Source organism: Chiloscyllium punctatum, chromosome 18 (genome assembly GCF_047496795.1).
Source record: "Chiloscyllium punctatum isolate Juve2018m chromosome 18, sChiPun1.3, whole genome shotgun sequence".
Lineage (NCBI taxonomy): Eukaryota > Metazoa > Chordata > Chondrichthyes > Orectolobiformes > Hemiscylliidae > Chiloscyllium > Chiloscyllium punctatum.
The window spans coordinates 34,885,484-34,957,572 of NC_092756.1; the positions used below are offsets into that span (position 1 = coordinate 34,885,484).

The 72,089-nt window shown below is 42.4% G+C and overlaps 2 long non-coding RNA genes across 2 annotated transcripts; both read left to right on the plus strand.

Moving 5' to 3' along the window:
• Positions 1–17,773: 17,773 nt before the first annotated feature.
• On the plus strand, positions 17,774–26,511 carry LOC140489139 (uncharacterized). Its single transcript, XR_011963085.1, has 3 exons — positions 17,774–17,861; positions 18,963–19,080; positions 26,311–26,511. It is a non-coding gene; the product is annotated as an uncharacterized lncRNA (long non-coding RNA).
• Positions 26,512–26,580: 69 nt separating this feature from the next.
• On the plus strand, positions 26,581–37,531 carry LOC140489140 (uncharacterized). Its single transcript, XR_011963086.1, has 3 exons — positions 26,581–27,640; positions 31,576–31,682; positions 37,482–37,531. It is a non-coding gene; the product is annotated as an uncharacterized lncRNA (long non-coding RNA).
• Positions 37,532–72,089: the final 34,558 nt, after the last annotated feature.

The window sequence follows — 72,089 nt, forward strand, 5'->3', positions numbered from 1 at the left end:
GAGTATAACTTGGGATAAACTGTAGAAAGCTGCACCACAAAGGGACTGGGGGAAAATGAGCAGGAAACACAGAAAGCGAGCACACAGTTACAACATGGAATCAGGAAAGGGAATGGAATGCTGTCCCTTATTTCAAAGAGTTTGCAATATAAGAGTTTGGAGTATATACCTGAGGGCAACTAAACAAATGGCAAGTGAGACCACATCTGGAGTAACGTGAACAGATTTGGTCACTTTAGTTCATGAAATGGAGCAGTTTATTGGAGGCATTTCAAAGATGATCCATTGGGATGATCCCTGTTTTGAAGGGATTATCCTGTAAGCAAAGGCTGAATAAGTTGGGAATCTACTCACTGGACCTTGGAAGAATGAGAGGTGATCTCTTTGAAACATACAGGATTCTGTCAAGGCTTGACAGGGTAAATATGGAGAGGATGTGTCCCATTACGGGTGAGTCTTGAACCAGATTCTGGATCAGTCGCGGAATCAAGGGTTCTGTTTCAGATTTGTCAAGTTAAAGGCAACACCGACACAGGTTAGGGTATCAGTAGCAATGGAGCTGGAGTGAGGAGGAGATAAGCAACGTTTTAGAGATTGGAATTCCTGGTGTTTGTGATTGTGTCGATGTCTGATCAGAAGGTCACCTTGGGGTCAGATATGAGAGCAATATTGTGAAGAGTGTAGTTCTGCCTCAGACACTCCCCAGTGAGAGGGAGGGACACAGCAGTGAGGAAAATGAATTTGGAATAGCAACTGAAGGCAATGGGTTTAACAATTACAGTGTTTCATTGGAATGAATTGCAGCTAATCGAAGCGTGGTAAGCAGTTTGATAACTGAGTAATAGTGGAGTAATGGAGAGGGATGATGGGGAGGGAGAGCTGGGCATCGTCAGTGTACATGTGAAACCTAACACAGTGCTTTTGGGCGATGTTACCTCCTGGCAGTATGTAGGTGAGAAACAGGACGGGTCAAGGATAGATCCTGGAGGGACACCAAATACAATGAACTCAGAAAGGAAAGGGAGAGTGGAGATGGAGCAGGATTTTCCAATGATGGTGAGGTCAAATATTAGGTTTTAGCCAAATGGGAGAGAAGGACATAACCAGAAAAAACAGACAGATGGATCATGGAACAATATCTGTGAATTGCTTGGGGGGGGTGGAAACAGTGGTGACAAGCAGGACGATGAGAGAGAGATGTGGAATGTCCATGATACGAGGGTAAATGGTCAAGATGACCTCTAATAAGGATTGACAAGGGACTCTGGGAAATGCAAGTTTTGGACTAAAATGAGGAGCACCCTTGTGAGGCAGTGTGGCTCGGTGGGCTAGTGGAGAGGGAGGAAAGAAGCAGAGGCAGCTGATCGGATTGTCTCAATGTTATGGACAGAGAAACTCCATGTGCTCCTCACTCTTGTTGTTGGAGGGGAGGATGGAGGAGACAGGATAATGGACAGTGTTTTTATTTCCAAAACAATAAACAAAACCTGTGATAGTGATCTGAAAATAAGTGAACAAACCTGTCGTATTTATCATTTATCAAGAATATTAAGATATACAACTGAAGTTCAGGTTTGAATCCCAAATCAGTAGAGGGTGGCTCTGAATTCAAGAAAAAAATAACTGGAATGAAGAATCTACTGTTTGCCATGGAACCATTGGGGATGTGTTTCTGCCATTGACAATGTCCTTGAGGGAAAGAAACCCGACAGTGGCACATCAAATCACTCATTGGATTAATCACTGCACAGTCTCAACAAAGGAATGAAACTGGATGGACCACATTACATCTACGAATGCACTAGCAAATACAACCACACAGTCAGCCCTCTTGACCCTGCAATTTCTGCCTCACTGTGGGCCAACAACAGCAGCAGAACTGCACTCCAGCCCAATCTGAAATCTCATGGCCTGATATCCCCCACTTAACCATGAACATCAAGCCAGGGGAATCAACCCTGGTTCAATGGTGAATGCAGGAGGGCATGTAAGGAACAGTACAAGGCATACCTAAAAAATAGGTGCCAACCTGGTGCAGCTACCAAACCTGCATGCCAAACAGCACAAGCAACACCAAATAGAACTAAGTGATCCCATAACCAACAGATTAGATCGGAGTTCTGTCACACCAAGTCAAGATTAGTGATGGACAATTAAACAACTCACTGGAGGAAGCATCACAGGTATCCCCACCCTTACTGATGGAGGGGTCTCACACATTCATGCACCAGATAAGAGGACAGCATTAGCAGCGATTTTCAGCCAGCAGTGCCAAGTGGATGAGCCTTCTCCATTGGTCCCTCACATCACAGACATGAATCGACTTGGTTGAAAACTGATTTCCAATCAGATCACGAAATGGATAAGTAGTGTAAAGGTATGGGCCCTGCCAATATTCTGGCAATAATACTGTTGGCTGTGCTCCAGAACCTGCTGCCCACCAAGGCAAGTACTGCTCCAGCACTGGCACCTACCGACTTTGTGGAACATTGCCCAGGGATGTTCCAACACAAAAACACAGGGCAGATCCAACTCAGCCAATTCCCCTCTATCAGTCCACACTCACTCAGCAGTGAAGTGATGGAAGGTGTCATCAATAGTGCCGTCACACAGCTGCTCAGCAATAACCTGCTCAGTGATGCCCAGTTTGGGTTCTGCCAGGGCCACTCAGTTCCTGAGCTTGTTACAGACTTGATTCACAAACTGACAAACAGCTGAATGAGGTGAGGATGACAGGCCAGACCCCCTCCAAGTCCACTATTTCGACTTCCGTGATATCACCTGACCTCACCACAGTCTCAGCTCATTTGCTGAAACTCTCATTCATTCCTTTTGTTAACTCTAGATTTCATTATCTAAACCCACTCCTGGCCAGCCCACATTCACCCTCCCGATAATATCAAGAATATTGAAAACTCTACTGCTGAAGTGCTCACTTGTACCAAAACTTGCTGATCAAAAGACTCCCATTTGTAAGCAACAACAATTTACTTTCACACCTTTGAATTAATTCCTGGCTGCAATCATTCCTATCTCCCTGCACCACACACCCTTTCATATCTCAATAACTCACTTTAGTCCAGACTCTCAATGATGTGTTTATTTTTGAGATCACCTGTGTGACTGTTTCTATAGACTCCAAGGGAACATGGTCTGGAATCCCCAGTCTAACTCTGTAAGATCTACTTTTTAACTTTAAGACATTCTTGAAAAACTGCTTATTTGGCAATGGTTTTGGTCACTGGACACAATATTCTCCATCTGTAGCCTTATGTCAAAACTTCTCAATAATATTTTTGTGAAATTAAAACCATGATGATTTGTACAGATATCTTCTACTCTTCAATATCGCTGAGTGAATAATCTGTCATGTCTCTTACCCAACCACCTTCACAAAGTCCATTTCTCTGGGTTTGAATGTGCTCTGTGTCAATCCTGCCCTATGACTCTTTTTACCAGGGAAGGCTGTACATACACACCTCTGAACTTTGCCCCCTACAAAGCTGACGGCCGCGCACGTGTCCAGTGAATCATTGCCCCGAATAAAGATGGCGGCGCTCACTCGGACCGATTACTCAACGAGGCATTTTCCCATTTGCTGCAAAAACGGAACTGTAAGTTTCAAATTTGTATTTTCCGATGTGCAGCAAATGATTGTAAAACCTCTCAGACCAAACCAACACCATTTCCCTCCCGCTTCCTGCTGTTTATTTCTTTCCTTACCGACAACACTCTGCGCCGGCCGCGAGGGTGATCACGTGGTATAGTTTAGTCCCGCCTTCATTCACTGATTGGCCGGAGGACCAACTGCCCCGCCAGGTCCTCCAGCTCCTCCCCTGCCTTTCCATTGGTCCGCCGCTGACATCAATCACTTATTCGGTCCAACCTGTCGATGTTAACCTGTTATCCGAACCTAATCTATCTAAATTAAATCCTATCTGCCTGTCCTCAGCCCATTGGCCCATCTGATCAATATCCCATTGTATTCTGAGATAACCTTCTTCATTGTCCACAATACCAACTGTTGGCTGGAGCTTCCGCACTGCTTCGTGACTTTTGTTGCTGTTTCTCAGTTACAAGAGTGAGGGACAAAGTTAAAAATCACACAACCACCTGATGAAGGACCAGCAAAGTAGTGCTTCCAAATAAACCTGTTGGACTATAACCTGGTGTTCTGTGAATTTTAATTTTGTCCATCCTAATCCAACACCAGCACCTCCAAGTCACGAGTGAGGGAGGAATGCATAACATAAGAACAAAAGATCGAGGAAAAGGAGAAGGCCGTCCGGCCCTTCGAGCCTGCTCTACCATTCGATAAGATCATGGCTGATCATTTTGTGGGTGCAGAACCATTTCCCCACGTTCTCACCGTATTCCTTAATTAATTATTTCTTTTAAAAAAAAACTAACTTAGCTTTAAAAACGTTCATTGAAATAGCATCAACTACTTCCCTGGGCAATGCACTCCCATCGAGGTCAAGACGTTCCTTCTCAATTCACTCCTAAATTTGCTGCCTCTAATCTTGTGGTGATGCCCTCTTGTCCTGGCTTCATCTGTCAGTGGAAACATCCTCTCTACTTCTATTTTATCCATTCCATTCATTATTTTATATATTTCCCATTCTTCTGAGTTCCAATGAATATAATCCCAATCTACTCAGTCTCTGTTAAACCAAACCCCTCACCTCCGGAATCAACATAGTTAATCTCCTCTGCACCCCCTCTAGTTCGAGTACATCCTTGAACACGTAAGGAGATAAAAACTGCATGCAGTATTCCAGGTGTGGCCTCACCAGCACCCACTCTTGCGAGAACCTAACCTCTGCTTTTAAACACAATCCCTTCAGCAATGAAGGACAAAATTCCATTTGCCTTCTGAATTGATTGTTGGACCTGGTGACCAACCCTCCTGCAGAGGGATGTTCAGGTGCCTCTGCATAGCAAATAATGTAACTTTTTTTAAAAATTCAAGTAATAATCTTTTTATTAATGTTACTCCAACCAAAGAGTATGACTTTACATTTATGAACATCATATTCCACTTGCCAAACCATTGCCCACTCACTCAATGTATCTATGCTCCTCTGCAAAGTTTCCCAGTCCTCAACACACTTTGTCCTGCTACTCATCTTAGTCTCATATGCAAACTTTGACACCCTACATGTGGTCCCCCACTCCAAATCTTCTGTATCAATTCTAAATAATTGCAGTCCCAACACTGATCCTAGAGGCACACTACTAGTTACTGATTGCCAGCCAGAATAAGGCTTATTTATCCCCACTCTTTGCTTCCTGTTAGTCAACCAATCTTCTATCCATGCTAATACTCTATCCCATGCACCCTTATATAATGCAACAGCCACTTGCGTGGCACCTTGTTGAAGGCCTTTTGGAAATCAAGCTACACCGTGACCACTGGGTCCCCATTGTCCACCTTGCATGAAATGTCTTCATAGAATTCCCAACGATTTGTCAAGCATGACCTGCCCTTCATGAATCCATGTTCTGTCTGCCCAATGGGACAATTTCTATCGAGATTCCCTGCTATTTCTTCCCTGATAATAGACCCAAACATCTTTCCAACTACAGAGAATAAACTAACTGGTGTAGAATTTCCTATCTTTTGTCCACCGCATTTTCTTACAGTCCTTCCTTTTCACTGGAATATGCCTTTGCTGAGCACTTCCTAAAATGTCTTTGAAAATCTTTCACTGCTCATCAACTGTCCCACCATAAAATCTTTGTTTTCAGTCTACTTTATCCAGGTTCTCCCTCATTCTATTTTAGTTCCCTGTGTTCAAGCACAGGACCAAGATATTAAATTTTATCTTCACACTCTCCATATGTGTTCTAACTTCAACCATACATTAATCACTTCTTCCAAGAGGATCCCTAACTCTGAGATCATTAATTATTCCTGTCTCATTGCACAGGGGCCAGATCTTGGATAGCTTGCTCCTTGTCGGTTACATTTCATACTGTTCAAAAAAACTATCATGGATACACTTAATGATCTCCTCAAGGCTACCCTGACGGAGCTGGTTTGACCAATCTACATGTAGATTAAAATCACCCATGGTAATAGACATGCCATTTTTACAGGCATTAGTTATTTCTTTGTTTATTGCCCATACCAATGTGATGTTATTATTTGGCCTCCACACTGCGCCTATCAGTGACTTTCTTGTTAGAATTTTGAAAGCATCATTCCTGTTTCTCCTAATGTACAGCAATAACAACAACTACTTGCTTTATATGGAATCTTTCACAATGGCAAATCTCCTAAGGTGCTTCGTGGATGATCAAAACATTGATTAAGGAGAATGATTTTAAAATACATCTTAACGGAGGGTAGAGAAGGTTAGGGAGGGTATTCCACAGACTTCTGCCCTTGACAGCTCCAATTGTGGAGTGATGCAGGTGGGGTGGGTTGAAAAGGGAATGTGCAAAGGGGAAATGGAGGAGCATAGGCAGTGCATAAGGTCTTAAGGATAGAGGAGGTTCCAGACTGAGTCTGTCTGTCATAGACAGTATGGCTGCCTCATGGAATTTGAAGCACCGCAATGGGCTCATGTATGTCATGTTAGTCAAGGATAGTATAACGGTGGCTGAGAGAACATTTGATGAGGACTTGTCTACTGAAATAGTGTGGGCTGAGGTTAGAAACAGGAGAGGGGAGGTCACACAGCTTGGATTTTTTATTGGCCACCACAGAGTTCCAGGGAGGGGGAAGAGATGATTCGCAAAATTACTCTGGGTCGGAGTGAAAGTAACATGGTGGTCATTGTGGGGGACTTTAACTTCCCCAACATTGACTGGAAATGCTATAATTCTAGTACGTTGGATGGATCAATTTTTGCCCAATGTGTACAGGAGGGTTTCCTGACACAGTATGTCAAAGGGCTGACAAGAGGGGAGGCCACATTGGATCTGGTGCTTGGTCATGAACCAGACTAGGTGTTTGATTTAGTTGTAGGTGAGCACTTTGGAGAGAGTGATCATAATTCAGTTATGTTTAATTTGGCAATGAAAAGGGATAGGTACATGCCAAGGTGAAGACTTATCAATGGGGCAGTGGCAATTATAATGCGATTCAGCAAGAATTAGGATGCATAGGATGGAGGAGCGAAATGCAGTGGATGCAGACAATGGAAATGTGGAGCTGGTTTAAGGAACAGATATTGCGTGTCTTTGATAGGTATGTCCCTGTCAGGCAGGGAGGAAGTGATAAGGTAAGGAGACCATGGTTTACCACAGAAATTGCATCTCTTGTTAAGAAGAAGTAGGAGGCTTATGTTTTGATGAGGCAAATGGTACAGATGAGGCGATGGAGACTTACAGATCAGCTAGGAAGGATTTAAAGAGAGTTAAGAAGAACAAAGGGAGGACACGAGCAGTCTTTAGTGAATAGAATAAAGGAGAACCCTAAAGCTTTCTATAGCTATGTGAGGAATAAAGGATAGGGTAGGAATCGGGCCAATCAAAGACAGAAGTGGGAAGTTGAGTGTGGACGCTGTGGAAATCGGAGAGGTGCTAAACGAACATTTCTCAACGGGTTTCACTCAGGAAAATTAGAATATTGTAGATAATAATGAGATAGAAGATGTTAGACTAGAAAGGACCGAGGTTAGTTACGAACAGGTGTTATCAATTCTAGAAGGATTGAAAGTAGACAAGTCCCCTGGGCTAGATGGGATTTATCCGTAGATTGTCTGGGAAGCTAGGGAGAAGATAGCAAAGACTTTGGCTTTGATATTGAGCTGTCATCGCCTACAAGTTCAGTACCAGAGGACTGGATGATTGCAAATGTTATGCCCTTGATCAAGAAGGGCAGTAGAGATGACCCAGGTAATTATATACCAGTGACCCTTACTTCTGTTGTAGGAAAGGTTTTGGAAAGGATTATAAGAGACACTATTTGTAATCATCTGGCAATCAACAATATGATTTCAGATCGTCAATATGGTTTCGTCAAGGTCAAGGTCGTGTCTCACAAATCTCATTGAGTTTTTTGAGTTGGTGACCAAGCATATAGATGAGGGTAGGGCAGTTGACGTGGGAAACATGGACTTCAGTAAAGCCTTTGATAAGGTTCCACATGGTAGGCTGTTAGAGAAAATGCAGTGACATGGAATTGAGTGTGATTTAGCAGTTTGGATTAGAAACTGGCTTTCTGAAAGAAGGCAGCGAGTGGTGGATGATGGAAAATAATCAGCCTCCAGTGTGGTTATTAGTGGTGTGCCACAAGGATCTGTTTTGGGACCACTGCTGTTTGTCATTTTTATAAAGGTGTTAGACGCAGGCATAGGTGGATGGATTAGTAAATTTGCAGACGACACCAAAGTCAGTGTGGAGTAGTGGACAGTGTGGAAGAATGTTACAGGTTGCAGGAGGACTTGGATAAACTGCAGAATTGGGCTGAATGTAGCAAATGGAGTTCAATGCAGCTAAATGTAAGGTGATGCACTTTGTAAAGAATAACAGGAAGGCAGAGTACTGGGTCAATGGAAAGATTCTTGGTAGTGTAGATGTGCAGAAGGATGTTGGAGGCCATGTACATAGATGCCTGAAAGTTGCCACCCAGGTGTACAGTACTGTTAAGGCGGCATACAGTGTGTTAGATTTCATTCGTAGATGGATTGAGTTCTGGAGCCGCAATATCATGCTGCAACTATCCAAAACACTGGTGCGGCCATATTTGGAATATAGTGTGCAGTTCTGGTGCCCATATTTCTGGAAGGATGTGGAAGCATGGGAAAAGGCGCAGAGGATATTTACCAGGATGTTGTGTGGTCTGGAGGGAAGGTCTTATGAGGAAAAGTTGAGAGACTTGAACGTGTTCTCATTGGCAAGAAGAAGGCGAAGAGAGGATTTGATAGAGACATACAAGATGATCAGTGGCTTAGATAGGGTAGACAGTGAAAGTCTTTTTCCTAGGATTATGACATTAGTGTGTATGAGGGGGCATATCTCCAAATCGAGGGGTGATAGATTTAAGACAGATGTCAGAGGCAGGTTCTTTACTCAGAGTGGTTAGGACATGGAATCTACTACCTACTAATGTAGTTAACTCAGCCACGTTAGTGAGATTTAAACAATCCTTTAGATAAGCACATGGGTGATTTCAGGATAGTGTAGGGGGACGAGCTGAGAATAGTTCATAGGTTGGCACAACATCAAGGACCGAAGGGCCTGTTCTGCGCTGTATTGTTCTCTGACTATTGTGCTACAAGAGATTTTTACTGTCTTAAACAGAGTGATGGATCTTGTATTGTGGGCTTACGAAGTGTCACTGATCTCTACCAAACATGTACGAGGTAGAGAATGCTGCCTGACCTGCTGCGCTTTTCCAGCAACACATTTTTCAGATCTGATCTCCAGCATCTGCAGTCATCACTTTCTCCATGTACGAGGTAGAGTTAGGACAATAATAAGAGGCTGCAACAGGAGGGGGACAGGTAGCTCCATACAAAACCCGACTCCTTCTCAACAGTTTTCACCACAAAAAACCGAGCGCCTTCCAGAAAAGCACCTCTATAGCCCACAACATTTTGCCCCCACAATCGTGGTATCTGGCTGTGCACGAAGAGGCGTGCAACAGTCTGTACTGGGACCCTGAAACGCTTGGTAAAGAGTCAAATCATCTGAGCATTGAGAGCCCCACCACATTGCATGCATTTTCTATTGTTTTCTCCCTGTTCCTGACTTCCCTTGTTTTTCTTAATGAACCTGCTAAAAGTTGTTATTACACACATCTGCACAAGCAGTGAATTGAATCCAGGCCTCTCAATCCAAGATTCGGGATATTTTCACCACATCACAAAACATCGACTCGAACTTCCTTTGTCCCTTGCCTGCTAAGTCACGCCTGAATCAACTCTGCAATTGGGAGGAAGGGGCGGAACAGGAGGACCGAGTAGCGGCCGGTCCTCCAACCAGAGTGAGTGAGGAGAGGGGCCAAAGTATTCTCGGGAGTGAACGCTTCAAGATTGGTCTGAGAGCAAACTATTTTGCAGGATTGAACATTCTCACGACATAGTGGAGCATTAAACCTCTCTTATAAATCAATGTGAGATTTTAAGAAATACTGTAGTTGAAATGTAAATCTGATAACGTACATATTTCCAATCGATTTACACAACTCGAGTAAGAAATGTCTTTTCAAGCTCCCAGAACGACTGGTAATTTGCATACCTGGCCGGTATGGTTGATTTGGACCAGACAATCTATTTGACTGTTAGACATCTCTATGACTATAACTCGACAAAACAATTGTTAATGAATAACATTGTACCCATCAGGCTTTGCAGTTATGAATATTCTCTCTCAATTCAATGATAACTTCAGACGCACGCGCAGTTTGGTTTCAATACAGAGCATGCGCAGTGTCACATTGGTCAGGACAGAGAGAAATGGAGCTGCTTTCTCCGGCAGCGGCTGCGATCGACTTCAGAGAGCGGCGCTCAGAGCCGGTGTGTTGGAGCCTCGCTGGGAGAAAGGAGCGGAGAGAATTCACACGTCCCGGATAAAGGTTAAAAAAATCGAAAAAGTCCCTCCAGGCCCGGGTAAAGAGGTGGCGGTCTCTGATCAGGGAAGGGGCCCAGGGTCACGGCCGCCATTTGTTTGAGGGAAGAGGGAGGATGGTCAGGGCCGCCATCTTGAGAAGGTCAAGGTGCGGGAGGGCGGGGCTCTCGGGGTCTGTAGAACAATCAGAGGAAAGGGAAGCCCCATTGTTATTGATTAATCCCACGAACACAGCGTCACTGGGCGATCCTGCAGGAATATCCTCTCTCAGTCCTGCTGGGATGTTTCACCCCATCAGAACCAGCAGCTCTCCTCCTCTCTCAGTTCCCCTTCTGTCCTTCCTGCAGCATTTGTCCCCTGGAACATTGAGTTGCCTGTCCTGTCCCTCCCTCAGCTGTTGTTTCTGTCATACCTGTGATATCCCAGTCCCATCTTAGATTACTTCACTAAAGACAGGAATGCACCCGATGGATTTTTCTTATCATCAGCAATTGTTTAATACTCACTTACCTGTTTGTAATTAAATCTTTTTTGAAGCATTTCATTCACATTCAATCATTTGCAATGGCGGGATTTAAAACTATCCAGAGAACTTTTGCTGAGTTTCTGGATAAATTGCTTCACAATAATGCCCCTAGGCCATAACTTCGTCTGCTCACAGGTTGCACATCCCAGTACAACATGAATCAAAACCCTTTCTTTGTGCACAATTATTTGATCCTGAACTCTGGTGATGTCACTCAGTATCTCTCCTTGTGCGGTCCCTCACTGTGTGGGTCTAATTGCTGCCTCTGTCAGTGTCTCTCACTCTTGCAGCTACTCCAGATCCTGAGCCAACAGAATTCTCCACTCCAGAGAGATGAGGCAGTACAGGCAAGGAATGGAGACTGGGATTTTCCAGATCTCTGTGGGGCTCAGTGCCATTTTACATGTGTAACCCTCACAAGCATCAGTCTAATTTCCCATTCTGCCTATTTCTGTGTCTTCTACAGGTACTTGAAGGAGTTACTGACTCAATAGACCTGCCAACTGCTGGTTGGGAAGATGTTTGGTCAGCCAGAGAGAAAAAGGTCAGGGAGGTCAGGAGCCTTATATAAATCCTGCCGCCAGGTAAGATTACACACAGTGCACAGAGCAAAGAGCAATGAGAGGGCTCCAAACATCAGCTAACAGGCCATGACATAGATATAGTGCTGGAGGGGGAGCAGACTCGCCTCAGGCTCAATCACCACTTCTACTTTAAGTTTTATTGTACTGAGATCGCATCGGGAGTTCCCAGTTTTCAATCCAGGCGTGTGCTGTCTTGTTGAGCACCAGGACAACAGAGGGGAAAACAGGCCTGCAATGAGAGAGTGGTAATGCTGCCTGGGATCTTTCTGTTAACTATTCTCTCTCCAACATTGTTTCTATGTTTTGTCTTGTGGACCAGTGTCTTCAATCATTCTAACTCCTATAACAGTTCCTATCTCTGTCATCTCCTCCCCTCTTTCCAATTATTTCACATATTTGAAACCTCCAGTCCAGATGACCATCCGTATCGCTGTAACTTGCTTCAGTCTGTACAACATGCCTTGTCTCGATAGTCTCCTCCTCCAACAACTGGAGACATTGGGTCTGTTTCTGTGCTGCATTACTCTTTGTTTGATGTTTCCTAAATGGAATGAGTTGCATTTGCCTGTGTTTGGCCCATATCCCTTCCAATCTTCTCCTCTCCATGTACCTGACCAAGTGTCATTTCCATGTTGTAATTGTACTTGATTTCACCATTTCCTCTGGCAGTCCGTTCCATCTATGCACCATCCTCTGTGGAAAATGTTGCCCCTCAGCTCCCTCTTTAAATCCTTGCTCTCTCACCACACGTTTATGGCTCTAGATTTGGACTCACCTACCCTTCGCAATTCACCTTACTTAAGCCCTACATTGTTTCATTCACCTTTATAAGGTCAACCCGTGGCCTCCTCTGCCCAGGAGAAATATTGACGACAATGTTACAAATATCTCCAACTCATGTACTCAATGTTCTGGCCACTGATGACAAGTGTGCCAAATGCTGCTTTCCCCTCCCTGTCCCCCTGTGATGCCATTCCAAGGAACAATGTAACTGCACCCCTTGATCTCCCTCTGTTCGACAACACTGCGCAGGTCCCTACCATTAACTGTTTTAGTCCTCCCTGGTTTGGCTGAACTAAATCGAACACCTGAATTAAATTTCATCTTTCATTCCTTGTCCCACTGGCCCAGTTGATTAACGTCCCCTTCGATAACTATATTCCCTGCCCACTCTTCCACTAATCTTGGTATCCACAAAAATGCTAACAGGGACTGCTACCTTTTCACTCAGATTGTTTATGTAAGTGGTGCACAACAGTGGTCCCAGCACCAATCCTTACAGCACACTGCTGGTCAGAGGCCCCAGTCTGAACAACAACCCTCTCCCACCACCCTCTGTCTCCCACTGTCATCCCATTTTGTATCCAGTTGGCTAGCTCTCCCTGATCCCTTGTGACCTAACCTTACTAGCCAATGTATCATGCTACACCCTGACCAAGGGTTGCTGAAGCCAAAAACAACGTCTGTTGCTCTGCCTTCATCTACCTTCAAGTCAAATTTGTGAGGCATATTTTCCCACGCACAAAGCCATACTGGCTGCCGTAATCAGTCCTTGTCGTTCCAAATACCACCTACCTCTCAGAATGACCTCCAACAACTGACCCACCCTGATGTCTGGCTCATCAGTCTGTAGCTTCCTGGCTTCCTCTAGCAGCCTTTGTTAATTAATGACAGAACATTATAATCATAGTCAGAGAGTCAGACCACACTGTTCGGTCAATGCTAACCATACTCTAAAACTGATCTTGTCCCACCTGCCTGTACCTTGATCCTATCCCTTCAAACCTTTCCTATTCATGTACTAATCTTAATGTCTTTTAAACATTGTAATTGTCCCCACATTCACCCCTTCCTTGGGAAGTTCATTCCACACACAATCCACCCTCTGTGTAACAATGTGACCCTCACGACTTTTTTTTAAAATGTCTCTCCTCTGACACTTAAAAATGTAGCTTCTAGTCTTGAAACTCCCCTGTCCTTGGGAAAAAAACAGCTCCCATTAAATCTATCTGTTCCCCTCATTATTTTATAAAATTCTGGGTCATCTGTCAACATTCAGGTTTCAATGAAAAAAAACCAACCTATTCAGCCTTTCTTTAGAACTGAAAACTTCCATACCCAGCCACATCCCAGTAAATCTCATCTGAACCCTTTCGAGCTTAATAATATCCTTCCGATAACTGGGCGACCAAAACTGAACAGCGTATTCCTGAAGAGGACTCACCAATGGCCTGTATAATCTCAATGCGACTTCCCAACTCCTATGTCCAAAGTAATGAAAGCAAGTGTGGCAAGTCCCTTTTTAACCATCCTGTCTCCATGTTGCAAACTTCAAAGAATTATGTACCTATACCTCGAGGTCCCTCTGTTCTACAACACTACTGAAGGTCCTACCATTAATTGGATAGGCCCTGCCTGTGTTTGTTGTACCAAATGCATTCCCTCGCATTATACAGATTGAACTCCATCTACAGTTTTTCAGCCATTCACGCATTTCATCAGGATCCCTTTGTAATCTCAGAAAACCTTCTTCACTGTCCACAATGCCACCCTCCAGTCTACCTGCCTCTCACACATGGTACAAATATCTCTGCTAGGGGCCCTACAATTTCTTCACCAGCTTCCCACAATGTCCTGAGATACATTTAATCAGGGCCTGGGGATTTATCTACCTTTGTGGTTTAAAACCTCCAGCACCTCCTCTTCGATAATGTGGACTCATTTCAAGACATTGAGTTATAGAGATGTACAGCACGGAAACAGATACTTCAGACCAACTCCTGCATGATGTATCTAGTCACATTTGCCAGAATTTTGCCAATATCCCTCTAAATCCTTTTTATTCATATACCCATCATATAAAATGTATTTCTATCAGCCTCCACTATTTCCACTGGCAGTTTATTCCATAGACTCTGCCAGAACCAGTTTTCCTTTAGGTCCCTTCGAAACGTTCCTCTCGCACTTTAAAGCTATGCCCTGTCGGTTTGGAAACCCCCAGCCTGGGAAAAAGACCTTGTCTATTGACCCTATCGATGACCATCATGATTTTAAACACCTTTATCAGGTAACTCCTCAGCCTCCCATGTTCAAGTGAAAACAGCCCCAGCTTATTCAGGCTTTTCCCCGAAGAGCAAACCCTTCAACCCTGGCAGCATCCTTGTTAATTTCTTCCGAACCTTTCATGTTCCATAACATCCTCCCGATGGCATTGAGACCAGAATTGCACACAGTATTCTAATAGTAGTTCAGACAAACATGGTTTAGTCCCCCGAGCGCCCCAGTTTTTATCCACACTAAGTTCCAAAGTGAAATATTTGTTTCGGATCCTGTAGTTGACTACATTGTTGGCTTCATTGATCATTATGGATACCTGTTTTGTCCCTCACTCTTCTTTTGCTCTTAATACACTTATAGAATCTCTTTCAATTCTCCTTAACTTCTCTGCCGAAGCTATCTTATGTTCCGTCTTTACGTTCCTGATTTCCATCCTAAGAGTATTTCTACAGCCCCGATGCTCCTGAAGGGATTCACTTGAGTCCGCCAGTTATGTGCCCCCCTGTTTTCTTGACCAGAGCCTCGAAACTCAGCCAGTATTTCTTAATTCAGTCAGCATTGAGCTGCACACTAACAGGAACACGCTGGTGCTGAACGCTCCTTTTATCTTGATTGTAAAATATTCCTATTTGTCAGACTTGCCTTTACCTGCAAATAGCCTCCCAGATCTACTTTTAAAATTTATGTCTAATACTATCTTGCTCCATGGTATAACTTGAACTTGTGGACCAAGCCTGTCCTTTTCCATTGCTATTTTCAAACTAATACAATTGTGGTGACTTTCCAAAGTGCTCCCCCACTAACACCTCAGTCCCGTTCCCGACCTTGTTTCCCAAGGGGAGGTCAGGTTTAGCCCCATTCTCCAGTTGGGCCACTTACATAATGACTGTGTACCTGTGCTGACATCTTCAGACATCCAGGGACTTGCCCACCAAGGTCCCTGTGTTCCTCAGTTCTCCAGGAGGACCTACCATTCATGATGTATACTGTTCGCTTACGAGACTCCCCACAGTGCATTACCTCACAGTGATCAGAAGTAAACTCTGTCTGCCATTACTCTGCTCAGTTTATCATCTGATCGATATCAGACTGCAGCCTGAGACCATCCCCCTCACTGTGGACAACACCCTCACTTTTCATGTCATCGATAAACCTACTAATGATTCCTTCTGCTTTCATATCCGAGATATTAATCCGAGATGGTTCCTGCACAGATCCCTGTTGTACATCCACTGGACAAAGGCTTCCAATCGTAAAAACAATCCTCCACCAATTGTGGATACAATTTATCATCTTGCCTGGATGCCATGGGCTCTTCCCTTTTGGACCAGCCTTCCATGTGGGACCTTGTCAAAGACCTTAATGAACTCCATGTAACCCACATCATCTGCATTGCCCTCATCAAAATCAGAGGACAGTCCTCAAGCAAATCCATACAGACAATTCCTAATATATTCCTGTCCTTTCGAATGTTGATTCATCATGTTCCTCAGAATTGTTTCCAATAATTTCCCTCCCCCTCCTATCAGACTATCTGCTGTGTAATTACCTGGCCTATCCCTGCTGCTCTTGATCAAAGGAATCACATTAGCGATCCTCCAGTCATTCAGCACTTCAGCTGTGGCCAGCAAAGTATTAAATATATTCGCCAGGGCCCCAGCAATCTGCTCCATTACCTCCCATAGCAGCTTGGGATATATTTGATTGTTACTGGGTATTTCTCCACCTTTTTGCCTGTGAAAATATTTAATGCCTCCTCCTCATTGATCTTAAGATGTTCCAGAACCTCACCATCCCTGGCTTCAATGTCTTTCTCCTGTGTGAATACAGATGGGAAGTATTCATTGAAGACCTCACCTTCTTCCTCTGGCTCCATGCACTGATTGCCCATTTGGTTTCTAACAGGCCCCACTGCTTCGTTGGGAATTCTCTTACTCTAACTGTACTTATTAAGTACCTTGTGGCTTATCCTTAACATTATTAGCTAAGGATATTTTGTGACCGTTGTTTGCCTGTTCATTTTTAAGGACTACAACCACCACCCCTAGCATCCACCCCATTCCCCCTGCCCCACACACTCTAGACTTTTGAATGGCTTCGTCTGTTTTTATTGCTCTGTATTTTCTTTCTCAAACTCACAATATCGCTTGATCAGTATTTGCTAAATGTGCTGTTTAAGCCATTCACTCCTCGCAAAACACATTTGCTCTGAATTCTCACTGCATCACATTTAACATCTCCCATGTTCCAAATAGAGACTCCAACAAGTGTAGTTCCTTGCAGTCGAGGCTTGCCAGTCTAATGATAACGTTGAATGACAGTGATAATCTCATGATAAATGGCCTCCCCAAGTTTAGATACTTAGCTTCTGCATTACCCTTATCTCTTTCCATAATGTCTTTGAAGCTAACAGTTACGGTCTCTGTGCTCAAAAAAGCTCCTCATCTCTGTCATCTTGTCCAGAACCTACAGCCCACCCTGTCTCTAACATTCTCGAGTCCTTACCAACCTCCCCATCTGTGCACCTTCCTCCAGCCTGGAGAGCACATGATATCACTGTAACCCTCCCCAGTCTTCACACCACTCATGTATTCACCTGTTTACAATGGTGGGATTTGAACATGGCTGAGTTTCTGGATAAATAGCACAGCGATAATACCACCAGGCCATCACTTCACCTTCTCACAGGTTTCCCATCCCTGAGCATTGATACCAGAAGCAAAATGAATCAAAACCCCTTCTTTCTACACAATGATTTGTTACGAAATCTTCCTGCGCTCTGCTGATATCACTCAGTCTCTCTCCATTTGGTATTCCTCACTGTGAGGGTTTAATTTCTGCCTCTGTCAGTGTCTCTCACTCTTCCAGCTACTCCAGACCCTGAGGCAACAGAATCCATCTCTCCAGAGAGATGAAGCAGCACAGACCAGAGATGGAGATTGGGATTTTTCAGGTCAGTATGGCAATTATTACCATTCTGCATGTGTTTCCATCACCCTAATTTCAGAGACTGCCTATTTCTCTGTCTCCTGTAGGTATTTAGGAAGTTCCCGACTCAATAGACTTCCCAACTGATGTGTGTCTCATCCATCACCTCATTGAAGATGGTTGGTCAGCCAGAGCGACAAAGGGCAGGGAGATCTGGAGCATTCAATAAATCCTGCAGTGAGGTAAGATCACTCACAGTGCACAGAGCAGAGAGTAATGAGATATCTCCAAACATCGGCTAACAAGACATGACACAGATACAGTGCTGGAGGGAGAGCACAGTACAGACACACCTCAGGCTCAATCACCACCCCCACTGTAAGTTTTGTTGCACTGAGACAGCATCGAGAGTTCCCAGTTTTCAATCCAGGCCTTTGCTCCCTTGGTGAGCATCTGGACAAAAGAGGGGAAAGCAGGCCTCCCACGAGAGGCTTGTAACCGTGACCAGTCTAAAGAGTCCGTTCTACCTCTGCAACCCTCAGTATTGCTAACTTCATCCAGTCTCCACAACCGAGCAGAAAGCAATGAGAAGGCTCCAAACCTCTGTTAACAAGACATGACGTCGATACAGTTCTGGAGGGGGAGTACAGAATATCCCCACCTCATGCACAATCACCACCCTGGCTTTACGTTCTGTTGTACTAAGACTTGCTACTCTCCAACTCTGCATCTACGGCGTGTCTTGTGGACCAGTGTCTTCAATAATTTGTAACTCCTATAACAGATCCTATCTCTGTAACCTCCTCCTATCCCAATCGTCCCTCCACATATTTGAAATGTACTACCATCCCTGTCGCTGTAACTTGCTTCAGTGTCTACAACATGCCTTATCTCAGTAATCTCCTCCTCCAATCACTGGAGACAGAGTCATACAGCACGGAAACCGTTCCTTTGATTCAAATAGTACATAATGACCGGAGACCCTGAACGATTTGAGTTTCCCTGCATTTGACCCAAATCCCTTCAAAGCTTCTCCTCTCCATGTACCTGCCCAAATGTCTTTTGCATGTTGTTATTGTCCTTTGCTCTACCACTTCCTCTGGAAGCTCATTCCATACCTGCACCATCCTATGTGTGGAAAATGTTCTCCTCCAATCCCTTTTACGTCTTTCTTCGCTCCATTCATATTTATTCCCTCTAGAACATAGAATGTGGGAGCGCAGTACGGGCTCTTTGACTCTCGATGTTGCGCCAAGCTGTGGAACAAATTTGAAGCCCAAGTAGCTGACACTATTCCATTCTCGTCCATATGACTATCCAATGACCATTTAAATGCCTTTCAGGTTAACAGATCTACTCCTGTTGCTGGCAGACCTGAGGAGAGTCAATACAGTGTGTGAATAATCCTGAGACCTGAGGATAGTCAAGACTGTGTGTGAATAATCCTGGGACCTGAGAATGGTCAGTACAGTGTGTGAATACTCACGTGGCCTGAGAATATCAATACTGTGTCGCGTGTGATTGCCCCAATGATGTGTGAACAATCCAGTGGCCTGAGGATGGTCAATAATGTGTGAATACCCCTGTGGCCTGAGGATAGTCAATGCTGAGTGTTAGTTATCCTTTGGCCTGAGGATTGTGAACATAGATTGTGAAAAATCCTGCGGCCTGAGAATTTCAGTACTGTGTGTAAATAATCCTGTATCCTTAGAATGGCCAATATTGTGTTTGAATGATTCTTTCCTGAGGATGGTCAATACTGTGTGCGAATAATCCTGGGAACTGAGAATGCACAATACTGTGTGTGAATATTACTGTGGCCTGAGGACGGTCAATGCTGTTTGTAAATAATCCTATGGTCTGAGAATGGTCAATATAGCGGGTGAAAAATCCTGCGGCCTGAGAACTTCAATACTGTGTGTAAATAATCCTGTAGGCTCAGGATACTTAATACTGTGTGTGAATTAATCTTACTGAGTGAAGATGGTCAATACTGTGTTTGAATAATTCTCTTTTGAGGATGGTCGATACTGTATGTGAATAATCCTGGGAACTGAGGTTCGTCAGTACTATGTGTGAATATTATAGTGGCTGAGGACGGTCAATGCTGTTCGTAAATAATCCTGTGGCCTGAGGATGGTCAATACTTGTGTCTGACTAATCCTGTAGTCACTGAAGTGTTTTTTTATTAGCAACTGGTTGATCCTCTCCCTCATATGTCCCTCCACATTGCTGCAAACCCCTCCAGCTGCAGCAATCCGTACTGGCTTTGTTACACTGTTCAGGCCCTGATGACTCTCTGTAACACTCTCAGCACATTCGTCTCTCCCTGATCCTGTCGTGTCATTAAACGCTGACAATGATTCCCCTTCCCACAGCCCTCCCCCTGCTAGCAGACCCTTTGCAATCTCTTTAAACCTTACTCCTAAAACACACTCTCACTTTAGGATTTTAAGTACTTTTTGGTGACCTTCTCCACCTCATAATCTAATATGATCCATTTTGTTCTGAGTGAGGGACCGGTGGGAATTTCTTGCTGAGGATTTGTCTGTTTCAATGAAATATTCTTTTGTTGAGTGTTTTACACTGTTCTTTCAAACGTTTTCCACTGTTCGTTTACAGACACATATTTCAGTCCGTTGAGCCTGTTAAACTTGGCCAGTTCTACTGTCAAACTTATGTGATTGGCTATTTTTGTTTCTAGTTGTAGCTTGGCCTTTCTGTGATTCACTGAAATGCTTTAAATTAATTTAAATTGCACTTTATCGCAATTTCCCAGAGGATCTCTCCAGGTGACTTGACTCATTCACTAAGTTTCATCTCACAACTATTTACCTGAGATAGTTACATCCCTAGCCAGTTGCACAGTGTGTTATTCAAAGAAACACTGAAAAAAATCTCTTTACTCCCCTTCCAATATCACACTTATCTGTGTGATTGTCCCAGATGATGCGAATATTGAATTTTCCCAAAATTATCACAATACATTTGTTTAAAAAATTCCAATGAATTCCTGTGCAATGCAGTGATGAGCAATGAAATGCTGTTCTGTGACTAAAACTGTTCTGCTGCTTGTGTCCTTGGCAAGTACTGGCCAGAATTTGACTACTGGCTGACTCTACTTCATGATCTGAGGCCAAATGATTTCTCTGTAATGCCATTGTTATCCATTATTGTTAGTATTGCCCATTTCGCCTGAGTTTCTGCAAGGTTGTGGATCATTGAATATTTATGTTCCATCTTTTGTTCGCCCGGAAACCATGTCTCCCTGGTGTCTAAATCTCTTTTAACTTTGGGTCACAAATCCATCTCCCTTATTGATGAGACTTTGTCCATTCCAAAACAAAATTGCTCTTTCCCACAACTTTCTGTCAAAAACCGATTCACTGTTGTGCGACTTGAGTTAAACCTTGTCCCATCCTGTCCCTTTCTGCTTGTCTTCAGCCACATTCCCATGCTGTTCCGATGCGTCACCTTTTCTCTTTGGATTTGGAAAGCTCCTTTCACCTGAACCCTGTCCCTGCATCGTCTGGGTCAGTTTAAAGCCCTGTCCATAAACCTACCAACATTATTGGCCAGGACACTGGTCCCAGCACAGTTCCAGTGGGACCATCCTAATGGATTATTTATTAAACCAGGTATGGGATGTGGGTGTCTCTGGCTGACCAGCCTTTCTTGCCCAACCTGAGCTGACCTTGAGCTGAGTAACTTGCTCAGCCATTTCAGAGGGTAATTGAGAGGCAAACACTTTGCTGTGAGTATGTCGTGCAGACCACGAGAGGATGGGCAGATGTCTTTCTAAAAGGACAAATGTTTGGATATTTTGTACATCAGCAATGGTTTTATACTTATTTATGGATTATTATTATTTTAAAACTATTGATTTCAAATGTCTCCATTTCAGATGGTGGGATTCAAATCTCCCTCCCCTGAAGATTAGCTGAGGTTTTGGATACATTGTGTAGCAATAATACCACGAGGGCATCACTGCTCACAGGTTGCTCATCCCAATACACTGATACCAGGGCACCATGAAGCTAAACCCATTCTTCCGACTCAGTAGTGTGATGCGGACATCTTCCAGCAATCTTGGGCTCTTAATTGATATCGCTCCATTTTCCAGATCTCTGTGGGGCTCAATGCCATTCTCTATGTGTAACCCTCACTACATCAGTCTAATTTCCAATTGTGTCTATTCCTCTGTCTCCTCTTGGTACTCAGGAAGGTCCTGACACAATAGACTTCCCAACTGCTGGGTGTCTCGTCCATCACCACATTGATGATGTTTGGTCAGCCAGAGAGACCAAGGGCAGGGAGATCTGGAACCTTCAACAAATCCAGTAGTGAGGTAATATCACCTACAGTGCACAGAACAAAGAACAACGAGAGGGCTCCAAACATTGGCTAACAAGACATGACATAGATAGTGTTGGAGTGGAGGCACAGTACAGCCACAACACATGCTCAATCACCACCCCTACTTTATGTTTTGTTGTACTAAGACTCACTACTCTGCAGAACTGTATCTATGGCATGTCTTGTGGTCCAGTGTCTTCAATAATTTGTAATTCCTTATAACCGTTCCTGTCCCTATAACCTCCTCCCTTCCTGATGGTCCCTCCACATATTTGAAGCGTACTGCATTCCAAACTACCATCTCCCTATCTCAGTGTCTACAACATGCCTTCTCTCGGTAATCTCCTCCTCTTTAACTGGATAGAGTCATGCACCACAGAAACGGTTCCTTCGATCCAACCAGTCCATGCAGACCAGAGTCCCTGAATGAGATGCGTTTCCTTGCATTTGACCCATATCCCTTCAAACCTTCTCCTCTGCATGTAATTGCCCAAATGTCTTTTACATGTTCTCATTGTACTTTTCTCTACCACTTCCCTGGAAGCTCATTCCATACCTGCACCATCCTCTGTGTGAAAAATGTTCTCCTCCAATTTCTTTAAAGTCTTTCTCTTTCATTTCATATTTATGTCCTCTAGAACATAGAACATGACAATGCACTGCAGGCCCTTCGGCCCTCAATTTTGTGTTAATTTCTGGAACCAATCTGAAGCCCAACTAACTGACGCTATTCCAGTCTCATCCATATGCCTATCCAGTGACCATTTAAATGCTCTTAAAGTTGGTGAGTCTACTACTGTTGCAGGCTGTGCATCCCACGCCCCTACTACTCTGAGTTAAGAGGCTACTTCTGACATCTGTCCTACATCTATCACCCTTCAATTTAAAGCCTCTGCTAGGCATTGCCTTCCAAGGGAAAAGGCTCTCAACCCATCTTAGATTATCTTAGATGTCTCAATTAATTCGCCTCAAACATTTTCTCTCGAACGAAAACAGTTTCAAGTCCCTCAGCCTTTTCTTGTAATATCTTCCCTCTAGAACAGGTAACATCCCAGTAAATCTCCTCTGAATCCTTTCCAAAGCTTACATATCCTTCCTGTAATGTAGTGACCTGAACTGTACACGATAACCCAGGTGTGGCCACCCGCGAGTTTTGTACAGCTGTGGCATGATCTCATTGTTCCGAAACTCACTCCCTCTCCTAATAAAAGCTAACACACCAAATGCCTTCTGAACGAACTTATCAACTTGAGTGGCAATTTTCAGGGATCAGTGTCCGTGGACAGAGAGATCTCTCTGTTTTTCTACACTACCAAGAAACTCACCATTAGCCCAGTACTCTGTGTTCCAGTTACTCCTTCCAAAGTGAATCATCTCACACTTTTCTGTATTAAACTCCATTTGTGAACTTTCAGTCCAGCTGTGCAGCTTATCTATGCCTCTCTCTAACCTACAACATCCTGCATCACTGTTCGCAACTCGACCAACCTTAGTGTCATCCGCAACTTTACTAACCCATCCTTCAATGCCCTCATCCAGGCCATTTATATCAATGACAAGCAACATTGGATCCAAAACAAGATCGTGGCATTACCCTACCAGTAACTGAATTCCAGGATGAATATTTCCCATCAACCACGACTCTCTGTCTTTTTTCATTGAGCCACGTTCTGATCCAAACTGCAAAATTACCAACAATTTTGTTCTGATTTGGAGATGCAAACTCCACACAGTCAGTCGCCTGAGGCGGGAACTGAACCCAGGTCTCTGGCGCTGTGAGGCAGCAGTGCTAACCACTGTGCCACCGTGCCGCCCACCAAGTGTGTTGTTTGACTTTCAACAATTGTGTTGGTATTGACCTCTGTATTGTCTGCAATAGCTTTCCGTGGGGAACGTTAACAAATCCAAAAACACCACATCAACTGCTTTACCCTCATCCACTTCTTTGGTCACCTTCTCAAAGAACTCAGGTTTGCAATGCATGACCTACCCTTCAGAAAACCATGTTGACTATCCCTCATCAATTTATTCATCTCCAGATGGTTATAATTCCTATCTGTTATAAGCCTTTCCAACACTTTACCCAGAGTCAAAATAATGCTCACAGCTCTATAATTACCAGGGTTTTCTCTATTTCCCTTCTTGGACAAGGGGACAATATTTGCTATCCTCCATCCTTCTGGCACTATCTCTGTAGACAATAACAACATAAAGATCAAACCCAAAGACGTAGCAGTCGCCTCCCTGGCTTCCCAGAGAATATGAGGATAAATCCTATCCAGCCCAGGGGAGTTAGCTAGCTTTACACTTTGCAGAATTGCTAACACCTCCTTCTTCTGTAGTTCAATCCCTTCTAGTTATGAACTCCACTACCCTGGGGTAAAGACATTGGCTAATCAACTTACCTGTAACCATCATTGTTTTATAAACCTTTATGAGGTCACCTCTCAGCCAACTACGCCCAGTGGAAATACAAAGAACGATGATATATGTATTTCTGTTAACGTTCCCAACACTACTTTGCCACAATGTCCTGGGATACACTTGTTCAGGACCTGGGGCTTTCTCTACCTTTGTGTTTTAAGACCTCCAGTACTAGGTCTTCTGTAATGGGCACTTTGTACAAGACATCACTGTTTCTTTCCCTTTGTTTCCTAGTCTTTGTCCACAGTATGTTCTGACATGAAATATTCATTTAGGGTCTCGCCCATCTCCTGTGGTTCCACATTTGGATGGCCTCACTGATCTTTCAGGGACCCTTTTGTCTGTCCAGTTGCTTTTTTGTCCTTGTGTGCTGTAGAAAATTCCTTTGCATTCTCCTTAAACTTATGTGCCAAATCTATCTCACCCTCACTCCCCCCCCTCCCCGCAACGACACCACCCCGCCCACTGTTGCTTTCTAGCTTATCCAGCCTCTCGGATTTTGTCAAACCCTCCAGTATCAGTAACGTCTTCGTCAATCTTTGCTCCATTTACAGCATCAGTAAATGCTTCTTAAATCGGGAGGATCAGAATTCTACGCAGCGTTCCAAAGCTGTGCTGTCTATCCCTAAACAATCCTTGCCTTTGCAAATGCATGTAATTCCTGTTCAGCGGAATCGCTTCCAACAACGTATGCATCACTGACATCAAGCTAATTGGCGTTGATGTCCCTGGCTTTTCCTCACAGCCTTTCCTGAGGACTGGCAAAACATCAGCCACCCTCCAGGCTTCCAGCTCATCACCTGTGGCTGTCAGTGATAGACAAATCTCTTTATGGGACCCCACAATTTCTTCCTGAGTTTCTCACAATATCCAGGGATATACTTGATTAGTTCCCAGGGATTTGTCTACCATTTATGCATTTAAAAACCTCCAGCACCTCCTGTTTTATTATGCGGACTCTTTTGAAGACATCACTGTTTATTTCCCTGAGTTGCCCAGTTTTTCCTCACAGTAAGTTGAAAAGTGAAATTTTCGTTTAGGATCTCAGCCATCTCTTCTGGTTCCACACTTGGTTGGCCCCATTAAACCATATTCAATCCGTGTTTAATGTTCTGTTGTTAATATGCTTGTATTTTCCTCAGCTTGATCTGCCAGAGCTTTCTGTGGTCCTCTTTGGCCCCACGTGATCTCTCACTTAAGTGTATTACTTCACCCGCAGTGTTCTTGAAGGGATTCCCTTAATCCAGCTGGCTATATGTGACACGTGGCCCCTTTTTCTGGACCAGAACCTGAATATCACCATTCATCCAGTGTTTCTTACTTGCATCAGCATTATCCTTCACACGAACAGGAATATGCTGGCACTGAACTCTCATTTATCTCTCTTTTGAACGCTTCCCACCTGCCTGACGTCCCTTTACCTGCAAATAGCCTCCACAAGCAATTGTTAAAAGCTCTTGACTCATATCTTCTGGATTCAGGCAAGGCCAGTTTTGATCATTAACTTGTCGACCAGCCATGTTCTTTTCCATCACTATTTTCAAACTAATACGATTGTTGTGACTTTTCCAAAGTGTTCCCCCACTAACACCTCTGTCCCTTTTCCCTTACTTGTTTCCCAAGGGGAGGTCCGGTTTTACCCCTTCCTGCAGTCTGACCATTTCAATTCTGACTGGGACAATTTTCTTGAACGTGCCTAACAAATCCCTCCCATCCAACCTCCAAACACGCTGGCAGTCCCAGTCTAGGTTTGGAAAATTAAAATCCCTGACCATTACAACCCTATCCTTCTTACAGATATCTGAGATTGCCTGAAATATTTACTGCTCAATTTCCTGCTGACTATTGAGGGCCTGTAGTGCAGTCATATCAAAGTGATGACCAATTCTCATTTCTCATTTCCACCATTAGCCAATACCAACCTGCTGGACAGACGTAACAAACAACAGGACGGTGAACCTATCAACAAAGACGGCATACTTAAACTACTGGACTTGTGCCTCACAACACACTTCACATTCAACAACCAAATATACGAACAAATCAACGGAACACCCATGGGCTCACCGATCTCTGGACTCATAGCAGAAGTAGTAATGCAAAGGTTAGAACAAACAGTCTTACCACAAATACAACCCAAACTCTGGGTCAGATACATGAATGACACCTTTGTAATAAATAAAAACACAGAAATAGAGAACACACACCAGATCATCAACGCCACACTCACAGGAATCCGATTCACTAGAGAGGAAGAAAAGGACAACCAACTCCCATTCCTCGACGTGATAGTACAGAGAACACCAAACGGAGAATTCACCACAAAGGTATAGAGGAAAGCCACACACACAGACCCAGTCCTGAACTATGAAAGCAACCACCCCAACACACACAAACGAAGTTGCATCAGGACAGTATTCAAAAGGGCCACAACACACTGCAGCACACCAGAACTACAAAAAGAGGAAGAGGAACACCTGTACAAGATATTCGCCAAAAACAGATACCCGCGCAATTTCATCAACAGATGCCGAAGGGAGAGACAACGGAAAAAGGACATGCCACAACCCAAAGGACTAGCCACACTACCATACATCAGGAACATTTCCGAACTGACAGCCAGACTACTGCGACTACTAGGACTCATAACAGCACACAAACCAACAGCCACGCTCAGACAACAACACACCAGAACGAAGGACCCGAGACCCAACATGAGAAAAACTAATGTAGTGTATAAAATCCCATGCAAGGACTGCACAAAACACGACATCGGACAAACAGGAAGACAGTTAACGATCCGTATACAGGAACACCAACTTGCCACGAAACGACACGACCAGCTATCCTTCGTAGCCACACACACAGACGACAAGCAACATGAATTCGACTGGGACAACACTACCATTATAGGGCAAGCCAAACAGAGAACAGACAGGGAATTCCTAGAGGCATGGCACTCATCCACAGACTCTATCAACAAACACATCGACCTGGACCCAATATACCGGCCACTACAGCAGACAGCTGGAACTGACAACCGGAAGCGGCAGAGACAGGCCACTATAAATGCCGGGGGAAACAGCACAGAAGCGCTTCACAGGAGGCTCCCAAGCACTGAGGATGTCACCTAGAAAGGAGACGAAACGTTTGCAAGATAAATTCCCAGCTCGGCGAACAGAACCACAACAGAGGCTGAATAGGCTGGGGCTATTTTCTCTGGAGAGTCAAAGACGGAGAGGTGACTTCATGGAGATTTATAAAATCACGAGGGGTGTGAATAAGGTGGGCAGCCGGGGTCCTATTTCCTCAGGTTAGGTGGGTCCAAAACTAGAGCACCTGAGTTTAGGTTGAGAGGGGAAACATTTAAAAGGGATCTAAATGGCAACGTTTTCAAGCTGAGTGTGGTGTGTGTATGGGAGGGGCTACCAGATGAAGTAGTGGAGGCTGATAAAATCACAACATTTAAAAGGCTTCCAATTGGGTACATGAATAGGAAGGGTTTTGATGGATACAGGCCAATAGATGGTAAATGGGAATCCATTAATTTAGGATTCCTTGTTGGCACGGACGAATTGGACTGAAGTCTGTTTCTTTGATCTCAATAAATTAAGCTGCATTCCTCTCTTTTGTGGAGAGTTCGCTGAAGCACAGATAATTATCCTTGGAGCTGAGAAGGTGAAGCAGTGATTTCAATCTGGTGCAGATTTGGTTCCAAGGTCTTGAATTTGCAGAGAGAGAGAGAGAGAGAGAGGAATTGTGAACACTGTCACAATTTTTAGTAACTACTTTCAAGTAATTGGCAAATAATACAAGGTGAAAATGTGAACACTATTTTACTCAGTAAGTTCTGAGCATCTGGAACAGTCTGAACGACACAGATTCAGCAAGTATTCTGAAACAGACTTGGAATTTTACTTTTTAAGGAAAGATTTGGGGGGCTATGGGCACATGGGAGGGGACTTGGTACAGATTTGCAGCATCTCCAGAGGGAGAGAGTACAGCCCCAATGGGCTGAATAGCCCCCAGGCCCTGTGCTCTGTGATACTGCCCCATTCACTGTGAATGATGAAGCTCATCTCAGGGCAGAGAGAGGGATTAGCCCTCCGCTCTTATCACAATGGGGCCCGGCTGATTGACAGCAGCTCCAGACCAATGGGAGGAGAGTCTGTGTGGTCCTGCAGCCAATGGGAGTGAATAAGGGTGTGGCCAGCAAGACAACACCTGTCCATGAGCTGTGCAGGTGCAGTGTCACTGGGTGGGGTTGGGAGAGACAGCGGAGACTGGGACAGAGGCTGTTGGACCTGAATTACAAACTCCCGGTAAATTAGAACCAAAAGAACTGTGAAAGATGTAAATCAGAAACAACAACCAGGAGGTTCTGGAAAAGCTCAGCAGGTCTGGCAGGATCTGTGATGAGAAATCAGAGTTAAAGTTTCAGACCCAGTGTCCCTTCCTCAGGACAGATGTTACTGAGAAAAAAAAGTCAGTTTATGTGCAGAAGTTAGTGTGGGGGGGAGGATAAAAGGAGGAAAGGATAGGTGGGGATAGAGTGAGAAGAACGGTTGGGTAACGGAGTGGATAACATTCTGGCTGGGGGAGGGTGATTAGTTGTTAATGGAGACTGTTCGTGGCTAACCACAGGTAGTGTGTAATGGCAGGCTGTGAGAACAAGGCCTGGTGTGTGGGTCGGGGGCTACGACATGAGGTTGTTGACTTATGGTTAGCCACTAACTGTCTCCATTGTAAGCTGTTGCCCACCTATATCACTCCACGATTGGAGCTGCCGAGGACACAAACCTTTGGAATATCTTCCCTAACCCCCTCTGTCCGCCTTAAAGGTGTATCTAAAAATCGTTCTCTTTAATCAACGTTTCCATCATTCATGAAGCATTTTAGGAGATTTGTCAATGTGAAAGGCTCCATACAATGCAGGTAGTTGTTGTTATTGTCTGACATCAGGAGAAACAGGGATGAGCCCTCTCTCTCTCAGACCTGATGAACAGCAGCAAAAGCAGGAAGCACTGAGCATGCTCCAGCCCACAATGGGCCTCGGATTATTGATGTCAGCGCAGGACCAATAAGAGTGGGGGAACAGGGGCTAGAGGTGCTAGTTGGTCCTTCAAACAATCGGAGTGAATGAGGGGCGGGACAATACTGAACCACGTGATAAACTTCACTGACAGCACACTGTTGTTGTGACCAAGGCATTGGAAATGTGTGAAGGTGAAGGTGAAGGGCAGGGGAAAGGAAAGACATATTGACCAGGAAGAGGAGGAAATTTTCATGGTATGGGATGAGAGGTTTTACAGAACTTAGTGCACGTTGTAAAACACAAATGTCAAAATCCCAAATTCTGCACCATTTTCCCTCCCTATAATGCACTCCCTGATATATAGAACATAGAACATAGAACATAGAACAATACAGCGCAGTACAGGCCCTTCGGCCCTCGATGTTGCGCCGATCAAAGCCCACCTAACCTACACTAACCCACTATCCTCCATATACCTATCCAATGCCCGCTTAAATACCCATAAAGAGGGAGAGTCCACTACTGCTACTGGCAGGGCATTCCATGATCTTACGACTCGCTGAGTGAAGAACCTACCCCTAACATCAGTCCTATATCTACCCCCCCCTTAATTTAAAGCTATGCCCCCTTGTAATAGCTGACTCCATACGTGGAAAAAGGTTCTCACTGTCAACCCTATCTAACCCCCTAATCATCTTGTACACCTCTATCAAATCACCCCTAAACCTTCTTTTCTCCAATGAAAACAACCCCAAGTGCCTCAGCCTTTCCTCATAGGATCTTCCTACCATACCAGGCAACATCCTGGTAAACCTCCTCTGCACCCGTTCCAGTGCCTCCACATCCTTCCTATAGTATGGCGACCAAAACTGCACACAATATTCCAGAAGCGGCCGCACCAGAGTCTTATACAACTGCAGCATGACCTCAGGACTCCGGAACTCAATTCCTCTACCAATAAAAGCCAGTACGCCATATGCCTTCTTCACTGCACTATTTACCTGGGTGGCAACTTTCAGAGATCTGTGTACATGGACACCAAGATCCCTCTGCTCTTCCACACTACCAAGTAGTCTACCATTAGCCCAGTAATCCATCTTTTTATTACTCTTACCAAAGTGAATCACTTCACACTTAGCTACATTGAACTCCATTTGCCACCTTTCTGCCCAGCTCTGCAGCTTCTCTATATCCCGCTGTAACCTGCCATATCCTTCCTCACTGTCTACAACTCCTCCGACTTTCGTATCATCCGCAAACTTGCTCACCCAACCTTCTAACCCTTCCTCCAGGTCATTTATAAAAATGACAAACAGCAATGGTCCCAAAACAGATCCTTGCGGAACACCACTAGTGACGGCACTCCAAGATGAATCTTTGCCATCAACTACTACCCTCTGTCTTCTTCCAGAGAGCCAATTCCTAATCCAAACCTCCAACTCACCCTCAATGCCATATCTCTGTATTTTCTGCAGTAGCCTACCATGGGGGACCTTATCAAACGCCTTACTAAAATCCATATATACTACATCTACCGCTTTCCCCTCATCTACCTCCTTCGTCACCTTCTCAAAGAATTCAATAAGGTTTGTGAGGCACGACCTGCCCTTCACAAAACCATGCTGACTATCCTTGATCACATCATTCTTATCCAGATGTGCATAAATCCTATCCCTTATAATTCTCTCTAAGACTTTGCCCACAACAGAAGTGAGACTCACTGGCCTATAGTTACTAGGATTATCCCTACTCCCCTTCTTGAACAAGGGAACCACGTTTGCTAGCCTCCAGTCCTCTGGCACTACTCCTGTAGACAAAGAGGACACAAAAATCAAGGCCAATGGCTCTGCAATCTCCTCCCTTGCTTCCCAGAGAATCCTAGGATAAATGCAATCAGGCCCAGGGGACTTATCTATTTTCACCCTTGCCAGAATTTCCAACACCTCTTCTCTACATATCTCAAAGCCATCCATTCTACTTATTCGTGCCTCAGTATTCATATCGACAACAATGTCCTGTTCCTGAGTGAATACTGACGAAAAGTATTCATTCAGCGCCTCCCCAATCTCTTCAGCCTCCACACGCAACTTCCCATTACTATCCTTGATTGTACTATCAACTGTGTGTTTCTCCCTCCACAGATACCAGTGATCAGTCCCAAAGCCCCATTGCCTGTGGAGAAGGTGATGTTTGACTTCCTTGTACAGCTGCAGTTCGTGTGGTGAAGGTGCTCCCACAATGTGTTTGGGTAAAAGCTATTACAGATTATTCACTCAGTGACAGTGAAGAGTTGACAATGTATGTGCAAATCAACAACAGTTTGTGTTTATCATGTTTATAATTCCACAGAAATACTATTGAGAACTTCTGACATAAGGCCACAGATGGGGATATTAGGTCAGGTGATCAAAAGAATTGCCAAATAAGCAGGTTTTCAGGAATACCTTAAAGGAGGAAAGCAGGTCTGAGGGCGTTAGGGTGGGAATTCCACACCGTGTTGCCTTGGCAACAGGAGAAACAGCCAGACAGGTGAAGCAGTGAATAAACACATCGTTGGGAGTCTGAAAGAAAATGAGTTGTCGGGATCTCACAGGTTGTGTGGTGCAGGGAGACAGGGATGTTCACAGCCAGGAATTACATCAAGGGTGAGAATTTTAAATTGTTGCTTGTTAATATGAGCCTTTTGATGGATCAACAAGTTTTGGTACAAGTGAGCACTTGGGCAGTAGGGTTTTAGATACTCTTGAGATTACATGGAAGTTGAATGTGGGAGGCTGGCCAGGAGTGTGTTTGGATAATGAAGTCTGGAGATAACACAAGGATGGACGAGTATTTCAATAAATGAGCTGAGACTAGGGTGGAGTTGGGTGATGTCACTAATGTAGGGATAGTTCTTTTGGAGTTGGGCTGCTCCTCCTCCTTATCGCTCCCCCTCCCCAATTCACAGATATTGTTCCTTGTTCTGTCTGTCTGTCTTTTCTGGTTATGTCCTTCTCTCGCATTCTGCTTCAAACTAATATTTGACCCCGCCGTTTAATGCAAAAACCTACTCCATCCTGACTCTCCCTTTCCTTTCTGAATTCCTTGTATTTGGTGTCCCTTAAGGATCTCTCCTTGGTCCCTCCTGTTTCTCACCTACATACAGTGACATCGTCCAAAAGCACCGTGTTAGGTTTCCCATGTACACTGACAATGCCCAGCTCTCCCTCCCCATCATCCCTCTCCATTACTCAGTTATCAAACTGCTCATCACACTCCCATTACGTGATTGGCTGCAATTTCCTGCAATGGAACGTTGCAATGGTTAAACCCATTGCCTTCAGTTGCTATTACAAATTACTTTCCCTGACTGCTGAGCCCCTTCCTCTCCCTGGGAACTGTCTGAGACAGAACCACACTCTTGACAATATTGCTCTCATATGTGACCCGAAGGTGACCTTCTGATCAGACATCTACACAATCACAAACACCAGGAATTCCAATCTCTGAAATGTTGCTTGTCTCCACCTCACCACAGCTCCATTGCTACTGAAACCCCTCACCTGTGTCGGTGTTGTCTTAAACTTGACGAATCCAAAACAGAACCCGTGATTCCGTGACTGACCCAGAATCTGGTTCCAGACTCCCTCATGATGGGAAACATCCTCTCAGTATTTACCCTGTCAAACTCCTTAAGAATCCTACATGTTACAATGAGATCCCCTTTCATTCTTCCCAAATCCAGTGAGTAGAGTCCCAACTTCTTCAGCCTTTTCTTAAAAGATAATCCCTGCAAACCAGGGTTCATCCCAGTCAATTGTCTGTGCGATGCCTCTGATGGAATGATGTATTTCCTTAAATGAAGGGGCCAAAACTTCTGTCATTACTCCAGATGTGGTCTCACTCGCACTTTATAAAGTTCCTCTCGTGTATATACTCCAAACAACTCCCTTTAAACTTGCACAGATGTTGTTGGAAATGCTCAGCAGGTCATGCAACATCTGTGAAGAAAAATCAGTTAAAGTTTCGGGTCTGGTCACCCTTCCTCCGATACGTTAACTCTAATTTCTTTTCACAGATGCTGCTAGACCTGCTGAGCTTTTCCAGAAACCTCTGTTTCTCTTCCTAGTTTACAGCATCTTCAGTTGGTTCGGTTTTCATATCCTTTATACTCGCCATCTCTCTTCTAGAGTTTGTCATTTCCTCCTTGGAAAAAAGATTCACATTTGTTTGGTCTCCCCTACTCTGGGGGAGAAAAAAAGAAACGATGGCTAGTCACACTATCATTGCTCCTCATAATTTTATAAAGTTCAATAAAGCTACCTAAAGTGTCCAGTGCTGCAGGGAAATAGCCTCAGCCTATTCAGCCGCTCCCTATGGTTCAAATGTTCCAATACTGGCAACACCCTGGAAAAAATTTTCTGAACTCTTGCAAGTTTCCCAACATCTTTCCTTTTGCAGGGAGACTGCAATTGAAAGCAGTCTGGGGATTCCAAAAGTGGACGATCCAATAAACTGCAACCAAAACATGATCTCCCAACTCCTATCCTCAAATCACTGCCCAATACCAGCTAGCATACCAAACACCACCTTCACCGACCTGTCTACCTTCAACCACACTTTCAAGGAACTGTCAACCCACACTGCACGGTCTGTTTGTCTGTCAACACTTCCCAGGAACTTGTCATTAAGAGGTTGAGTCCTTTTCTGGTAACATCTTTCTGAAATCAGGGAGACCACCTATGAATACAGTATTCTAAAACTGGCCTCACCAATGCCCTACTCAGCCACAACATGCCCTCCTAATCCCTATACTCAGTGACAGAATCCCTACAGTGTGGAAGCAGGCCTTTCGGCCCATGAGACCATACCAACCATGGGAACAGCATTCCACCCTAACTCTGTACCCTACCATTACCCAAAGCTCATCCAGCTAACCTGCATGTCTTTGGATTTGTGGGAGGAAATTAAGAGCACCCAGAGGAAGCCCACGCAGACACACACGGAGAATGTGCAAACACCACACAGACAGTGGAATCGAACCAGAGTCCACTTATTGATCAGCACATTCCATTCAATGTTAGTGTCCCAAATGCCACGTTCAGCACCTGATCTCCCTGAAACTCTACTTTCCAAGAACTGTGCAGTTGCTCTGAGCCTTTCAGAGGGAATTAAGTTGAGGAGGAGAAAACAGGGACAGGGTTGAGTTTTAGATCTATAAAATAACTCTCCATCATAACTGTTTCCCCTGTCTCACCCCGCTCTGTCTGCACCCCCCATCTCCCCCTACTCTGTCCCCCCACCCCTCTGTCGGCCTGTTGTTCCCCCCCCTTCTGTCGGCCTGTTGTCCCCCCTTCTGTCAGCCTGTCCCCATTGGCCTGTTCCCCCCACTTCTGTTCGCCTGTCGCCACTCCTCTTCTCTCACCTCCCGTCAGCCTGTTCCCACCCCCCCAGTCGGCCTGTTCCCCCCCTCTGTCGGCCTGTCCCCACTCCCCCCTCCGTCGGCTTGTTCCCCTGCCTCCTCCCCCACCCACGTCTCTTCCCTCCCCTTGTTGGTCATCTTCCCCCCCACCCCCCTCAAATCTGTTCCCCCTTTCTGTCAGTCGCAACCCCCCTCTGTTCCCCTCCTTTCTATTCCCACTTTCTGTCACCACCCGTCTCTGTGCCACCCCTGTCTATCCCCCCTCTCATTCACCACCCATTTCGGTCCCACCCCTCTCGATCTGCCTACCCTCCCTCCCAGTCCCCTAGTTCTGTACTCCCCCACTGCAGGGCAAATATCTTGTCTATTTACCCTATCCATGCCCAGCCTGATTTTAAAAATCTTTTTCAGGTCACCACTCAGCCTCTGACGCTGCAGGAAAAACAGTCCATCCAACCATGGCAACATGCTATAATTCTTTTCTGATCTCTTTAAAGTTTAAGAACTTCCGTCTGATAGGAAGGAGAACAGAATTCTATGGAATATTGATTCAGCGACTTTTGCGATGTCCTGTAGAGCCACAATATGACCTCCCAACCCCTATACTCAATGCTCTGACCAGTAAAGACAAGCAGACCAACTGCCGCCTTCACTATCCTATCTATTTTTTACTCAACTGTCAAGGAACTATGAACCTGCACTGCAAGGACTCTTTGTTTAGCAGCACTCCCCTTGAACTTACTATTAACTGTATAAGTCCTGCTAAAGTTTGCTTTTCCAAAATTCTGCAGCTTGCATTTTTCTAAACTGAACTCCTTAGCTCATTCACCCATCTGATCCAGATCCTCTTGTACTCTGAGGTAATCTTTTTCACTGTCTACTACACCTCCCATTTAGGTGTCATCTGCAAACTTACTTACAATACCTCTTATGTTCACATCCAAATCATGGATATAAATGGCAAAAAGTAGTGGATCCAGCACCGATCCTTGTGACACTCCACTGGTCACAGGCCTCCAGCCTGAAAAGCCCCCTCTGCCTTCTACCTTCGAGCCAGTTCTGTACTCCATGTGATCTAACCTTGCTGACCCGTCTCCCATGAGGAACCTTGCGAACACATTACTGAAGTCCATGTAGATCATGTCCATGCTCTGACCTCAGCAATCCTCTTTGTTACTTCTTCAAAAAAACTGAGTCAAATTCATGAGTTATGATTTCCCATGCACAAAGCTGTTATTAGTATCCAGGATTTAACTCTGTACATTGGGGTCTGCGTTGCCCAGTTATAGGTGTTAATATTCTGGATGAAGTTCAAGTACGCCAGCATTTTGTCAGTGAGTCTGTATTGAGTCTTGTTAATGTCACCCATACAGTTGGGTGCCTTTTGAAAGGCAGTCACTGTATCCCTTGCCCACCAGGAAATAGTGTAAGTGTCCTTACCTCTGGACTAGGAGGATCAGGCTCAGAGTTGAGTGACAGCATCTTTGAAGAGTCTGATTAGTAAACCTGCCCAAGCCACCAGGCCATACTGTCTCCCAGCTGTCCCTGCCTGAGCCTCCAAACAGAACCTTCCTGCAGTTTCTCTCCTGTCAGACTCTCCCATTGCTCAGTTTGTCCAGTCTCCCCTCCTGCTGCTGCACTGATCCTGTCCCTCACTGACCTGTCCATCCCCCAGTGTCCTTCACATTCGTTCACTGTTCAGAATCTCATTAACCCAGTCCTCAAACCCCGCCCCCTCCCGTCGATAGAGATGGCTCAGTGGTTGGCACTGCTGCCTCTCAGCACCAGGTACCCGGGTTCAACTCCGGCCACGGCGACTGTCTGTGTGGAGTTTGTGCATTCTGCCCGTGTCTGAGCGGGTTTCCTCCCACAATCCAAAGATGTGCAAGGGCAGGTGAATTGGCCATTCTAAATTGTCCATAGTATTAGTTACATGAGTTTGGGGGCATGGGTCTGTGTAAGTTACTGTTTGCAGGGTCAGTACGGACTTGTTTGGCCGAAGGGCCTGTTTCCATACTGTAGGGATTCTGATATATTGGGCAGCAGCTGCTGTCAATCACCCGGACTCCTGTATGATCGGGAGCACGTGCTGTAGGAGGGGAGACCAGTGCACGGGCGCAGTGCTGACCAATTGTGGGAGTATGCATGGTATAGGTCAGTGCCTGGGAACGGAGGCTGTGGGTGTGAGGGATTAATCTATCATTAGCAGCTTCATCCCTCTGGGAGCAGGACCCAGGGGAATGGCCCTTCTCTTGCGACCCTGACATGTGATCAGACTGTCAGTGGTGCAGCGTTTTGCAGAAAGTTATCAGAACTCTTTTGTGAAGATTCAGGGTTGTTATGGAAAGCGACAAGGATGGGCCTGCAATTAGAATTCTAATTTGGCTCATGTTAGTCAGATGGGTCTTGGCCAGAGTGTGCAGGAAGCAGTGTATGCAGGATGGTTCTCATCAGGAGCTAGGAAACTGAATTCGAAGAGAGTGTGTGTGAGAACTGGGTGTGGAGGAAAGGAGTGGGAGGATTGGTTTGGATTTCAGTTCACAGAAGAGAGAAATTGTAAGACTGAGGTTTAAAGCTTTGGGGGAAACAAGGAAACTACAGTTTAATACTACTATTGTCTAATGACTTTCCATCCTGTATTAACAGTGGTAACTTGTGTGCTCTGTTGTATGGTACTGAAAGGGTGGATTTGCGGATGAGAAATACAAATTGAACTTCATGTTCCGATCTGATAGTTACTTGATCCGTGCCGATCTGAATATCATTGGCCTTTTCATCTGGAAGGAAAGGTGTGCATTCTGTCCGTGGGCGAATATTTCAAATCTCAGGGTGACTGGAAAAGTACTGAGACACAGCCAAGTCCATGTCAGCATGGTGAGTGTGGAGAGAGAGTTCATTTGTTTTTGAAGGTCTGGAAAATCATGGCACATTTCCCAGGAACAATTAAGCCACAACTTTGCTTTGTAGAAGGACAAGTCTTTAATTAACCATACAACCAGAAAGACACAAGGATACCTGCACCATGGGGAACACTATGAAAACGGGATTGTTGTAAAGGAGTTCATTCTCGATCATGGATTGTAATCCAATGGCATTGTCCCGTCGGTTCCAGCCCCGCGGGGAAACACTGGAAATATGAGGAATGTAATGGAGGTTTCAGTTATTAAACTGTAAAAAGTGCAGAACAATTTACAAGGGTGTTGCCAGGGCTTGGGGGTCTGAGTTACAGGGAGAAGTTGGACAAGTGAGGATTTTATGTTTAGAGCAGAGGAAACTGAGGGGGTTCTTTTCTAGAAGTGTATAAGACCATGAGAGGCATGGATAAGGTGAATGCACTCAGTCTTTTTCCCAGGAACTCAAGGATTGGACGGCTTGATTGGATCAGTTTAAGGTTAGAGGAGAAAGAATAAAAGGGAAGCTAAGGGACAACTGTTTTACACAGAGGGTGGTATGTATATGGAATGAGCTGCCAGTGGATGTGGTTCAGGCAGGAACACTCTCAACAGGTAAAAGACATTTGGATAAATACATGGATAGGAAAGGGTCAGAAGCAAATGGGCCAAGTGTTTCGGGAAATGGGGTTAGCGTGGATGGACAGGCAAAAGGGCCTGTCTCTCCTGTAGGATTCTATGACTAAGTGCATTTGCTATTTCTCCCACTAACTCTGTTGGTATCCTGGGATGTATTCCATCAGGGCAATGAGACTTGTCTACCTTTAGCTCCATTAGCTTGCCCAGCTCTAACTCTTTCACGATAATGGTTATTATCTAGGTCCTCACCTTCCTCAGTCTCCTTATCAATTACTGGCATGTTCTTCGTATCCTCCACTGTGAAGACTGACTGCTGTGTCCTCATATTCCTGAACCCTGCTGGATAGAAATAACTGGGCACAGAACTCTGAGAGGTCTTCTTTGAGTCTTTATTGATGAAACATGGCAGTAACATGGATAGTGTACATGCAAAACACCTCCAAGCAGCATCAGGTAACTCCCTGCCTGTCCGATGTACAACTCCCATTCTTATACCTTTTGTGGTTTGGGACTTTGAATAGAGACTGTCTCTCAGTATTCTCTCTATGGCAACGGCACTTAGAAAGTCTAGTTCAGTTCAGCACTTTGTGGTTAAACCACATACCCCTCCCGCCTACGCCCCCATGGCTCCCTCAAGTATCTGACAGGCGCTTCAGTTTCAGTGGGGTATCTATCAGGATTCTGATGTGGAGGAGCCGGTGGTGGGGTGGACAAAATTAAAAACCACACAACACGAGGTTACAGTCCAACATGTTTCTTTGGAAGTACAAGCTTTTGGAGTGTGCTGTGATTTTTAACTTGATCAGGATTATCTCTATGGTAACTGTTAAGTGCTTCAAAAATTACAGAGGCCTTATGTTCCCCACACAATAGGTTCCCCTCTAACAGTGTAAACTGCTATTCTGGCCCTGGGGATAGCTACTCATCACTTTTCTCCCCCAATCCCATCTCGCTTTCTGTTGATCTTTAAAGTTTTTCTAATCTCCTTGGTCTTTGACAATTTGTATGCATTCTATTTCAGTTTGATAGACTCCCTTATTTCCTGACCCACCCATGGCAGATTATTCCTCTTCCTACGGTCCTTCCTTTTCCCTGATATATACTTTTGCTGAGCACTTCGAAAAATTGCTTTGATATTCCCGCACTGTCCGTCAACGGTCCCATCCTAAAGTCTTTGTTTCCAGTCGACATTAGCCAACTCCTGCCTCATCCTATTGTAGTCTCCTTTTGTTTAAGCACTGGATCTTGGGATTGGATCTAATCTTCCAGCTTTCCATCTGTGTTCTAAGTTCAACCAGACTTCTCAGAATTCTTTTATCAGATTACGAGGTGAGGCGATGCTTCCTGGGTGTTTTGGTTTTTATTGTCAGAGACCTTGGCTTTGTAATAAAGTACAGGATAGATATTCACAACAGAGTATTCTGGACGCTGTGAATGTACGACGCAATCTAAAACCATAAATCACTTGTCCCGTCAGTTTAAAATTACAAAATCATTATCTCCTGCACACTTCCTCACTATCTAAGTTTGGAACGCTAATCCACCTGACTATCTGTCATTTTCTGAAAATCTCCTTTGGTGAAGGTGGTGAGTTTTGGATTCATCTTTCTGGTTATTACCGTAAGAAGATAAGCCCTGGGCCCAGGAGAGGCAATGCAGCCCCTCGAACCAGCTCATACGGTGATGATTGAGCTCACCTCGGTCTCAGCTGGATTTTCCCGCCTGCTCTCTCTCACCCTTTAACCCATTACAAATTCAACATCTGTATCTCTTCATTAAATTGACTCATTGTCCTGGCATCTACCACATTTTGAAAAGGGAATTCCACAGATTCACAACACATTGAGACAAGTACATTCTTCCACATGAGAATAGAATAGAGTCCCTATAGTGCAGAAACAGGATATTCATCCATCGAGTCCACACCAACCTGTGATGAGTATCCCATTCAGATCCACTCGTTCCCTTTAACATTGCATTTCCCTTGGCTAATTGTCTCACCGGCACGTGCATGGACACTGTCAGCAATTTAGCATGGGCAATCCATCTAACCTACACATCTTTAGACTGTGTGAGGAAACTGGAGAACTGCACGAAACCATGCAAACATGGGGAGAATGTGTAAACTCCACACAGTCGCCTAAGATCCCTGACGCTGTGAGGCACCAGTGTTAGCCACTGAGCACCTCTATTTAAAACCTACTGTGCCTTATTAACCTCCCTATGCCCCAATTGGCTGAATCTATGTTCCTTATGTCAGAAGTCAGGTTGTCTAAGCGGATGTCTCAGTAAATCCCAGTTACAGCCCACATGTCCCGTGTGTCTGAATGGGAATCCAATACACAACATCCTCACCCCCCCACAACACACTTTTCATTCACGTTCCAAAGACAGGTCTCCAGTGGCTGCATGGGAACTACAACTCCCAAGTTCCAACGCAGAGACTGCATGTCTGTGGGGAAACCTGGCACTGCACACGTACAGAATGTGGGTGAGTTTTGGAGCGTGTGCTTTGGGGTAACTAGTGGAAAGTATTTCACACTGTGATTGTCTGGAGGAGGAACGTATTTGCTTGTAGTATTGATCTGTTAGATGGTCAAAGTGTCACCACACCCACATGGGACCAAGTTCCTTTCCCAACTTGTCATAACACTGCAATCGACCAATGAGAAACAAAGAAGGATGTGACCCATTCTCCCAGACTGAAGGTTCCTCTTCTGTCCAGGATATACCACCTCCCTTTCTGTTTCCGTCTGTTTCATTCTGCTGTTACATTATTGACTTGCAGCAACTGAAGGGAAAGGAACTGAACCCAGAAAGGGTGCAGAGGGACGGGAAGTGGTGGCATTAATCTGTTTATCAACAACTCTGAGAATGGGGAGCGTGTACATTAGGGGTAGCAGAGTCAGAATGGTGGGACAGAGAAAGTGGGCTGGAGGGTTACAGTTTTGGGGGAAGAAATAGGAAAAAGATATTCCAGCAAAATTAGCATTGTCTGCTCTGAATTTCTAACCTGTACATATTCCTTTCTACACGGTGTTAGATGGTGAAGATTTGCAGACTGAAATCTCAAAATCATGTGCAGATCGTGATTAAGTTAACCAACATTTGAAGAAGCAAGGATGGAGAATCACTCGGCCAAAATCCTGCAACACTCTCCTCACAGAATTGTCGGTCTCTCTGCACCAAATGGACTGTGAATGGTAGAAGACAGCAGCTCCCTACCATCTTCTGAAGGGTAACTAGAGATGGGGAATAAATTCTGGCTGAGCCAGTGATGCCCATATCCTGGAAACGGTTTCTATCTCTAGTTGCTGAAATCCAATTGATGTTACTGCAGGATGATGAGGGATGCTGAGTGCATCCTCCAGGCGGCAGCACCATCACATTACCCCTGCCTACACCCATACAGTAACACACCAAAGCAACTGGAACAAAAGGCAGTGAAGCCAAAAGTGGACTTAGATATAGTTCTTTGAGGTAGAGTCATAAAAGGGGATTGGAACACAGCAGGAACAGGAGATTGAGCTGGATGTTCAGCTGTTTCCCATTGAATGGTGGGGCAGGATTGAAAGGCCGAATGGCCTCCTGCTGTTATCTCCCAGGTATGTAGATAGCCATGGAGCCCGGGTAGGAAGATAGGGGGCAGGGATTCTACAAGAGATTGCACTTCCACAACAGTTTTCAGTGAGGGATGTTTTGATGGATTTTATTTAACATTTGTCTTTAACACAAGGTTTGTGAACTTGGTTTTAAAATATTGTAGCTATTTATTCCACAATAAACAAAACTAAAAGAAAAGAAATGCAACTATCTGAATGTAACAGTTTTTAAAAATTTCAAACGCCCTGTAAAACAAAATCCTGTCTATTTCCGGACACCATCACTTTCCAGTTACTCAAACTCCAGGGAAATATTCCCTCCCTGTCTGAACCTTTGGTTTGATTTAACTGCTTTTCAGTTCTCCTTCTGTGAGCTATGAAGTGTTCTTTTTTTCCCCCCATTTCTCCTACCCAGACATGTTATCAAACACAGCTGAGCAACCTTCCCACCATCAAAATCATCATTACACCATTTTGGGTTTTGTTAATATATAATCACCAGCAGTAAACCACCCGTGTAACCAATTAAATATTTACAAACAAAGCCCATTACGGGCAAAGCCAACCATTACAAATGACAGAGTGGGAAGGGACCAAATCAATGTAGAGTTGGGGGTGAGGGGTCAGCAGTGGTGATAAAGCACTGTATTCCCTGTGATGCCCACCTCTGTCTAAAGGCATCTAGAGCATTGATACATACCACATGCTCCTTCTCTAAGGACACCCTGCTGTGTAGCCTTTATCCTCAATCATAGAATAGAATCCCGACAGTGTGGCAGGAGAGCATTGGCCCATGAAACCCCACCAAACATTCAAAGAGCTTCCCACCTGGAGCACTGCATTTCCCATGGTTGATCTACCAAGTCTGCACAATCCTGGGCACTGTGGACAATTTCGCACAACTGATCCACCTAACCCACCAATCTTTGAAATGTGGGAGGAAACCAGAGCACCTGAAGGGGGCCCACATAATCATAGGGGAATGTGGGAATTCCACACAAGCTGTTTACCAAGGCTGGACTCCAACCTTGTACCTGGTGCTGTGAAGCAGCAGTGCTATAATCCCAATTTAAATCAAAACAGATGATCCCTGCGCATTGTCACATATGCTGTTTATTGGAGACTTAAAGCCCAGAGAGACATCCTGAGATTCAGAAAGAGATAAGATAAATTCAGTCAACACCACCCGAGTTCATGTGATTAACAACAACATCAATACTCCAACAGTGCAATCAGACCTTGTTCCTACTCTATCATTTCCGATTTTTAACCCATGGGAAGTTTATTACCAGCTTCAATGACAGCCATAATGCTCTGACCACTTTGACGGAGCCAGTGAAAGTCAGTTCTAATAGTTATCAGTAGATTGAATCTAAACAGGATGCCCGACAACAGGAAGTGCTCTGACACTCAATGCCTGTAAGCCAAGGTCATTTTCCTAAAACCACTCACGTCTGGCAATACCATTGAAGATATTTTATACAATAACCTTTCAGTCTCAATTTCCAGTTCCAGTCCATGAAGCAGCCAGTAACATGCACCAGTGAATTGAATTCTAACAGCAGCATTGCCCTGACAGGAGAGATTGAGGAGTTTGAAGCTGTCTTCTCTGGAGTATCTAAACATGAAACACTTCAAATGAACAAAAATCTTCAAGAGCTCGATAGGATAGATACAGGAAGGATGTGCTCCCTGGCTGGTGTGGCTGGAATAAAATAAGCACTAACGACGGTATCTTTACCCAGCATCCCTTTTAACTGCATAAATGTTTAAGATTTATTTGCTGCTCTAATTGCACTCCCATTTTTAACTGCTGTAATGTTGATGACTATGCAAATATATAAAATATAATTTAATCCATCCCAAAACCTCTCTGTACCTGTGTCTCACTTGTGCTCACCGAGACACTCATTCAGTCTGACCTCTTTATAAACCCCGCCCTGATATTTCCTTAGATGGCTCAGAATGAAATATTCACTGAATTGTTACTGCGCAAAAGGAGGCTGATTGGCTCATCAGCTCTCCAAAGGATCACCTCACTGAATGCCATTTTTCTCCCTTTACCCTATAAACCTTCCCGTTCGTCCTCTTCCAATAACACCGGCGAGTTCACAAGTAACAACAGCGATTGGATTTGTTTTGTTTGTTCGTGGGATCACAGCATCACTTGCTGGGGCAGCATTTGTCATCCATTCTAACTGCCCAAGAGATGGTTCAGGGTTAACCACGTTATTCAGTGTCGAGATTCACATTTCGGCTGGACCAGGTCAGAATTAACAGTTTCTCAGACCCAATGACATGAAGAGTTGATTTCTGACCTATTATCTTATTTCTGAAATGACAATGAATAATTTTTGCAGTTGAATTAAAAATGAAAGACCAAAATGTGTTTTATTCTGATTGAGCACTTCCTCCTATTTTCTCAGTTGTTATTGACAGTCTCATTCCCCTCACACCAGAACCTGTTCCAGAGAGTGTTACAGAAAAGGCAGAATGGTCAGCAGCAGCTGGTCACCTGACCGGTCACTGGATCCAAAGGTTCACTCTCCACAGATGCTGCCAGATCTGCTGATTTTTTTCCAGCAATTTCTGTTTTTGTTCCTGATTTCCCAGCATTTGCAGATGTTTCGTTTTTGAATATTGATCTTGTCTGTTGCAGAGGAGTTTATTGATGAGTTTGAAGAGTTTTGAACATTGCAACTTAAGCCACAAATCAGCCATGATCTATTGAATGACAGAGCAGGGTTGATGGGCTGAATGGCCCACTCCTGTTCCAATGAAAGTTATCCATCTGCAGCTTGTGGTAACATTTCCCCTCAATGCTCACTTCACAGCCATGTCTAACACACTGTTACTGACTGAACAAACCTCCTGTGTTTGCACGAAAACTGCGAATGTTCAGTGGCTCCCTCCACTGCCACCCGGATCTAACTCTCATCATGGAATGCTGTCTCGTGTTACTGCGGGAATGCCCACAAGTACTAATCCTGGAGTCTGTATTCCCTGGGATCTAAAATCCCGTTTATTTCCTTCTTCCTATTTCATTCTGGCATTGAACTCTCGGTTTCAATCCATTCTCCTGTCATGCTCTTCAACATGCCCATGGGGGTGGACGATAGGCAGCTGGCACCTTAGATTGAATCTGCCTCCCCCCACAATCAGGGATTTGGGAAAACACTCAGACAATGACACATCCATCTGATTGTTGACTCAGATAGGCAGAAAGAAATTTGCACATTTCGATAGCACCTTTGATGACCTGGGGCAATGAAACATGCTTCCAACCCAAAGATTTCAACCTCAAATCTCTGAAAACACAGACACAAAGCTTCCTACTTGTACCAGGTTGTCTCTTAGCCTCCTCTTCAGAGTTTTAAGCTGTTAGGCCTTTCCTGGTGATTATAACCTCTGTGTTTCTGACAGATTTCTGAACCTTTATTTTCCTGTTGTGAGTAATGTTCGTAGCAGAAACAGTTCCTGACTTGTGAGGGGTTTCGGTTGGAGTATTTCTATTTACACATTCATTCCCACCCTCACATACAGTGTGAAATTGATGTAAAACAGAAGGAAAGGATTGAGTGAGCACCCACAGAAACACAAAAGGCAGCGTGTGTACCTAAGTTGAATGAACCTGGACTTAGGAAAATGTTACAACAATCACAACTAGTTAGAATTACAGAATCCCTTAGGCGCACAAAGAGACTATTCGGTCCATCGAGTGCAATGACCTGCTATCCCACCTACCTCTATAACCCCACATTTAGCATGGCTAACCCAACCCACCTAACCTACACACTACAGGCCATGTTAGCACGACCAATCCATCAAACCTCCACAGCTGTGGGAGGGTCACATATTATGTCTAAGTGCTCAGGATTGTGGATGAAGGCTCACAAATACTTGACTCTGACGTAAATCCTCTGTTTTTTTCCAAAATAAAATCTGGGGGCAAATGCAGCCAGAAAGATTTCCGATTACCTCATGAGGAAGAGAATTCAAAACTCGTGCAAGTGACCCGGGGGCGCAGTGAAGTCACAGAGGTCTGGGAACAATCAGAAATGTAACAAGTTGTGAGCAAGGTGGGGATGAGACAAGGACAAAAAGACAGTCTGTCACATGGGGAAGGCAGGAGAGATTAAATTGCAGAAATGATAGTCCCTCAAGGCCATGGGGAATGGAATTAGGGCTGGGAAAGAAACCAGGAAAAAAGGTGAGCAGCTTTCAAAGAAATACATTGAAAAACAGATTAGAACAACAAAGAGGGCAGAGTCCGCAGTCTGAAATTGTTGATGTCATTTGTGGGTACAGAACGCTGTAAAGCCTGGGTCATTCTATTACAGCCAACACATGCAGGATCGGCCAAGTGGCCTCGATCTGTGCTGTAACTTTCTGATAAATTTATTCTGACATTTCGAATTCATATCGGGTGATGTTCATAAATTCTCAAATTTGACTGGAGTTTAATATTCTGGAGAAATGTTAAATAAATCACATTGATGCCATTCTGCAGACTTTAGTCCACAGCCCTGCATGTTCCAGCATCTCAGTTACATCCATGTCCTTTTGTTCTAATGTGATGCTGGTTACTGCCTCTGCCACCCCATCAATGAGTTCCTGCTCCCTACCATCTCCGAGTGAAATGAATTATCTCCTCCCCTTCTTTCTGGGAATTAGTTTCAATCTAAATCCTCCAGTTTCTGACTTCTCAGTTAATGAATAGCTCCTTCCTATCCACTCGATCTGGATTCCTCAGCATTTTATCACTTCAATTAAATCTCAGCTCATCCTCCTCGGAAGTCATCCCCAGCCTATCCAACCTTTTCTCACAGCAGACATTTTCCAATTGTAGAAACATTCTGATCAGTCTCCTGTGTACCCTCTCTGGTGTGATCACATCAACCCTGGAATAAGGGGATCAGAAGTGTGTGCAGTACATCAACTGCAGTCAAACGTGTGTTGCTGATATTTCCCATGTCACCTCCGTGTTCTTGTGGTTGTCGCTCACACAAGAAGTGTCTTGGATTTCCCACATGGAACTGGATGTGCACTCCATAGGGCTGGGATTCCCAACCATGTGTTTATTTCTTCACTAATCCTAAATTAATTTCAGATTAAAACAACATTTTCAGCTACACACCAATCAACTTCCTCCATTATACTTTACTTAACTTTTTAAAATCTCTTTAAAAATATTACTATCTAAACACAACAGGTTTTAATTTGCTGAACAAGTATTCAGATGTCTCCACTGTTACAATCACTTGAAGATTATTTTTACCTTCAGTTACATTTGTTGAATTGAACACCGATTGTAAATATGTGAATATCAAAAGGACTTGAGGTTTATGGTAATTAATCCAGTCTGACATTCTTCTTGGTTAATATCTTGAAGAGAACTGTCCTCAGAACTACAGCTGTGCTCTGACTTCATTCACTACAGGATTTGGTTGGACTGCAGATCTTATATCTGTTCTGTTGTTTCCCGGATTGCTTCACTCTGCCTATCACTTGCTGCTTATGCTGTTAGGCACACAAGTAGTCCTCTTTGGGAACTTCATCAGGTTAACGCCTCATTTTTCGGTATTCGTGCTGCTTTTACTGTCATGCCCTCCTGAATTCTCTCAGTTGAATGAGGATTGATACTCTGGTTTGATGGTAAAAGGTAAGTTGGGGGATATGCTTGGACGTGATTCTGTAAGTTTTGTTGGAGTACAATTCTACTGCTGTTGTTGGAAAGAAAAAGCTAAACTCTTACACTGTTGGCCCCATATACTACATGCAGTATCATGAACACTGATAGGCCAAGACTTGAAATATGAGCAACACTGTACAATGATGCAGGATCACAACTGCAGTAAGGGGAGTTTAAGATCCAACTTGACATAGGAGTAGGGAAAGAAGCAGCAGATCAGATTGTCTCATTCATAGTCACAAAGAGACTCTAAGAAATTATTGTACTGTTGGATGTGAGGATGGAGGAGGTTGGGGAGATGGAGAGCCCTTCAAAAGAAACTAATCTGCCTGAGAGTTGTGAGATAGAATTGATTGTCATGCATTTAACAGAAAGCTAATTGAAACTGTTTTTATCCCCAATAGATAACAAGACTGATGGTGCTTCCAATCATCACCAGAAACAAACCCCAGAATACATGGTTCAGAGATGGATGTCAATGCCAATCAACATCCAACTCCTGCAATCATTGAGCAAACGTATGTGTGATTACCCAGTTATGATGAACCAGAAAATTCCTGTTCACTCTGTGCAGATGGACAGCGATGTGGGGAAGTATTGGCCGAGTGGTATTGTCGCGAGACAGTTAATCTAAAACCCCAGATAGTGTTCTGGTGACCTGGGTTCAAAGCCTGCTGCAGCAGATGGGGGGGATTTGAATTCAATAAAAAAAAACTTGTGAATTTAGAGTCTAATGATGACCATTAATCGATTGTCAGAAAAACCCATCTGGTTCACGAATGCCCTTTCAGGAAGAAAGCTGCCATCCTTACCTGGTCTGGCCTACATTGTGACCTCAGACCCACAGCAATGTGGTTGACTCTTACCTGCCCTCTGGGCAATTAGGGATGGGCAGTAAATGCTGCCGGGCCAGCGACATCCTCATCCTGTGAATGGACAAAGGAAAATAAAAGTCTGTACCCAGTGTGAATCTGTGCATGTTCAACAATGTTGTGAACATTTCCAAAGCTAAGATCTCGATGTGCACAACTTTATGAGCTGCCAAAACCATTGTTCATTACTTGGCGTGAAAAAGACAAAAAAATCCTTCAACTGTGGCTATCAATAAATTGACTGGTGTCTCAGCCGGATGGATGCCAGAGTGAATCCCTTCCCCACGCACACCCACCCCCCACCCCCCACATACACACACACAGAGCAGGTGAACAGCTTCTCCCCAGTCTGACTGGTTTGGCCAGTTTCCAGGTGGGATGGGTAAGGAATTCCCTTCTGGCATTCCCCACATTTTCAGAGTCTGTTCCTAGTCTGGCTGCATTGGTGTTTTGCCATTTCAGATAAATGCTGGCAGAATGTTACACACACCGTCAGCACACACCCCCGCCCCCCCTCCCCCCCCCCCCCCCTCCGCCCCAAGAATCCAGTATAAAGCAACAAACATTATCTCCTGCTGTGGAGGGACAGCCTGTATTGGTCTGAGTAGCAACACTGAGCAGATTTACTTTAATAACAAATTAGTCAGTGAACAGAGCACGTTAAGCAAGTCCAAATAAAATGCATTATAGCACAGAAAGAGGCCCATCAAATCCAAGCTGGCTCTCTGTAGCAGGATCCCACATTCTCATTCTCCATACGTACCCCAAACTCTGCAAGTTTATTTCCCTCAGAACTGATCTAATTGTTTTTATCAATCATTGATCTTCTCTACTTGCACCACCATAATAGGCACCATGTTCTGCATATTTCCAGCTAATACAGACAGCAGAAACACTTGCTCATCTCCCGCTGTCTCAAAACCTTACATCTGACCTTAATTCTTGTGTCATCACCTATCGAATACAGATATTTTTGTCTGGTATATCGAGGTCTGTTATAATCTTATACAGCTCTATCAAAAATGTATCCAACTTCTTCGCTTCAAAGAAAATCGCAATTTCTTCAAATCAATCCAGTGACTGCATTTTCTTCATCAGTGAACTACTCCAGTAAGTTTGTACTCCACACGCTGAAGATCACTCATATCCTTCATTGTTGATGCCTATTTTGTTCCACAAATCCAGACGATGCAAGTTTTCTGCACAACAGCAGTAGCTTTATTATTGGACAGCTGGCGAGTGTTTCAAAATGTCTCAAAAGTAGCTGAGTGTCTCCTTGTAGGCACTCTTCACGAATCTCTGCCTTACCCACAGAGACATTATATTTAATAGGAATTAGACAAAGGCATATCAGTCACATGGGCGATTGTCATTACATAGGTTAAAGTAGGTAATTATGACCTTACAAAGCTTTATGAATGGCGATGTCCTGTGATAACGTGTGAATGGATTACAGAAACTGAAGATCGTATTGTTCATGATTATGTGTTGAAGGGAAGAGATTAAGGCAGAAGGGTTCTTCCTTCAGTAAATGGGGGATTCACTTGCCTATGCTCATATGGAGGGGAGGTAAGACAATGGGAGTGGGAGGCAGTTTAACCGAGTTGTGCCCAGGGCTACCAGTTTTGTCTGGAGAGGGCAAATTCCTTTGTCTGGGGTTATGGGGCAATCCACATGTGTGGCTGCAAGAGGTTCTATTTTGAGATACTGTCAGCCTCCCCCATTCTGAGGTGTTCTGTCTGTATTCTAAGAGCACAGGCCTTCAGTTGATGAAATAAGGCCTTTTGCAAGGTAATGTTTAACCCTTGAGACCCCACGCTGTCCTGAAAGAGAAGCAAAAGGTATGGAACTGGTCCCTCTGTGGTATTTTAACTTCCTTGTTCTGACCAGGAATCTGCTGACCAGAATTGAATGCAATGATTGACTGTGACCTAACTCAAGCTTTGTCAAGGGTCAGAATCTTTTCCGTGAGTTTGTTATCATTCCCCCATTAATGAAGCCCAGCATCCCATTTGTTTTACTCAAAACACTTAATGTTTTCTCTCCTTTAATGATTGGTACACATTGTCCCCCATTCCTGCTGTCCTGCTCTCTGTGTCTGTGCCATTCAAATATATATTCCCTTTCTACATTGCTTCTCTCAAAATGTATCAACTTACTGTGTGTTCTAAAGAAGAGACATATTCCACTCAAAATATTATCTCTCGCTCTACACATTCTACCCCCTGGAAAACAGAACAGTGCAGCACCGTAATAATTGGCCCACCATGTCTGTGCGGACCATGATGCCATTCCAAACTAATTTCATCTGCCTATACATGGTCCATATCCCTGCCAACCCATGCCTGCTTATGTGTCTGCCCAAATGCCCCTTAAATATTGTGATTGTTTCTGCTTTTCCCATCTCTCAGGAAAGTACATTCTTGTCACTTACCAGCTTCTGCATAAGAAACTTCTCTGAGTCAACTCCCTTTAAACTTGCTTAGGTGTTGTTGGAAATGCTCAGCAGATCATGTAGCATCTGTGAAGAAAAATCAGTTAATATTTCGGGTCTGGTCACCCCTCCTCAGAAACGTTAACTTTAATTTATCTTCATAGAAACTGCTAGAGCTGCTGAACCTTTCCCGAAAATGTTTTTGTTTCTGGTTTACAGCATCTGCAGTTGTTTCAGTTTTCATTTCCTTTAAACTTGCCCCCACTCCCCTTAACACGATGGCCTGTAGAATTTGCCATTTTCACATTGGAAAAAGATTCCGATTATTCACTCTGTCTGAGCCTTTCGGATCACCCACAGCCACTGATATTCCCAACGCAAAAATCCAAGACTTTCCAACCTCACCCAATCCAGGCAATTCGTGGTAAACCTGTTCTCACGCTGTCCAAAGCCTCAACATCCTCCTTTTTATGTGGTGATCAAAACAGCACACAATACTCCAAAGGTGGCCTAATAACAGTTTTATATTCAGTCCCTGACAAAAGAAGGCAAGTATGCCATCCACCTCCTGCACCACTTTCAGGGAGCTGTGAACTTGCCCCTGGAGATCCCAGTGTACATAAATGCTGCTGAGAGCCCTTCAGTTTAGTGAATACATTCCTCTTGCAATGAGCCTCCCAAAATACATCACCTCACACTTGCCTGGATTAACATCTATCTCCGTATGGGTTTTCCAACTGATCTCTTTCTTGCTGTATCCTTTGACAACATTCTTCACGATTCACAACTTCATCAATTTCTTCCATCTAGAAACCTGCTAATCAAATCGTTTACATTTCCATGCTAATCATTGATGTATGTTGCAGACAATAGATGTTCCAATTCTGATCCTTGTGGAACAACACTGACCACAGAACTCCCGCCAGCAACATGCTGTGGAAGGAACATACTTCATTTAGTCAGTCAGTCGTAAAGTATTTCAGGTATTGGTGTGGCACTAGATGTTCCAAGATATTCACAATCCTGGTTAAAACACCCTGGAGCAGATTTTCGGTTCTGTGTCCCCTACCTGGGGACTCCCCCAGAACCAATTCTAAAGCAGTAAACATTATCTCCTGCTGTGGAAGGACAACCTGTGTTGGTCTGAGCATGAACACAGAGCAGATTTACCTTAATGATAATTTAACCCTGAAGACAAATAACCAGAACAAGTTAAGCAAGTACAAAAAAAATGTGTTATGGCACAGAATGGGGCCCATCAAATTCAAGCTGGCTCTCTGCAGCAGAATCACTTATTCTCATTCTCCAACTGCCCTCAAAACCCTGAAAGTTTATTTCCCTCAGATCTGATATAATCGTATTAGTTAATCATTGATCATCTCTACTTTCAACACCATAATAGGCAGCACGTTCTGCATATTTCCAGCCAATACAGTCAGCGGAACATTGCAATCTTCCACTTTCTCAACACGTTATATTTGATCTTAAATTTTGAGCCATCACCTATTGAGTGCAATTTAATTTTTTTGTCTGCTCTATCTAGGTGTGTTATAATCTTATCCATTTTAATCTATCAAGATATATTCAACTTGATTTCTTCAAAGAAAATAACATTTTTTTTTCCAAATCACTCCAGTGACTGCATTTTCTTTATCAGTGCACCATACCAGTAAGTCTGTACTCCACACCCTGAAGATCACTCAGATCCTTCCTGAGCAGGAATTTGTTGACCTGAATTGGATACAATGATTGATTGTGACCGAATCAGTCACTGAAAATGTTTCCATGAATTTGTTCTCATTTCCTTTGTTAATGAAACCCATGATCCCATATGTTTTGATCAAAACACTATGATTATGTTTTCTCTCCATTAAAGAATTGTACACATTTCCCCCCTTCCCTCAGTCTCTACTCTTCGTGGCTGTGCCAGCCAAATATATATTTACTTTCAACATTGCTTCTCTCAAAATGTATCAACTCACTGTGTGTTAGAAAAAATAATAACTCTCGCTCCATGCATGGTACCTCCTGGAAAACAGAAAGGTACAGCATCTGAATAATCGGCTCATTATGTCTGTGCAGACCATGATGTCATTCCAAACTAATTCCACCTGCCTGGACATGATCCATATCCCTGCCAACCCCTGCCGGCTTATGTGCCTGCCCAAATGCCTCTTAAGCATTGTGATTGTTTCTGCTTTTACCACCTCCCAGGAAAGTACATTCCAGTCATCTACCACCTTTTGCATAAGAGACTTGCCTGATATAACTCCCTTTAAACTTTCACATGTTGTTGGAAATGCTCAGCAGGTCTTGCAGCATCTGCGAAAATAAAAATCCGTTAATGTTTGGGGTCCTTCTTCAGAAACGTGACCTCTGCTTTCTCTTCACAGATGCTTCTAGACTTGTTGAGCATTTCCAGACATTTCTGTATTTTTTTCTGATTTACAGCATTTGCTGTTCTCTCGGTTTTTATTTTCTTTAACTTTCCCCCTGTCCCCTGAAATCTATGGCCTCTAGAATTTGTCATTTCGACCTTGGAAAAAGATTCAGATTATAGAACCTAGAACATAGAACAATACAGTGCAGAACAGGCCCTTCGGCCCTCAATGTTACGCCGACCTGTGGAATTTTCTCAACTCCGTCCCCCAACACTATCCCAAAATCATCCATGAGCTTATCTAAGGATTGTTTAAAGCTCCCTAAAGTGGTTGAGTTGACTACCTTAGAAGGGAGGGCATTCCAAACACTTACCATTCTCTTTGTGTAAAGAATTTGTCTCTGACATCTGTCTTAAATCTATCACCCCTCAATTTGTAGTTGTGCCCTCTCCTCCAAGCTGTCGTCATCATCCTTAGAAAAAGACATTCACTGTCTAAAATATCTAATCCTCTGATCATCTTGTATGTCTCTACCAAATCTCCCGTTAGCCGCCTTCATTCCAATGAGAACAGATCCATGTCTCTCAGCCTTTCTTCATAAGACATTCCCTCCACACCAGGCACCATCCTGATAAATCTCCTCTGCACCTTTTCCAATGCTTCCACATCCTTTTTTTAATGGGGCGACCAGAACTGTACACAATATTAAAACTGTGGCCGCATCAGCATTTTGCATAGTTGCAGCATGATATTGTGGTTCCAGAACTCAATCCCTCTACCAATGAAACCAAACACGCCGTATGCCGCCTTAACATTACTATCCACCTTGGTGGCAGCTTTCAGGGATTTATGTACATGGACTCCAACATCCCTCTGCACACCCACACTACCAAGAATTTTTCCAATGACCCAGTACTCTGCCTTCCTGTTATTCCTCCCAAAGTGCATCACCTCACATTTAGCTGCATTGAACTCCACTTGCACCTCTCAGCCCAATTCTGCAGTTTATCTAAGTCCCCTGCAACCTGTAACATTCTTCCAAACTGTCTACTACTTCACAGACTTTAGTGTCGCCTGCAAATTTACTAAACCATCCACCTATGCCTGCGTCTAAGTCATTTATAAAAATGACAAACAGCAGTGGTCCCAAAACAGATCCTTGTGGAACACCGCAAGTAACTAGGCTCCAGACTGAATATTTTCCATCAACCACCACTCGCTGCCTTCTTTCAGAAAGCCAGTTTCTAATCCAAACTGCTAAATCACCCTCAACTCTATGCCTCTGCATTTTCTCCAGCAGCCTACCATGTGGAACCTTATCAAAGGCTTTACTGAAGTCCATGTATACCACGTCAACTGTCCTAGTCTCATCTAAATGCTTGGTCACCATCTCAAAAAACTCAACGAGGTTTGTGAGACACGACCTGCCCTTGACAAAAGCATGTTAACTATCTGAAATCAATGTGTTGCTTGTTAGATGATTATAACTGTTATCTCTTCTAATCCTTTCCAAAACCTTTCCTACAATGGAAATAAGGCTCACTGGTCTATAATAACCTGGGTCATCTCTACTGCCCTTCTTGAACAAGGACACAACACTTGCAATCCTCCTGTCCTCGGGTACTAAACCCATAGACAATGATGACTCAAATACCAAAGCCAAAGGCTCTGCTATCTCTTCCCTAGCTTCGCAGAGAATCCACGGATAAACCCCATCCAGCCTGGGGACTTGTCTACTATCACTCCTTCTAGAATTGATAGCAACTGTGCATAACTAACCTCAATCCTTTCTAGTCTAGTATCTCGTACCTCATTTTTGTCCTCTAAAATATTCTCCTTTTCCTGTGAAAACACCAATGAGAAATGTTCATTTGGCACTTTTCCGATCTCTGCAGGGTCCACACTCAACTTTGAGATCAGATTACTTACACTGTGGAAACAGGCCCTTCGTCCCAACAAGCCCACACCGACCTCGCTGAAGCGCAACTCACCCAGACCCATTCCCCTACATTTCACCCCTTCACTTACCGCTACGGGCAATTTAGCAGAGCCAATTCACCTAACCTGCACATTTTTGGACTGTGGGAGGAAACCGGAGCACCCAGAGGAAACCCATGCAGACACGGGGAGAATGTGCAAACTCCACACAGTCAGTCGCCTGAGGGGGGAATTGAACCCGGGTCTCTGGTGTTGTGAGGCAACAGCGCTTACCACTGTGCCACTGTGCCACCATGCCACCCATAAAAACAATAATACATAAAAAACATAAAAACTTCCCACTTCTGTTTTTGATGAGCCCTATTCCTCCCCTAAACATCCTTTTATTGTTCACATACCTATAGACAATTTCAGGGTAATCCTTTGTTCTATTTGCTAAAGACTGCTCGTGTCCTCCCTTTGCTTTCCTTAACTCTCCTTAAATCCTTCCGAGCTGATCTGTAACTCTCTATTGCTTCATCTGTACCATTTTGCCTCATCAACACATAAACCTCTTTCTTTTTCTTAACAAGAGATGCAATTTCTGTAGTAAACCATGGTTTACAAACTCTGTCTGTGCCAGTTGTGTCACCCCACAGCCATTGACTTTCCAAAGACAACAATCCAAGAATTTCCAACCTCTCCCAATCCAGGGAACCTCCTGGAAAACCTGCTTCCACCTTCCCAAACGCCTTCACATTTTACTTTTAATGTGGTGATCAAAACGGCACACAATACCGCAAAGGTGGCCTGATTATAGTTTTATATTCACTCCCCTGACAAAAGAAGGCAAGCCTGCCATTCACCTCCTTCACCACTTTCAGGGAACTTTCAGCTTACAACTGAAGAGACCTCTGTATATCAGTGCTGCTCAGGGCCCTTCGGTTTATTGTATACATTCCTCTTGCTATGTGTCTTCCAAAATGCATCACCTCACACTTGTCTGAATTAAAATATATCTGCAATTTCTCCACAAAATTCCCGACTCATCTCTTTCTTGCTGTATCCTTTGACACGATTCTTCACAATTCATTATTGCTGTTTCACTGGGATAGTTAGCTACTCCCACTAACTCTCTGACCTGTACTTCGTGCTCTATGTGGCCCCCAGACAGAATGATGTACCCTCACCGATCCCAGGCCAGCACAGGGTCATGAACAATACCAAAGGCATGCTGTCTGTCTGTGTATATGCTGACTCCCTGACCCCTGGCTAATGTCCGTGCTTCTGTCAAGGCTGGTGATGGTTCTGCCAATTCTCCACAAAATTCCCACAGTAATTAAATAATTCTAAAGTTTGCATTACCCCTTTCACGGTGTGTGGGTGGGTAGTTTTAAAATCATGGTCTGTCGTTCCGCTGGGATTGTCCCCTCTCCCTTCCTGATTTGATCTCCCTGATGTGATGTCCCAGGTCCCCTACCTTCCCACTCTCTGTGGGTTAATTTTAAGCCCGGCCTGCCTGACCTAACCCTATATTCTGTTTAATATCTGGATATATTCTTTCTCACCAACTGAGGTAATGAGGTGTTGGTAAGATCAATGTGACTAACTCCATCAGCCATGGGATATAGTGGAATATTGTGGGATCCCTGAGGTAACTGGATCCAAGTGTACTGTTTTCCTCAGCCAGTAAACGCCAGCTTATTCTGGGATTCCAGGTCCACAGGTATGGACCAGAACCCATTCACAATATCAAGGACTGAGACAATATACTGTTGCGATTTCAATCCATTAAATACAGTGGTGTGGTTCGCTAATGTCTGATACTCTTTCGTGGTGGATTTACTGAGTGAGGTATACTAAATAGTGTGGTGGGATGAGCTGTCCGGCTTCTGTGAGTTAGTCTGGGATACTCTCTGTCTGACTATAACCTGCTTCTGTCAATCTGTGACTGTCACAATTACTGACTCCTCAGCTTTAATGGGATCCTGTTTGTGTGGAGTGTGAGAGGGCCCTCGATCTTTACACTATCTCCAGGTAATAACCCACATTCCTGTTTAAGTTATCGACACTGCTGGTTGGGTCCTAGCTATAACTCCCCAGATTCCCTGACTGTTCCAGTCTCCCTGCAAGGTAACTATTCTGCAGATGTCGCCTTTCCTTTGCTTCCTGTCCCGGGCCTGTTCAGGTTGTTCCCATATTACAGTTTGTGTCTCGACATCAATAGTTGCTCCGAACTGTTCTAAACTGGCAACTCCCAGAGCGGTCCCTTCCTCAGTTTCCCACTCCCATATCTGAATATATTTTGCCATATCCGTGATCTGCGTCGGGAGAGGTTTATTTCATCCAGCTTCCTCGATTCTCTCTCCGACTGCTCTCATTTTAGTAATTGAGGTGATATGGGGCAAATCCATATCGGTAACTGATATAGATGCTCCTGTATTAATATTATGCTCTGCTGGTTCCCAAACACAGCATCAAAGAATATTCATGTGCCTAGGTGAACACATGCACACACACAATGTGAACATCTATCTCCCTCCCTCTGCCTATGTTCCTTGGCTATATGTCTTTTCCCGCTTCACTTGTAACATTGTCAGTCTGGTTACCCTCCCTGGACTGCAGCTATTCCCCTGTGTTTCTGAGTTTGTCTCAGCTCTCATGGTCCCATTCAGAAGGTGGTTAGAATGATCCTCCACTGGGAGTCACATGTTTATAATTACAGTTAAATGGGGTCCCAGTTTAAAAACAACAAACTGATATCATCATCACAGATTGGGATTTGCTAATCCCCGTGGCCCTTACACACCTCAGGCGTCCTCTCTGAATGATCCTCGATATTACCCTTGGGCCCCTGAGTCACCAAGATTATTCTAGCCCATTCAGCCTGTCCCCTCCCCAGTGTGTCCCTGTAATATCTGTAAATGCCTGGAGCCACTGATCGGCTGTGCACTGGGGGGAACTGGCTCGCAGCCTCACCCTCTCATTGCGAGACAAGTGCTGATGTACACGTCGCGGCATCTTGGCCTGAGAGATTTTGGCCTGGCACCATCATCGGTGAGACTGTACCTCGACTAATTCATCCATATTCTCCCAATAAGGCCCATTATTACCATTTCTCTATCAGGTCGGGTGTTAACTCACCAACTTTTGTCATTCAGCAGGAGAACGGTTCATGTTTGGTTTCTGTCAGTTCCTTTGTTGCTCCCTACTGTCTGTCCAAGTTGAGCTTAGATGCCCAGTGGTGCCATAGAGAGGGCCTTCTGGACCTTATAAGGCAATGGTTGATCCCACTCATTGCAGTCCCTCTGTCCATACGTGTGCGCTTTGTCATCTAACCCGTTCCAGTCAGTGTCACCATCCTCACTGCCTTCTGAGGAGAGCGGGGCACTAGGTACCTCCCGCACTGTAACTACCACCTGGCCCTTTGGCTTCAAGGCCTCACGTCTGAGAGTCACCACCTTCAGTTCTTCCAGTTTCATTTGTTCCTGTTTCTGTGATTCCTGGAATAAAACAGAGCAAAATGTAATTTGGTTTTACTTGAGATAATAATTTGACATTCACTCGACATATCTATAGAGGTGAGAATTGTACTGTGATTATTTAAGTGAATTTAATGTGATCATACAGTGAAAATAAATGATAATCAACGACAACATGTGATTATTTGTACCAGTTCTTGCAATGAAAATTCAATTTTATTCAATGCTTGTCACTCATTACACCATGGGCATTGTTATCAGGGAATAACGTAATGGAAGGATATCAGAGAAAATAAATAGACTTTAATGTTAGCTTCACTGCAATAATGAACCAAAACAATATTTGGAAATATGGGTCAACTACATAACAAAGTTTCCAGTGTCATTATTGACATGAAAACTATTTTAGTTTGCAAGTTGTTTTGCTCTAAGAATAATTGGAAATGAATTGTGATTATGAATTAACCATTTAAAATATACTTTGAAGAGAATAGTCAGATGCATTTTTTGGAGGAAATTAGGAAAGGAAATAAATATGTATACATTGGTATTAATAGTTTTTAAATGTTTGGAAGTTGACTGTGATTATTTGATTGAGAGAGGCTGCATTATTATAAAGACTAATAAACCTTTTTCATTGCATTGTTGGTTTCACTAGAATCTGTTGTGGTCTAAGCTCTTGTTGTGTGCAATGGACTGTCACTAATAGCTTAATTAACCTGCGAGTCTCAGATCAGGTTTCCTTTGTCTGTAAGTCAGTCTGTAAGTGTGCAACACACCTGCTTTTGTGAGGGGAAACAGAGATGCTTTTCAAAGGAAATAAGTGACAGTTCTCACTGAGAATGGTGGCTACCACACACCATAAGCAGGGAAGTGTTTTTCTGAAGAATTTCATTGTCTATCTATAAACTGATGGTACCTGTGTTTGTCAGTTTGTGGAGGATTCAGCACCTTTGTGCTGAGCTGTTTTTATACAAGCAGTTGGTTCATTATGTCTTTGTCAATAATGTTGTTTACTTTCTCCTTTTACTGTGATTCTGCAGGTTAGAATATTCTGAGAATCAGTAATGTTCAATAACTGAACATTGAAAGGTTTAGACTCTAAGAGTGCAGTGGCTTTGTTATCAGGTAATTATTCAATTTCCATTTCCTGGTTGTGTTGAATGTGACAGAAACAGGCTCTGAGCAATGTTTCCATTCACTTGTGTTGGCGTCACTGACAGCCACGTGGTCAGTCAGCTTCAGGCTGATGGATCAGTTTCTCTGTCCTATGAGATGGTGGTCACTTGCTCAGTTTCCGATGGCTCACCTGAGCGTCAGTCCATCAGCTGCTGAAAACCTGCATCCAGCATTTGTTCCCCCTCACCATGACTAATCCAATACAGTCCCAGCTTGTCTCCCACATTCACCTCCACATACTCACGATCACCTCAGATTCTACTGTCTGTGTCCTTGCAGCAAGTTGTGTAAGACACCTACTTCAGTTTTAACCTGATCTATATTATGTTCAGAAAGATCATTTCAAAAATTGGTTCACTGCTTCTTCAGGACCTTCCTGAAGAAGGGCTCATGCCCGAAACGTCGATTCTCCTGCTCCTTAGATACTGCCTGACCTGCTGCGCTTTTCCAGCAACACATTTTCAGTTGTAAATGTAGCAATCAGTTAATTACAAGTTACTGACAAAGTATTTTAGCAGGAGCTGCTATTGGTGGTGGAAATGCTGCTGGTTGATATAGAACAGGGCTACGGTGAATACTGTACTCGGTTTTGATGAGAAAGTTGAACAATGTAAGACTATATTATCTTTGTTAATAAGAAGAGGCAGAGATTGCAGCTCGGACATCCACAAGCATCCACCCTCACTACCACTGATGCTCAGTAGCAGCAGTGCCAATCAAGTGGGCTGCTTTATTCCGGATGGTATCAAGTTTCTTGAGTGTTGTTAGGGCTGCACTCAACCAGGCAAGTGGGGAGTGTTCCATCATACTCCTGACTTATGCCTGGTAGCGTTTGGACAGGATTTCAGGAGCCAGGAGTTGAATTACTCTTGTAGTCACTGTGTTTATGTGGTGAGACCAATTCAGTTCCTCATCAATGATTATCCCCAGGATAGTGTTGATAGTGAGTGTTCAGTGATGGTAACACCATCGAATGTCAAGGGATGGTGGTTAGGTTATTTCTTATACGTGATGGTCATAGCCTGCATTTGTGTGGCATGTATGTTACTTACCCCTTGTCAGCCCAAGCCTGGATATTGTTCAGATCTTGTTGTAGTTGGACTTGGACTGCTTCAGTACCTGAGGATTTAATTATTCATTAATTTTAAATAGTCATGAGATTATGCAAATTCATTTTTCTATCAAATGTCATGGACTGTATCTTGTGGTCACTATCATATTCACTTTCATTATCTTTTTATTTGCTTCCTAATTCAGACACAAATGTTTGAGCATCGATCAGAATTAAATTACATAAATTAAAAATACATGTTTCTACAAGTAAACTAATTGAATGAAATACATTACTTCTGTATTGTCTGCATTTTAACAAAAAAAATTATTTTCAAAAACTAATGAATGGCTCATTTATTGTCCTCAATCCATCAATCTAGATTTTATATTTCAGTCTTCAGTTTAACGATCTTAATGTACGTCTAATCAACACTAGAGCAAAGTGTTTTTAAAATATTGAGTAAATTTATTTGTTCATAATACAACATTTATTAGGACTTCATTATCCTTATAATAATTGCTGAATAAGTTGTTTGTCTTTCTAACGTGCATCGTCAGATCCATATATTATTTTATTTCATATTTTAATTTAATCCATTGCAACAATGCTATTGTTTTCAGGTCAACTATCGCACAATGGAACCAATCATTTTGCATCCAACACGCTTTGCAAACTGACTTTTGCTCATTTGAATAATCACAGTAATTTCAGCCTTATGAATTCAGAGAACTGTAACTTCTTTTCTCTGCAATAATTTCTGTTCATATCTGCGCATTGCACAGTCATGCAACAAAATTAGATTTCTCCTTCTAAGTGTACTGATAGATTTTAGAAAATCTAAGTTTTGCTAATATCTAAGTATTGTTCAATTCAGTAAGGGGTATAAATGTGTAATAATGGCTCAGTACATAAAGTAATGTGAAGATATTGCAATGTACAAACTCACAATGATTGTGAATATCAAATTTTATCTTAACCATGGAACCAGTTGAATTGTTTTAATTATATTTCACTTCGATGCTCACGTTCATTGTATTTCTAATCACAATAAGAGCGAAATATTTCATGTGACAAAATTATTTAAAATTCATGTCACTTTTTTATGATCACAAAATACAATTAACACCCGTTTGTTCTTTCCTTTACCAATCACAGTGAAGTTTGAATTGTAGAATGCTAGACTGACACAGCACAGAAACAGACCATTCAGCCCAACTTGGCATTCCGGCCAGGTTTCCTAAACTAAACTAGTCCCATTTCCCTGTGTTTGTCCCATACCCCTTTGGACGTTTTCTATCCAATAAACTGTCCAAAAGTCTTTTAGATGTTGTAATTGTACCAGCCACTGCCCTTCCTCTCACAGCTCATCCCAATATGTGAAACATACTGTGTGGAAAAGTTTCCCCTCAGACCTCTTTTAAATCTTTCCCCCTCACCTTATTTACACCGTAGAACCTTTACGACTGCAAAATTATTAAAAGTTGAGAGGTATTTAGAAGCAGCGTAATGACATTCATACTTTAATCAATGATGTGAAGCAAATAAATTCAAGATGTTGTGATCATTATAATGAACAGCAGTTACAAGTTGGGACAATGTTGATTGAAAAGCAATTCAATCGACACTTCGATATTTTTAAATCAACTCTGAGGTGTTTTTACACATCGCTGTTGAAGGTGGGAATTGAATCCATGCCCCCTGGTCTACTCGTCCAGACATTACCGGAGTCGTCCATCATATTGCCCTGCAGGAAGGGCAGGACTATAATCACATACTTACTGTGTTTATTCACAGAGAAAACTACTCAGATATTTATTGTTAGAATTGGACAAGGATTGCATTAGACAGTTCCATAGTGTAATGGACCGATAAAAGAATTAGTCATTTCTAATAATGAAGGAACGAAGCAACAATGATCTTAAATAAGCATAGATCTCATGATAATCATGTAAGTCAATATGTTTGAAGCAGTTATTCATCTGCATAAATAAAAATTAACCTGCTTTGTAATGCACATGAATTGGAAATAAAACATTAGTCATTCAATGTGACTACTCAGCGAAAGACAACTTCCCTCATTTTCAAAAAATTGTGATTTCTAAGAATTCAAGATCGATTGCAAAAGCATAGAACAAACATTTGTTAATTCTGGTTTATTTACACAAGAATCTCGTAAAATTTAAATAATGTTTAACATGAAAAATACTGAGTTGTTATTGTAATAATCAGAAATAAAGAAATGTTAGAATTGAAGTGAAATACAATCAATACAAGAATGTAAACAAAACTGTGGATGGTGGAAATCACAAACAAAGTCTGTAATTGCTGGAAAATAACTCAGCAGGTCTGGCAGCCTTTGTGGAAAGAAATCAGTGTTAATACTTTTGGGCCAGTGACCTTTTTTCAGACTGCATTTTTGCTCACAACCAATTCAATCCATATTAACTTCCACACTTAAAATTATTTTTGCTAAGCTTAAGAGATTGTTGAGTGCAATATTGTTTGTACCAGTTGATGTACTGAGACATAGTTCCACATCTACAGCTGGAGATATTGGATTTCAACAATGATAACCGATTAGATATTGTCAATAATTTGTTTTAAAATGGCTGATAACAAATTTATGAATGATGAGAAAACCCTTATTGCAATGTAATTCTGCAATATGTTGGGGAAAATATGAAATATTTATGTGAAAAATACTTCGCCATCTCTTAATTGATAAGACTGATTAATGAACCTTCCATTAATATGAGAATTCAAATGAAAGAGAATGAGATAATTAGAATGATTGTTGGATGAAAAAACTTTGGTTGATTGAAGGTGTGTTGACCTGAAAAGAATGTTAATATTTCATTACGATACTGGCACTAAGAAATAATGGATTCAACAAAAATGTGAATCTCATGATGGTGTGTGAATTGAAATAACAATTAAATAATAATTAATGTTAGAACTCAACACTTAAAATGATTCAATACATTCAAAGCTGTTTGTCCTGGATATTCATTAAGATCAGTATACTGAGAATTAAAATATTGGGTTAATTTAAAACCAAAAAATCAAACCTTCGAAGATTATTCATCAGAATTGTTCTGTCATTGAAATAACCTCATTTCTTCAAGAATTCTGCATTTCCCTCATTTTATGTCTTTTTTCCACAGGTATCAGTACTGGAACCCTTCTGTTTGCGATACAAATATATAGAAGTGAAATGGATTAAAATCTAATTGGGGGAGTTAATACGTTTGCAGATGATATAACGTTCAGTGCAGTTGAGGACAATGTTGAGCAGGAAAAAGATAAATTGCAGATATGGGCAGATAAATTAAAGGTAAAGTTTAATCCATACAAGTGTGAAGTGTTTCACTTTGGAAGCTCAAATGTTAAGGAAAAGCAGATAGTTAATGGCAGGACCCTAATAGCTTTATTATTCAAAGGGATCTTGGCGTTCAAGACCATGATTCCCTGAAAGTGACCATGCAAGTAATTAGGTGGTTAGGAAGGCAAATGGCATGCTTGCCTTTATTGGTCAGGGAACTGGTTACAAGAGTCAGGACGACATATTGTAACTTTATAACACTTTGGTTAAGGCATAGTTGAAGTATTGTATTCACTTCTGTTCACCACATGACAGGAAGGGTATGGAGGCTTTGGAGAGGGCACAGAGGGCGTTTATCAGGATGCTGCCTGGATTCGGAGAGGAGAGAAAATCTCAGATTGCTTTTTGTGGAATGGCAGAAACTGGGGGAATACTTGATGGATAGCTGTACAATCATGAGATACATAGATAGGGTTGACGGTCAGAATGTTTTTCCCAGAGTTGAAACGTCAAAAACTATGTGATATGCATTTAAGGTGAGGGGGAAAGTTCAAGGGGCAGGTAAGGGGAAATTTGTTGTAACACAGAAAGTGGTAGGTGTCTGGAATGAACGTCCAGGGTTGGTGGTGGAGGCAGATACATTAAGGCTCTTTAATGTTCATTTCGATAATTTGGAAGGATATGGACCAAGAGTAGGCAGAAGGGATGAGTTTCTTTTGCATTACGTTCAGCACAACTTTATGGGCCAAATGACCAATTCCTGTGCTGCACAGATCTTTGAGAGAAAACTAACGTCTAACTCATACGACATTTAATCTAATCAATATTTAGGCACTGATATCAGAAATAGGAAGGAAATAAGTAGAGAACGAACTTGACTACAATCGAAAAATATAGTCAGTTTAATTTACAGAGTTTTTATGATATTCGTTCTGAATTATCAGATTAATAACTTTGATGGAGATGTTTCGAAAATGTTTGCAGTTACTGATGTGCTGACCCAAAATTACCATTGTTAAACTGAAGATTGGACCAGAAGCCTGTTAGAAAACTTGACAATATTCAGTAAGGTGAGATGCACATCATAATTTAATCCATTATTTCTTACTGCCAATACTACAATAACAAAATCTTTCAGGTCTACACCAAAAAGCATTGATTTCCAGCCAATGGTCATTGTAAATATCTGAATGCTTCTCGTTTCAACAATCAAAGTAATCACAGCCTCATCGATATCTAAGACATTTCAGTAATAATTACTGTTTATTTCGACAAATTGCTCGTTGAAACACCAATGTGAGATTTCTCATTAATATTCAGTTCACTGACAGCACATTAATGATTTAGTTATTTGTAATATCTAATAATTGATCATTCCAGTAAGGGGTATAACAGTGGAATTATGGCTCCGTACATTAACTGATGGAAAGATATTGTTGTTTTCACTTTCCCAATTATTGTGAATATCGATGTGTATTTTGATTTGATTTGATTTGATTTGATTATATTTTTCTTCAACGTGAAGACTTATTGTATTTCTGATCACAGTAATAGTTAAATATTTTAAAGCTAAAAAATCAAATTTGTGACTTTTTTGTCAACAAGAAAGAAGAATTTACATACGTATGTTCTTTTCTTTATCAGAGTAAATTTTGAATTGTTGGAAGTTATACATTTGTGTAAGGAAGGGGAGCTGCCTGCAGCAGAATAGTCACATTGATTTTTTTTGCGATTACATCCTGCTGTTAAGCATTCTAGCTATCTTTTCGTTATACGAAAAACTATTTTAAACACATTCCGCAGTCATATTTTTCGTGAGTTAGCAATAAGCGCATGATATGTGTATTTATCTTTCTATCAATTGTCATGATTTTAATTTTTAAGTAAGAGCATATATGCTTAGTACCATCATTATTGGGAATTACTATTTCATTCTAAGTCCGTTACACACAGAAACAGTCTAATTAATTCCCAGCCAAATTATCGGAATGAATATTGATTAGTTTTCATTTGAGTAATCACAATTTATGATAATCCTACCCTTCCATGTTAGGAACATAACGAAAGACACTTGTGCAGCTCTAGTAGTGTCTCTCCTATGAGACTAGGAGGTGTGGCTTCACTTCCCTTCTCCAACAGAGATACGCCAGAGCAGCTGAGAATGGTGATTAGAAAATATCTAAGCAGAGTTTGAATCCAGTTCTGGATCTGCTTCTGTCTGTTGTTCATTTCAATAATCTCTCAATCTGCAATTTATTATCTTCAGGTCATTAATACCATTATGTATCATATTATATACAAATTTTAGATTTGAGGACACTGCAATTTTTAAAATTTTAAAGGATGTAAGTAATGAAATTCATTTTATTTAATCAAAATACATTCGGGTATTATTCATATGGTGGGCAACACGATTTTACTTTCAGTCAGCTCATGAATGCTCAAATTTTGTTTATTCTGTGAACTTAATGCTGCAGAAGAGATTCAATAAACATTTAGCACATCATTATTGTGCATTTCAACTCCTCACGTACATCACTCCTTATTCTCTAGTCCGAGCAGATGAAGAGATGAAGATCGCCTGATGAAGAGGCAGTACCTTGAAAGCTTATGCTTCCCAATAAACCTGTTGGACTATAACCTGTTGTCATGTGATTTTTAACTTTGCTCACCCTAGTCCAACTCCAGCATCTCTAAATCATAGTTTCTCAAAGGAATTCTCATAATTTCTAAGAAGAAAATATGACTTTAAATAAGCACTTTAACAAGCGATTATTAATCCCTTCCGATATTAGTTAAATATCTCAATGTCAATGAAATCAATGCTCACACAATAGGGCACATACAGATACACAAATGTCTTCCTGGTCATCTAATTACTGCTCAGGAGAAAAACCGGAGTAAGTATCTTATCGTTCCTGAGAACAGGAGCCACAACAAACATTTGGTGAGCAGTTCCATCCAATAAATGCATTTGATTTCTTTCATTTTGGTTCAGTAATTGCACACAAATTATTTAGCTTAAACCAATAACCATGCTTTATTACAAATGACCGAGGATGGTAACATCAACATATGTAGCAGCTTGCCACTCAGGGTTCCAGTTGAAGTATTGCAAAATAAAATAATTTAATTTCGGCTTAGTACAACTGTAGGTGAAAACATGTTGATTTTGCGCATTAAAAACCTTGATCGGCTTATTCAGAGAAAATACTGAAAGGTGGCACTGTACATTTAATTTATTTTGAGTTTCGTTCACGAAAACAATCATGTGAATTGCTTCTCATTTTCTTCCAGTTCTGATACAAAAGTCAAAATATTTACGATATTAACTCTTTATGAATAATGAAAGAGTTTTCTCTGCAAGAACGACATGAAGATATTCAAGGTCCTTTAATTACTGCTGAGCAGAATACTCTTCATATGGGTCTTATTGTCCTAAACCGATGCTTTTTATGACCTTGATTTTATTTCTGACTGGTGTTTTGGTGACTGATGTGTTTTCAAACCATGTGCAACGCATAAGGATTTCTTTCGATTTGTTAGAAGAAAAAAAAACTGCTTTCCATGTTGATTTCTAATTAGTTTTACTCCCAAGTTATTTGTCGATGTACAATAATCACAAAATTATGGAAGATCCCTGTATCCTATGTTCAATGCAATATGCACTTTCACTATCTACTTTTTTACTTCCTACGTCTGACATGAATATCTAAACATTGATCAAGAACAAAAAGTTGTAAATTAAAGGTACATCTCAATAAGCAAACCAATGGATGGAAACATGTAATTCTTGTAATCCTGCATTTTTGAACCAAAAGCAATTCTGCTGAATAATCACTGAATGGCTCATTTTTGTGAATCCATAAAACTAGCTATAATATTGTATTTCTCAGTTTACCGAACTTAATGAATATCCAACCATCATCACAACAAAGTGCTTTTAAAACATTGAATCAATTTATTTTTTTAGATTACAACGCAATTTTCCAGTCACTGCCATGAAAATAATTGCACAATTATAGGAGTTAGTCTTTATCACAAATATAGCATGATTTGCATTTTAATTGCATCAATTGTTTCTTAGTACGAACACGACAAGAGATAAATCAATTTACTGCTCAGGGTAACGATCCCATAATGGAACCAATGACTTCCCATTCGATGCGGATCTAATTGTGCACATTTGAATGATCGCAGTAATCTCAGCCTGAAGCATTCAGAGAACTGCAATTATTTTCATCAGATCAATTCCTGGTCGTTTCTCCACATTGCTCAGTTAAATAATCAACTGAGATTTCTCAGTAGTCTTAAATTAAATAATATAATTTTGACAATCCAATTGTTGCTATTATCGTTGCTCAATATAGTTCAGGATATGACAACAAAATTATGGCTTATAAATTAAATAAAGTAAAGAGTTTGCAGTGTGCATTGTGAATATCAATTTTTATTTTAATCGTGGAAACAGTTGAATTGATTTAATTATGTTTAACTTCAATGTTAACACTGCTGTATTTATAAACACAATACAAGTTAATCACTTTTCATGGAACAAAATCATTTAAAATTTTTGTGAATGTTTGAAGTACACCAAAAGGAACAAACATCTCTTTGTTGTTTCATGAAATAGTCAGAGTACATTTTGAACTTTAGGAAGTTGAACATTTCTGGAAAGAGCGGAATTTATCTTCAGATGAATAGCCGCATTGAGTGACAAATTCATTTATTTTCCTAATCATTTATGTTGCAAATGTATATTAATTCTCTTTTCATTCTGTGACAAACAGCATTGAACATATGGAACTATTTGATTGATTGAGTTTCGTTCAACAGTGTACACTAATCAAATGATTAGCTTTTTTCGTATCATGTATAATCATTAGATTCATATGTAATTAAAGTAATTATTGCTTTGCTACATCATTACTGTAAATCACTAAACCGTTTTGTCAGTTCATTACACATAGGAAATACGTAATTAATTCCCATTCAAATAATTACAAGAACCATCTGATTAATTTTCATTTGTGTTACCACCATAAGCATGTGACTCTGCACCTGCCCTTCCCGTTTGGTAACATTATGACGGGTCCTTGTGGAGCTCTGACAGTGTCTCTACGGCAAGATCAGGAGGAATGACTTCAATTCCCATCTTCAGTAGAGATGTGTCAGAGCAGCTCGGAAATTTCATTAGAAAATATTTAAGTATAGATTGAACTGCTTTTCAAAACAACATTAGATATTCTTCAATCTGTTCTGCATTTCAATCATCACCACATCTTTCACGAATAAAATGATGCACCTAATTCTGCTGATTCTACATTCCTTGGAAAAATAGTTGACGATGTTGCACTCTTAAAGTTGGAAGAGTCTACGAAATGATACTCATGATTTGTTTTACTGTTTAAAGGAACCTAGTTCAAACATTTCAAGCACATAAATTCTTATTCTCCGGTATTATAAAGATGAAAATATTAACAGTCGAAATTCCTCTTCAGAAAAATAACCAAATGCAACTTCATGCTATTCATTGGTCAGCTGATCACCTACATTTGTAACTAAATATTGCAATTCATCTAAATACTGGTATGTGCTTGAATCAAATTAAATTTCTAATTATTAGTCATTCATGAACTATCAGGAATTTGTTTTTATTTTCAATTCACCTATTCATATTGAATGTAAGATTGATATGCTGTGAAACTATTGGCATGTTTTTTTATTTCAACATTTAATTTGTCTCTCTCGCACTTATCTCACTTCATGCATGATGGCTTCAATGCACTTTGCTAAACTTACAGATTTTGTTGACTTTAAGTAGTATCTTTAGCACTCACTTATCAATCTATTCCAAAATCATATGATCATAGAGTCATAGAATTCCTAGTGTTGAAACAGGCCATTTAGCCAAACAATCCACACTGAACCTCCTAAGAGGAACACACCCAGACATTCCCTTGCTCTATAACTCGAAATTTCCTCTGACTAATGCACCTAACCTCGTTAAAAACAATGACTGCAGATACTGGAAACCAGAGTTTAGATTAGAGTGGTGCTGGAAAGCACGGCAGTTCAGGCAGCATCCGAGGAGCAGTAAAATCGACGATTCGGGCAAAAGCCCTTCATCAGGGATACAGGCTGTATTCGTATGCTGCCTGAACTGCTGTGCTTTTCTAGCACCACACTAACAAAAACTAATGCACCTAACCTAAACATCCATGAACATTATGAGCAATTTAGCATGGCCAACTCACCTCAGCTGCACACTTGTATACTATCAGAATGTTATTGAAATCAATGCTCACACAAAGCACGATACATAAAGCCACACAATGATCTTCATGACTATTTAATTGCTGCTCAGGAAATCATCTGAGTAATTGTCTTATTGTTCCTGAGATTAATCATCACAGTAAGCATCTGGTCATCATTCCCTCCAATAAGTAGAATGGGTGTCCTCTGAAATTTCTGTTCAGTAATTATCCGTGATACTTGTTGCTCAAAGCAGTGTTTATTCTTCATTCCGAGTGGCCAATGATTCTAATAGCCATTGGTCTTGATCTTATTGTTACTGAGTGCAATAACCCCAGTAAACATCTGGTTATCATTCTTGCCAATAAATACAAGAGCTATCCTCTTACTTTTCAGTTCAGTAATTACACATGATACTTGTTGCTGAAAGTGGTATTTATTCTTTATGACAATTGGCCGAGGACACTGACAGCAAGACATGTTGATAGTCCTGATTTGTTCATGTTTTCAAACAGGTTATCAGGCCATGTATTTCAAAAAGAAGTAATTTGACTTCGTTCCAAATTAAATGTAAACATTTTCAGATATTTTCCATTCAAAATGTTTATTTGCTTATTCAGATCAAATTTGAATCTTTCCTCTGTAAAGTGAATTTATTGTGCTTTCCATTCATAGAATTACCATTAATTGGTCCTCATTTTCATCTTAGATCTGATGGAAATTCGAAATACTGATTACAGTGAAAATTGTATGAATTATACATGAGTGGTCTCTAAAAGAAAATCATGAAAGGCGAGATAGAATTCTTGAACAGACTGTATATTTGAATAAAGAAAACATTCCTTCCAAAAAACAAAGTTAAAAATCACACAACACCAGGGTATAGTCCAATATGTTTATTTGGAAGCACTGGCTTTCGGAGCGCTGCTCCTTCAACCACCTGATGAACGAGCAGCGCTCTGAAATCTAGTTCTTCAAAATAAACATGTTGGTTAATAACCTGCTGGTGTTTGATTTTTAACTTTGTACAGCCCAGTCCAACACTAGCGCCTCCAAATCTTTCAAAAAGTAAAACACTTAAGTCTGCGGTTTAACAATTCAACAATCCTGCAACTAGATTATAATTCTCAGTTTATCTGTCTTAATAAATATCTAATCAATGTCAGTGTAAATTCTCGGAAAACAAGAAATCGTTTTGTTTATTAAAACACAAACTTTAATTGAAAACTCATTATTATCACAATATATGAATTATATTTTAACTCTCCAGTAATGTGAAGTGACCCTTGGACAGAATTTGGATGTTCTAAATTCACCTACAGGCAGAGAAATCGGGACAAATAGAAAATCAATCAAACTCAATCAAACAGCAGCTAGAATCAATCATCTCCAGGATGAATCAGATTTTCTTACACCTTGACTTCCAGCCACTACCTGAGCATTATACACTTATCTTGGAAATGTCAATAATGAAGGGTTTTCACACCAACACATTGGATTTTTAAAATCCAGCTCATAACCACATGTGGATGTT